We start from the raw sequence: 60,948 nt of genomic DNA on the forward strand, positions 1-60,948 counted from the left end.
GCCGGGCAGGCCCTGGTGACAGGCCGCGCACAGCGCGGGAAGACCTTCTCGGCGAGCGCTCTTCAGGTTCACGAGCGGACGCACACCGGGGAGAAGCCTTTCGTGTGGAACATTCGCGGGCGATCTTGTACCATCAAAGGCAACCTGAAGGTGCACATAGGATGCATGGGGCCAACAGCAGCTCGGCACGCCCGGGGGGGAAGGAGGCTGGCCATCCAGGACACCCGGCCTCTGTTAGGAACTGATGAGAAGAGAGTCCCCGAGAGGTTTCCCAAGGAAACCCTGGCCCCTGCATGGAATGTGGGCCCTGTCGTCTGGAGCCAGTACAGCACCGTGCTCGGGGGAGGTCTGGCCGTGACGACCAATGAAATCTCTGTGATCCGGAATGGTGGCATCCCGGCCCACAATGGGGCTTGCTGCCTTGGGGACAACACCGCTGTCTCCACGATGGGTGGCTCCCAGTCGGCTATCAGCGTCCAAGTGGAAAGCCCGGACGCTGCGGACAGCCTTCCCAAACCCCAGTTCCCTCACTTTCGGAAGAAAACAGGATTGCAGGCCTCTATGCTCTAGGAGAACCCTTGTGAAGCAGAAGGGCCAGGAGAATGACCCGACTAGAACTGTACTACCTTTTCCTTTTTATTTTTCATTTTTAAAAGAACCCATCCCTTCCTGTGTGTTTTCTTACTGATGTGCAAATGATGTTTTTACAGTTGCGATCACAGCCTCAGGCAAGGCTTACAATCAAATGTTATGTTGCTTAGCAAAAAAATAAAAATAAAATAAAATAAAATAAAATTGAAAAAATTGAAAAAATAAAAAAAATGGAAAAATATTGAAAAACATACAAAAAAATTACACCCCAAAATGAAAAAATACAAACCACAACAAAAACAGACTAGATTTTTTTTTTTTTTTTTTTTTTTTTTGGAAAGAAGCAGGTCTTGCAAAGTAGCTTTGTTACTTTTAACAAACTGTATGCATAAAAACCTTTGTACAACCTAGAGTAACTGTTTCCAAAGACTGTTCCCTTATTTCAAGTTGGAACTTACTGACCTGCAACGGAAAAGACAACTGTTAGCCTAATTGGGGGCTGGGGATGGGGGTGGGTACTATATACTTCCCTGGTAACTGACTATATGTGCATCCATGGACAAGATCAGTCATCTTTAGAGTCTTTTTTTGTATAACCCCCAACGCTGCACCCATCTTTTTTTCTTTTTTAACTAAGGTGGTAGAATTTCAAAATTCCTTCAACCTTGGAACCTTAAATAGGATGCCCTCAAATGGACTGATTTAAAATTTTTCCAAGTTTATTTATTTTTGAGAGAGAGAGCGCGCGCGAGTGGGCAGAGAGAGAGGGAGAGAGAGAGAATCCCAAGCAGGCTCTGCACTGTCAGCATGGAGCCCGATGTGGGGCTTGAACTCACAAACCATGAGATCATGACCTGAGCTGAAACCAAGAGTCGGATGCTTCACCGACTGAGCCACTCAAATGCCCCTGGACTGATTTTAGTCCTTAGGGAGTCAGTGTGTGTTGCTGCTTTATTGAAATACAGTTCAGTTGGAGCCCCAAACATACTTCCTATGCTTTCCAGATGCCTCCTTCCTGAGCCACCAGGAGAGGACCCTCAGCTGACTTAATTTGGTTCATGTGTGCCTACCCTGTTGAAAAACTGGGTTTTCATTCTTGAAGAAACTCATGGGAAGGCATGTTTCTCATAGGTCCACAGACTAATTTGTACGAAAATGTCCTTGGTACGACTTAAGCCAAGTAATTATGAAGATTGTTTTGAGTATTTCATGAAGGCTACGAAGTTGGAACAAGTAAGTCGTGGGTGTGAAAGCTTTCATTGGTCTGCCTCGTTTATTTTTATTTTTGTAGCCATCATTTCTATTTTCCTATTTTATGACCGCTCAAGTGTTCTGACGCCTTGTCTTCAACCTGAGTTGGTGCGGTGGGAGTGACTGGACATTTAAGATATCTTTACGGGTCTTTGTTTTAAACTCCCCCCTTTGCGTATATGTAATATGCAGCAAATGAGGACACATTGCTCTAGTGGATGAACAAGAGAGAAGAAAGACCTTAATTTCTCAGTGGAGAAGTCTCCTTCTATGTGGAAAAGTAGATCAAGACTGTTATCAAAAGTTTGTCTTCGTTATTGCACTTTCTTATGATCCCCCCCCAAAAATTTTTTGCCACATTGTGCCTTTCCTACTGGAATTGTAAATTGAATACAATTTTACACCGTATGCTAAAATACAATTTAGCACCTGTTTACACTGTGAAGTGGATGTTGTCATATTGAATGCATGATCTACGGAGAAACCCCTGTAGTCTTACCTGCTGATGCTGTGTTGTTGGAGGATACCTTTTGGATGGTTTTTTTCCCTTCCCTCCCCGCCCCCCAGAATGTTTTTGAACCCTGTCTTCCAAATTCTGACAATATTCGTTATTAATTTTTTGAAGTATGAAAGAAAAGGAAAACCAGTGAGTGTCTAAGGAGGTGGGAAGGTTACTACAAGGGTGACATTACCTCGGTAGAATCCACCACCAAAGCCTATGCTTCATCTTTGCAGGGTTAGAGGTATAGTTTGCAGGCACCAGTAGTGACCTTCACATAAGCGAGAACAAGACTGATGATAGAACAAGAATGCCACTTTATAAATCTTAGAGTCAAAATAGAACTACCAAGGATACCAGATGTCCGTAGCTCTGACAGTTCGCTTCCTGTGCAAGCTAGATGGAGGCAAGGTAACAATCCGAAGGCTTAGTCAGAACAAGGAAAAGGATTCAGATGTTTTGGAAATCGGATGGCCTGAAACTCTAACTTTCATCTCCATAAGAAAGCCATATACGATACAGGCTGGTTGAGATGGGCAGGGTGCCCTCTTTCTGCTTGGTGCCAGTCTCTCTTGATTTATTTTTTCTTGAGTGCTTATGATAGGTCATGCAGTGCGGGAAGCAAGCACTGAGGACACAAAGCATAATTCTGCTCCCAGTTCTGAGCTGCGGGGTTTCCTCAGCACAAAGCAAGACTCCTACTCCAGCTGGGTGATTTAGCTCAATTCTGACACTATCTACCTGGAGATAAGATCAGATCTCACAGGTAAAGAGCTGTCTTACAAGACTGCCCCCCCCCCCCCCGCCCCGCCACGACCCCACTTAGGTACCAATCAAGTTGTCACCTGTGCTTCTGATCAATCAGCTTACAGATCAGAGGTCACAACAACCCTGTCCCTGGGTTCAATTAATTTGCTAGAGGGGCTCACAGAATTCAGAGAAACATTTTACCTACCAGATTACCAGTTTATTACAAAAGGATATGTAACTCAGGAGCCAGATGGAAGGGGTACATAGGGCAGGGTATGGGGAAAGGGCACCAAGCTTCTGCACTCTATCCAGTGCACCACTCATCCCAGATCTCCACGTGTTCACCAATCCATGAGCTCTCCGAACCCCACCATGTTGGGATTTTCTGGAGGCTTCGTTGTATAGGAATGAGTGATTAAATCACTGGCCATTGGTGATTAATTCCATCTCTAGCTCCCCCGCCAAACCAGGGGTAAAGACTTAAAATTTGGTTCCCCTGGCAACCAGTCCCCTCTTTTAGAAGGGGCCAATAATTGCCTTATTTGCATAACAAAAGGTATGTTAACCCTCTCATCCCTTAGGAAATCTCAAGGGTTTTAACAGCTCTATATGCCAGAAAGACAAAGACCACATACATATTACTTATTATAAATCATAATGTCACACAGGGACAGACAAGAGAAAAGGGCTCTTGTTCCCGCCTTTGAGGAGCTTGCTTTCTATTAGAGAAGAAAAATAATAAGCCAGTCAACCAGTTAATATAAAAAACCAAGAAGACCACAGTTTGTGCTTGCTTATAAGCTATGAATCAAGTAGAGTGATGTATTGAAGCCAGTTGAGATGGGGGGGTCGTGAAAGACCTCAGCGAAGCCTAAAGGATGAGTTTGCAGCCTGTGATCAGTGTCTCCCCTTCTACCCACCCCCCCCCCCCATCTCTGGAAAACACCATTCTACTCTCTGTAACTATGAGGTCAACTTCTTGTTTTTCAAAAAAGCCCACATGTAAGTGAGATTGGGTGGTATTTGTCTTTGTGCCTGGCTTACCTCACTTAGCATAATATCCTCCAAGTTCATCCTTCTCGTCGCAAAGGGCAGGATTTCCTTCTTTTTGAAGGCTGAATAAAACTCTATTGTATATACATACCACAAAGTCTTTACTCATTCATCCGCTAATCAACACTTAGGTTGTTTCTATATCTTGGTGACTGTGAGTAATGCTGCAATGAACATATGAGTGCAGATATCTCTTTGAGATACTGATTTTATTTCCTCTGGGTATATACCCAGAAGTAGGATTGCCGGATCATATGGCAGATCTATTTTTAATGTTTTTGAGAGATCTCCGTATTGTTTTCCGTAATGGCAGTAACAATTTACGTTCCTACCAACGGCACACAAAGTGTTCCCTTTTCTACATTCTAATCTGAGTCGATTTTCGTAACAATTTTTCCTTGAAGTTGTTCATGTGTATGTAAATATGTGTACAAAGCCATCCTGTGATTTACGTAAGGGACTACGTACACGTGTTAGGGTGCAAGGTGTCAAACCCCTTCTTTCTCTCTTGGGAGTTAGAGTCTTCGCATGTATGTGCAAAAAGCTGTCAGAGGGTGAACAGAACCCTGGCTGCCTCAAAAATCAGTCCCCAGTAATATGTAGCTTTGGAGTTTTTAATAAAAAATTTCCAAACAAAAAAAAAAAAAAAAAAATCAGTCCCCGTGCGCAATAAGCAATGGTCACCCAGTCTCTGGTTGGTGTGCAGCCTCCTATGTCCAAACCAGGGCATGCTGGGATTGTGCGGGAAGTTTGAACCCTCTGCCTCCCTGCTTCCTCAGGGTGGGGCTGCTCTGTTTCAGGAGGCAAAGAATATCAATTATACATTACGATTTATGGGACCTACTGTCATATGCCAGCGAAAAATGCCCCCTCACTGAGGATCTATGGTGTAGTACAATCGCAGTAACTGGCTTTGATTTATAACCCAAAACATCCTATGAAAAAGAAAAAAATCTTACTGTGACCAAGCCTACCTGAGCCTGAACCGGGAGGTGCAACAGTTAACTAAACCTTTCCAGAAGTAAGTGAAACCAAAACAGTCCTGGGAGCACCTCAGCCTGTCCCAAACCAGCCAGACTTGCAGCTCAGACTATCAGCTGCTCATGCTCACGTGCTTACGTTACTTTCCGACAAACCGTGGTTCATTTGTATGTACTTAAATACTTGTCTGTTCAATGATGTCATTTTGACTGGAACTTTGGACATTTGTTTTTGTTGGTGGCGCTACGATTCTTTTTTTAAAATTTTTTTTTTTTTCAACGTTTTTTTATTTATTTTTGGGACAGAGAGAGACAGAGCATGAACGGGGGAGGGGCAGAGAGAGAGGGAGACACAGAATCGGAAACAGGCTCCAGGCTCCGAGCCATCGGCCCAGAGCCTGACGCGGGGCTCAAACTCACGGACCGCGAGATCGTGACCTGGCTGAAGTCGGAGGCTTAACCGACTGCGCCACCCAGGCGCCCCGGTGGCGCTACGATTCTTGAGCCACATAATTAATCAACACCAGAGGGCTGCTCAGATCTCAACAGTGCAGCGTTTAGTAAAACATCCCTCTATCACCAATACCTCTGATACTATATTCCTCGATCCAGATATGGTGGAACATGAACCTCGTAAGTACGATTTCAGCTTTGAGTCTACAACACGCAAAAGACAGAGATTTCACGTGAGAGAAACTTACTCTCTTCCCACATTGTCTTATCTGTTCCCAGAAAAATCAATGTAATTTATCTATGAAAAGGCAAATGGCGGATTGTTTTTTCCCCTCCTCTTGATCCACGTGAGCCCCATTGTTAATCAGTTTTTCATTCTTTATTTTTTTAAACACAGAGTCAATTTTATTCTTTTTTTTTAATGTTCATTTATTTTTGAGGGAGAGAGAGATAGAGGGAGGGAGAGAGCATGAGTGAGGGAGGGGTAGAGAGAGAGGGAGACAGAGAATCTCTGACAGTGCAGAGCCCGAGGCGGGGCTCATACTCCTGAACCAAATCGTGAGATCATGACCTGAGCCAAAGTTGGAGACTTAACCAACTGAGCCACACAGGCGCCCCCATTTTTCATTCTTTAAAACGTCCCAAGTTTGAGTTTAAGAAACCAATAGTGTGACACTAATACTTTTCAAAAAGACAGGAATACATTGACTATCCTTGGATATCACACTTTTGAAAACTGATTTTTACAATGAGATATTCTGGAGTGGATTCATGACCACTTGTCATAATTGTTTTAAGTGCCTCGGTTGGGACCATGGACTCCCAGACATTCTGGCTCTTCAGGGCAGAGAAGTAATATACTCATTAAATAATATACCCACGCTTTGGGTTCTAACCCTTTTGAAAGGCATGTTAAAATCAGCTCTTTACTTCCCCGGCAGTCTGAAAACATTAGTAAAGTTCTAATATATTTGGTTCCTGAGACATCACTTTTTAAAAATTTATAAAACCGTATTAGGATTCCAACAGGTTTATTTTTCATCTGAATTTCTTAAAAAGTAAAGACATTTTCAGGTGCTACTCAAAACTTCAGAGGAAATGTGTACTTGTGACAAATCATTCCCATTTTGAAGACCCGCGTTATATTTGGTGACTTTTAAACTGTGTAGCAATACCTCTGAATTTATAAAAGAGTTAATCAAATGAATTAGATTTCATTCCCAGGTCACTCTTATCTGGGATGGCCAGTAAGGTGGCCATTAGCTGGGATGTGGAGGCTTTTTTACCGGTCATAATCTCTACGGCAACCCCTGCTCTCCATAGCACCCAGAAGACGCTTTACTTGCCTCTCCTACACATGAAAGTAATGCAGAAATAGCCATTGAAACAGAGATGTAGGAGTAGCCTTAAATTATTCAAGATCTTTATTACTAATGAATGCACTTTTGTGAGGCCTTAAAAAGGGTGCAACTTCAATGTCATTGTTTTACAGGCAATTGCTGCGCAGTCAGAACAAGACATCAGCTCTCCATAGGAATGCCACGTCTGGAAATCTGTTATGACTCAGCTTTTCCCTCTTTCAAAACTGCCGAGTAACCTATACGGACTGTTTGCTAAACTGCTTCTTCCATAAAGTCCGAAAGGTAAGGAGTTGACGGGAAGGTGGATCAGTTTCATCTCCAGCTGTACTGTTGATGGTACAGGAGGCTGAACCCTTCTCACCTACCTGGGGGCTTTAGGAAGAGCTCAAGGGAGCAGTTGTATGCCCCCAAGGAGTTCTAATCTGATTGCCCTTGCTAGAACTTTTCAAAACAAATCTTACTTGAATATATTTGGAACTTTCCTAGTTTGGGGCAAGTCAGGGATGATCACTATTGCTCTCATTTTTAAATAACTTATGTAATCAATTTTTGTTTGCAAAACTGTGCCATTAAATAATTCATTCATTAGAAGAGGAGGAAAGTGCTATTTAAATTTAATTGTCATGCAACTTTAAATTCTTTTTTATGTTTATTTATTTTTGACACAGACAGAGCGTATGTAAGTGGGGGAGGGGCAGAGAGAGAGAGGGAGACACAGAATCCAAAGCAGGCTCCAGGGTCCAGGCTCTGAGCCATCAGCACAGACCCAACGCGGGGCTCAAACCCACGAACCGGGAGATCATGACCTGAGCCAAAGTGGGATGCTCAACCAACTGAGCCACCCAGGCACCCCAATTGTCATGTAACTTTAAAAAACAGTTCTCAACTGCTTATGTTAAAAAATGGGTTTTTTTTCTTAGAACTGTGTAAGGTTTCTTATAGCATAATCCATTAACTTATTCTTTTTGTTATAAGTTCAAAGATATATATATGTATTTATTTATTTATATTTATATGTAGTCTGAACAATAGTTGCAACATGAAACAGCAGGTAGCTAATTGCCTACTCTCTTTAAAATAAAACATCAATTGAATTCTGTGTTCAATACTCATATATGCATATTTGTGATAAGGTGTTCAAATGGATAGTATTTGTCAGGAATTTAATACATCGATTATTTAGTATAGTACTGCTAGAAGCTTAAGCATTGAGAGCTTCAAATTTTGTCCTTAAAAATTCAAGTAAATTTGCATTTTCTTGAAATGAGGATCTAGTCTCCTGCTAAAATTATAATGCCTCAAAAGTTCTAAGTATTCACATATTAGTCTCAGAAGCTGTTCTCAATTTCTGAGGTACAGCTCCGAATCCCTACAGGCATGGCCAGTATAAGAAGCCTCTACCCCTATAGTCCTTATTTTTATTCTCCAAGGAGAGTACACAGGCTCTCTGAACACCTTTTCCTCATTGCTTCACAGGGGAAATGGCTTTGCTTAGCGGTCTTTTTGTTTCCCCCCCTTTCCCCTTCCACTGCAAAACCTTTCTGCTTAAAATATGGATTTATTTCCAGTTCCAGGGGCCCTCTTACCAACTGCCATTCTAAGAAATTCCTGAAATGGATCCAGATAAACAAGGTGAGTACTATTGTCAAGTTTCTGAGCACAGTCTGTAAACAAAAAAAAAATTAGGCACAGATGCTGTATTTTCAGACCTCTGAGTTACAGAACAGTAGACGTTTGGCATCTGGCTGAAAAAGAAACCAGTGGGTGATTGAAAAGATATTCTTTCTTTTTTTTTTTTTCAAACAGAAACTCATATCGTATGGAAGAGAGTTTAGTCTATTGTCCCCAAAGCACCAAAAGTAATTTAACAAAAGATTTGTTCTCAATATAATTACACTTTAAATTGCTATTCACATATAGCTTGTCTTATTTTTGTATATTTTCTTGTTTACTGTTAAAATGACATCCTTGTACCTATTTTAATGTCAGGGGTAAGTTCACAGTATTATGGGGGCCCAAAGTTGGGGGAAAGGTCTCACAGCTGTCACTATATAAATATTTGATAAATGGGCATGGGGACACCAGTGCCCCTTTCTACCAATATTTCTGAATGCCAAGGTAGGCCCAGGACTGGCTCGTGACATTTTTATTGCTGAATCGAGTTTCAGCCCTATTCTGCTACCTGAAATCTAGAGTGTTCACTTGCTTTACGTAAACCTCGGTCATATCTCAAGTGATTTATCTGAAACGACATATGGATGAGTCAAATCATCTTTGGGGTTCCCAAATTGAAGCCCTCATTGTAATAAGCTTCATACGAGGAGGTAGATAACCCGTTCAAAGCCCGACGTTCTCTCCCTAAAGGGATGCCTCCCGAGTTTAGTGCCACCAGAATCACCTGGAGCCTTTGTTAAAGTGCCACGCTCCACCCCCAGAGTTTGTGACTCAGTAGGTCTGGGCTGGGGTCTGAGAACACGCGTGTCTAACAGGCTCCCAGGCGGAAGCTGCTTGCTGGAATTCCTGAGGACCACCGGCCAAAAATCTCTCTTTCTGGATCATCGCACTAGAGATGATGCACAGCTGAAAGATAGGTTATTGCATTCTGTCTCAGCAGACATATTGATGTGCTGACACGTATTGATCTGGCTAAGCAAAAATAAGAATCGTTTAAAGCAACACGTGTTTCCCAAATTGCTTCCATGAACAAGACCATATGCAGCTTGTATTATTATTTCTTTAAGCATCTGAAACTACTCTCTTCATAGCTTTGAGCCTGAGACGTCAAGCGATTTCTTCCTTTCTTGAGTTTTCTCCCACCAGCAGGAAAGCAAAAAAAAAAAAAAAAAAGCCTTTAGGAAGCAGAGCTGGTAGTGAATCACCTGGGATCCTCATTCATTTGCCAGGCTGTACTCTGTCACAGCTTGCCGCGCTATGCTGCATAACTTCATCAGAGGACGCTGCAAAACGCAATCTGACAGGAGTGCACTGGGCCAGATGGTAGGGCAGCTATAGAATCGCTCTTGCACCCATGACAGCATCTGGGAACCCGCAGAGCCCCTAGTTTGCTGATTTTCGATATTCCCTTGTTGCATCGGAGTGGAGCCAGGGCACAAAAACTGGCCAGTTTCCAGAAGGAAAGACAATGTTGGGCATTACATTTTTGTAAAACTATTTCCACACCGTGATGGCTGCTCTCAATTTGTTTTCCTTCTCCAGATTATAGGGCAGAGGGGTTTCTGACTTCTCCATACTCCAACACTGGACTCATCTGAAAACTGGAAAACATTTTCCAAACATAGGGAAATATTAAATAACAAAAGATTTAGCACAAATTGTAGCTTCTTTGATATCGTTGCATCTGTTCAAAAAAGGGGCGGGCGGAGGGAGATGTGGAGAGTTCATAGGATTGCTTGTGTAATGACGTTTTAAGGCACATTTACCTGAGGTAAATGGCTTCCGCTCATGATCGTATATCGATCACTGAATTCGTGTACGTTCCAGGAGAGGCTTTCGGTGGCTCTAACCCCCGAAGGGTGGATCTGACCTCGTTCAGCACCATAAGCCCCTCAGTGGTTTAGCATAGTGGCTGGCACTCCGTATCCATATGTGCAACAGCTAGAACTTTCCCCCCACAACCCTCCAGGGCACGAAACATTATCTTCTCAACCAAAACCAGGGCATTGTGGCTTGGTAGGCAGTTCAGATCCAGTTAAGTTTGGGAAGGAGCCATGCCTTAAAGACAGACAAAAACTTCTAAGCTTCTTATGCTGAACATCCCATCCAAAGTATTCAGAATTTCTTGTACAGGAATGAGCCTCTCGCCCCCTTCAGGAAAAAGAGAACCGTAAGTACTAAGAATTCAAGAAACCAGAGATATCCTCTATGAACAATTTGGCAAACGCTCCTAGAAATTAAGCTCCACGGGACAAGGATTTGTATCTGTTTTGTTAATTGCCATAGTTCAGAGGCCTGGAATCATGCTGGGGCCATACAGTAGGAGTGCAATAAACATTTGCTGAACAAATGAATGGATGGAGAGTTCTGTGCTGTCTTCATTTATAAATATATGTGTGTACATCTGACTACAATATATTAACAATGTTGAGTTTATATTCTACACAGAGTTTTTTATCCTATTTGTTTCACAAGCTGTTTCCTTTTTATTTAAAATGTTTAGGGGCGCCTGGGTGGCACAGTCGGTTAAGCGTCCGACTTCAGCCAGGTCACGATCTCGCGGTCTGTGAGTTCGAGCCGTGCGTCAGGCTCTGGGCTGATGGCTCGGAGCCTGGAGCCTGTTTCAGATTCTGTGTCTCCCTCTCTCTCTGCCCCTCCCCCGTTCATGCTCTGTCTCTCTCTGTCCCAAAAATAAATAAAAAAATAAAAAAATAAAAATAAAAAGTTGAAAAAAAATAAAATGTTTAGTGGACTCAGAGGGTACCCTCTAAGGTCACTTGCAGCCTAGGACATTTTTGTTGTTGTCGTTGTTCGCAGGTAGGAAAAAGAGCTCTAAGACTGTTTCCTCACCTGCAACAGTGAGCTACGTGATCTCTCAGATCCCCCTCTTGGATGTGGGGCTTATCTAACGAGATGGTCTTTTTATTTATGATATTTCATCCTTTCTTTACAGATGCTCTTAACAGTATTGAGAATTCCATTTACAGAACAGCCTTCAAATTACGATCAGTGCAAACTCTGTGCCAATGTAAGTACAGGCTCTCGTTAAAAACTCGAAATCATCTGATCCTGATGTGTGATGTGAAATTCCAAGAGAAAACAAGTACTCCCCCATGTGAGCGACTGCTGGGTCCGGAAGGTGTGATCTGTGCATTCACCACATTAGTAACAGAGAAGGTGGAGTGGGGAGGGGTGGGGGGGTGGGGGGACACACCTTGCGTGTTCCACACACGCGTAGCTTCACCGACAGGAGACGATAATTCATGGATGAGGATTTTATTTTAATTTTTTTTAACTTGGTTTCTGGACATGTTTTTGCTTGTTTCCTTTTCAGGATAACAATAGTGACACAAAATAAAATTACAAAATAAGTTAGTTTGGAATCTCCGCTTGTAGATTTAAGCATGACAATTTTAAATTCCTTCTACCACATAAGATTTGCATTTGAAATTGTACCTCTCTCCCTGAACGTGCAAAAGTATATTCCGATGAATAATCCTTGGGCCACAAATTGTAAAACTATCTCAAGAGTTCTCTGAGAACTGCTTTTTTTTTTCTGCATTAAATTTGTATCTGCTTAATTGCTATGATTTTCTTTTCTTATACTGTCATCATAGGCAAACTAAGGTAAAATGTGGTAAAGATGTTTATTTATTAAAAATTCTCCAAAATGAAATAGACTGGGCTCTCGCTGTGAAAAATAACAGGGATTCAACATCTCTAATAAGTTCTGTATTTTGCATTATAAAATCTCTTCATACTAAATGAAGTTGTGTTACACATATGACATTTCTCCTGAAGGCTGAAATTTTTTTAGGGGTTGCCTGGGTGGCTCAGTGGGTTAAGCAACTGACTTCGGCTCGGGTCATGATCTCACGGTCCGTGAGTTCAAGGCCCGCGCTGGGCTCTGTGCTGACAGCTCAGAGCCTGGAGCCTGCTTCGGATTGTGTCTCCCTCTCTCTCTGCCCCTCCCCTGCTCACACTCTGTCTCTTTCTGTGTCTCAGAAACAAATAAATGGGTTTTTTTTAATTTAATAAGTAAAAAAAGAAATTTTTTCATAGTTTACCTTCTGCCTTACAAGTTCTAAAGACCAGTGGTTTTCAAATTATGCTTTCACAAAGTGCACATGGATGCTATTGAACACAGCAGGAAAGGACGTGGGAAAGGGAAGTACAGGCAAGTGAGGGAAATGTAAAAGATCATCTCTTCAACCAATACAACTCGTTTTCTCTATTTTCTCTACTACATTCTGTAAAAGGGTCCTTTGAAGAAAGATTCTCGGCTTTTTAAAAAGATTTATTATTATTATTTTTTTTTTACTTAGCAAGGCAGACAAACTCACTTGTAAGTATTATTTACTCTTCCAGGAATCAACAAAAGGCAAAATATGCTCACTGAAAGTTTACGCTCAATTATGCTATTTTCTTGGGGAACTTCTCCATTAAAGAAAGTTAGCAGGGAATGTCTGTGTAAGCCCCCATCATCAACGCCTGAGTACGTACAAACAGCACAATTTGAGGATGTACCTTTTTGAACTTTTTATTACCCCTGGCATTAGAAACCGAGTATAAATAATACTCCTGGGGATATGAACAATACACAAAACCAGTATTTCAAAGTTCTGCCTAGAAGCGATATGCAAACAATAATCTGAAAACAAAAAAGTCCCCAAACCAGAGATAAAGCACACGGTGAGCTGCAGACGGCGGGATCCCAGAGCATCGCGCATAAATCTTGTGCTGAGACGAACAAACGCGCTCCACCGTTATCTGTTTTGCTGTGATACCGAACTCGTGGCAGGGGACAAGAACGCCTTGCGTACCGCATGCCAGGCCAAGGGGATGCGTCTTGCGATTGAGCAACGATAAAACGGTTTGCGTCCTCCACCACCTGCACCCAGGGTTTTATTAAAGCCACATCCTAAAACCTACTCCTCCCTTCTGCAGACTCTCTTTGAAAGCAGTATCAGAGAACAAATAAAAACTTTTATTATACTTGCTAGATTCCTTATCTGCGAGGCTGATTTACGAGGTAGAGAAAAGCGCAGGGTCTTATCATTTCACACACTGGAGCATTTTCAACGCCAGCAGCTCTGGGTGCCACTGACATCATCTGTCAGATGGTGCAAGTGGGTGTTTATTAATTTTGTCTGTTATCCTCTGTCGGCAAGAAACCGTAGGGTTAGCTCTATTTCATTCTTCCTTGAATTCATTGCCTTGTAAAATTTTTAGGAGGTGGTAAAAAAAAAAAAAACATAAGAAATAAACCATTATTTTTTGTAAGCAACTTTATTAAGTGCCTTCCCTAGATAATAATACCGATGGAAGGGAGATCAACAAAAAGAAATATTACTGAGGCAAGGAAGGGACTTAAAGAGTCTCATAATTCAGCAACTGCTCTTTATTATAAAGATCACGGGTTTGTTTGTTTGTTTTTTTTTTACCTTAGGCAATTGCATTTTAACACAGTATTCCTTCTGCAGCAAAGGTGCAGACATGGAAAACTATATTTGAACACAAAAGGTAAATTTACTCAATTCATTTAATAAAGAGTATAAAAATGTTTTCGCCACTTTTCAGCACAGTGCCCTAACTTCCTTGGAAGGCTGTTTTTCAAATTTCTCACATTTTCCCCTTTCAACTTCATTCTATAAAGCAACATCCTAGAGGTTATGCTGGCAACAATCTGGTAACAATGCTGTACTAACAGATACGCTTTTCCAAAATCAAATCTACTATCAGAAGAATAGGGCCTGAATTCTACACAAGAGATATGCATCCAAATAGTGGTCGTATCTAATTCCTTTTAAAGAAAAGAGCTGCCAGGGCACCTGGGTGGCTCCGTCGGTTAAGCGGCCGACTTCAGCTCAGGTCATGATCTCGGGGTCTGTGAGTTCGAGCCCCACGTCGGGCTCTGTGCTGACAGCTCAGAGCCTGGAGCCTGTTTCGGATTCTGTGTCTCCCTCTCTCTGACCCTCCCCCGTTCATGCTCTGTCTCTCTCTGCCTCAAAAATAAATAAACGTTAAAAAAAAAAAGAGCTGCGATTAAAAAAGTCTTAATTAAATGCTAGATGACATTTGCTTTATTTGAAGGCTTTATATGAAGATTTTGTTCCCATTGGAAAATAAGACAACTTTTCGTTTGCTTCCTACAGTGGACTTGGTGGACAGCTCTCTGATTCAGCATGTCCTCCTACGTCACAGTTTCTGGGAAGCAAGAGAGAGCCCCCTCTCTGTGCAGCAACTCTTTAAGGCTCTTCAGGAGCTGTTTCAGAGAGTCAGGGCGGAAATTCCAGGACAGGTGCATCCCAGAGCTTCAGAACTCACTCTGAGCCTTCTCACAGCGATGTATGACAGGTGAGCATGTGAAGGTCACACTGTGACCTCAAGGGCAGTGTTTAGTCACCACTGGTCAGTGACCATTTGGTGTTGTCTAAGGTTTGCTTAAGGTTTGATACATGAGAAGGCTTCTTTGTTGTCGGCAAATGTATTATTCATTCAGCAGAGGAACGAAGAAGCACACGTTTATCAGTTTCACTAATACAAAAGACCCAGGGGTAGCAAAAAGGGAAAAAAAACAAATCCACATTAGTTTTGCTTCACACAAACTCGTTTCCACTCTAGACACACACACACCTTTTGCCAGGGTGATTGTATGCCTATACACGGAAAAAAAATCACACTTTTGTCTTGAGTTCCTGGTAGCTTATTTGTTTGCTCATTTCCTTGTAAGCAATGATCAGTTTTTGTTTTGTTTTGTTTCTCAGGTGCATTAAGGTTGAATAACCTGTGTGTGGGTGGCTAACCTATTGTCTTAGTCTGTTTGGGATGCTACACAAACGTACTGTAGACCGGTGGCTTAAACAACAAACGTTTCTCATGGTTCTGGAAGCTGGGAAGTCCAAAGCCAAGGCGCCGGCCAGTTCAGTGTTTAGTGAGGACTAGCTTCCTAATTCACAAAGGACTACCTGCTCACTGTGTCCTTATGTGGTGAAAAGAGTGAGGGAGTTCTCTGAATTCTCTTTTGTAAGAGCACTAATCCAGTTCATGAGAGCTCTACTCTCATGAACTAATCACCCCCCAAAGTCCCACCTCCAAATTTCATCACATTGGAAGTGAGAATTTTGAAATACAGGTTTTGGGGGGACCCAAACATTCAGTCCATTGCACCTGTAAGCCAATTTAGACCATGTCAAAGGCTTTATTGCGCATGCCATCAAGTAAATGGTGTGTGTCTGTGTGTATGTCTGTGTGTGTGTGTCTAGGTATGTGTGTGCTTCCCTGGCTCTGGGGTCCACCGTTCTTCTGTCCCACTTCATTTTGTTTACCTTATTTGGTCTTGACCTCATCCTGTAGAATGGACTTCTAAAAATCATAGTAAATATTAAACATTTGGAAAGTACAGAAAAGAGTACAGAAGAAGAAAAGTCACCCTGAATCCCGCCTTCTGAGGCAACCACAGTTTAACCATCTGGAAAATGGTTAAACAAAAGGAAACAGTGTTTCCTTTTCCAGTTTGTTATTTATTTTTTTATTGCATAAATAATATAGCAACATGTTTTCAAGCTATTTTTTTCATTATTTCAGATTCCTTAAACATTATGCTTTCGACTATCGTGTCTAATATCAACGCCTGCCTCTAGAAATCCTCCTACCCGTGAGACATTGTTCTGCGGGTTTGAAACTGTGAAGCCAGTGAGCCAAGAACAATTAGGCTCTACGTGAGGGCCCATGAACTGGTGGATTTTGTATATAAATGCTTGCTCCTTTTGTCTTCCTTTTGTGCTTGTATCTTTGGTTTCCAGACATGTGTATCCTAAGGACGTGACCCGGCCTGCTCCGTGAAGACAGGGGGTATCCCTGTTTCCCTGGTGCCTAGTACAGTGCTTAGCACAGAGGAAGCACCCAATAAATAATTGTTGGGCACATGAATGAATGAATGGATGAATGAACGAATAATGAAATATTTTAAGTCAAGTTTTACTCTGTCAAAAATCTAGATAGCGGAAAACAGACCATGAAAAATGTGAACTTGGAACACAAGGTCAGAAGCGTCCGTTCATAGTGATTGTTTTTATAACCCACGTCACCCAGAATCACCCTGCCTTTCCCATCTTGGGCTCTGTGTTTTGTTCCCCTGCAGCACGGGAACGGGCTTGCTCAAGCTGGCACCTGTGGCTGCTGCCCTGATTGCTCTCTGCGGGGACAGCCCTCTTACGAAATACAAAGGTAACATACATAAGAATTTGCGTGTATCGAGTGCAGTGACCTCCGAATCTCCAACACACTGTCTCCTTCACTCATTCCTATTCTCTGCCACGTGGCTCTTGTTTGATATGTCCTCAGCGTGGTGGAAGTTTTCAAGATGTCCATCTATATGTTCCCATTATTCATAACTTTGTTATTCTTGCTCCTTATTCGTGTGGGAATTATCCAGACACAAGTGGTTATTATCCGTTTAAAGACTGGGATTCTCCTCGCATCGCCATTTTCCAGCCTCCTGGTCTTCATCGCCGATGTGCTGAATTATCAAGAGGTTGAAATGTGAATTGCTTTTCATTAGTCATCGTATTATCTAATTTGGGAAACCTTCAAAACAGCAAGCAAATAATCAAGAAATATACCTTTCCTTTCCGTTTCCCTTCACACCTACAAATAAACTGTTTAGAATTCAAGGCACATATTCTTCGAAGACGTATCGCAAGTATTCAATTTAAAGATTTCTTTTTCTCCTTGTATGTCTAGCTCTTTTTCAGCTCTATGCAGAAAATAACAGGGGAGGTTATGATTCTGGGGCACGCATGACTCGAAGGGTTTTGAGAAACCTACTAACAGATCTACAGCAGGTAAATCTCCAATACTTAAGAATTCTAAATGTGTTCCAGTTATATTAGCCACCTTTGTTATTAAGGAATACGGTTTTCTACTGTGTCAATTCTATGTTAATGTAGTTCTCCATGCAATCCCTCCCCTCTATAGCCACTGCTCTTATCTGAGCATAGGCCTAATCTTTTACAATCACTTCCTAACTAGTTTCCCCAACTCAAGCTTCTCCTCCCTCCAACTCTGCCTCCACCCTGCTGTCAGTGACTTTCCAAAATGCAAATGTCCACTGCGTGCCTAAAATTCCTCCTTGGCCATTCATGTCTATTGAACAAAGCCTAAATTCCTTAGCATCATATGAACAGCTTTCTTGGGGCAACTTGGTGACTCAGTTGGTTGAGTGTCTGACTCTTCATTTCGACTCTTGATGTCAGGCTCCTTGCTGAGTATGGAGTCTGCTTGAGATTTTCTCTCTCTCTCCCTCTCTCCACCCCCCCCCCCCCACCGTCTGCCCCTCTCCCCTCTCTTTCTCTTAAAATAAAATAAAATAAAACAAAACGAAATGAAATGAAATGAAATGAAATGAAATGAAATAGAAAAACAAAAGAAAAGCTTTCATGATTTGACCCAATCCTTCTCTTTTCAAAAAGAGATAAAATCATGATTTTTATAGGAATACAAAATGAACATGTGTCCAAAAAATGTATTTAACTTGTTAATTGAAAGAAAGCATCAGCAAGATGTTACAAGTAGTTAAAAGAAATAGCCCAAGAACAAACAAAATGATAGATGAGGAATATTAAAATGAATTTGCAAGTGGATGAAAGATTGACTTTTGGGGGACGAGGGGGAGGTTGGTCATCAATCAGGATGGAATTTATTTGCATGTCTATAGATGAGAATTATTTGTATTTCAATCTGGTTTCTACTACAAGTTAACTTTAATTTTCTACAGAGTTGTAAAATAACCTAGTCACATGATATGTAATGATGCATGTCTCTGTAGGTTCCAGAATCACCATTGAAAAGATATCCAGTGGTTTCTTCTGTTTGTTCCATAGTGTTTAATTTTTTCTTACCTTTTGTACACTGATTTCACTCCTTTGTATCAAAATCCTTACCCTGCCCAACATGTACCAAGTTCTCCATGCCTGACTTGTGTGGTTCCTTCTATCTCCAACAGCCTGCGTCTCTTTTCCCTTGGCGAATACTGTTCATGTCTCAAGTCATTTAGATTATTAGTCACCTCCTCACTAAAAGCTCTTTAACTCCCTGTGCATAACTTTGTTGTCAAATTTTGTTGCATTTATTGCCAGATATGTGGTTTCCACACTAGGCTGCTTCTCCAGGGGAAGGATTCTATTGCATTCGTGTTCACGTCTCTGATGGCTTAAAAAGTGCCTGGTAGTAAGGCCTTCGACAAATGTTTAATGAAAGTATAAATGAAATTCAGTCCTGAATACTCAAATAGTTAACATTTGCATCATTTCCTGTGCTTAAAGAATGTACAAATGTACTGCTGTTTTTAGCCTTGCTAGGTAAGGGAATTGAACCTCCTTAAAGTAAGTATGTTACTTAAATGTTAAACTGATAATAAATGATGTGTCTGAGCAAGAACTTCTACAAATGGATTAAGCAGACTCCAGATTGTCTTCTGTGGAAGTGGTTGCTCTCCCAGCGTAACTTTTACCCATTTCGAGAATGGTTCTACTTTTTTTCCAGCCCCTGTAAAATCCCCACATTAGGCTTTCTGCACTATGATGCCATTAAATGGCTTTCTATCATTTTTCTCCTGGGTCTCCCTCCTGGGTCCCCTTCCTCCCTGTAAGGGAGGAAAAAAATAATCTTTTCTTCTACCCATTGTAAGGTTCTCTGGCTGGGGCCCTGTAAATTAGACTGACAAAAGACAGATTAACAAGAGGAGAACAGACAGAAATGTATTAACATGTATACGGTGCACACACATGGGAGTACCCAGTGCTGAGTAACTCAAAGGGATGACTAGAATTCAGGCTTACATATAATCTCAAGCTAAACAAAGGGAAAGGGTTTGGGGCTTCCTGGTGGAGAAGGAAAGTTGTGAGAAGGTGACCAGGAAAACTCTGATTGTTTAGTAAGGTTTGTTGTGCAGATTTAAGTCAGTACCTTGTCCATTGATCAGAGTTGTTAAGACCCCTCCTCTTTCTGGTAGGGAAAGAGAGACACCCTTGGCAGACGAAAATTTCCTTTATAAATAAATGTACATTTTCTTTACAAAAGGAAAACTTGTGCCCTGCTTTTAGAGCTTTTCCTGCATCTGCTGGTTTTCAATGGCCTTTAGCTCAAAATAATCCATATGCCAAAGAGGCACATTTTGGGGTGGCATATTCTGGTACTCTTCAGGACCAAGAATTCTGAACTGGGGAAGGTCATGAAGGGGGTGGGTAAAGAGGAAGATTATTAGAACTCTAGGACAGGGAGTATGGTTCAGAACAACCTATCCAAAATTACCTGTGATTTGATTTGGTCTTAATATCTTAGGTTCATATTGATCATGATAATATTTAGTTTATTCTGGAAATTCCAAGTAATAGTCAATAGGTTCATATTTTTTAAATGGAGTAATGATTTTGTTTTTAATTTAGAAGGTTAAACTTCAGGCAGAGCTATTGGTGATTGTGGCACACGGATCCCACTGACCCTTAGGCATATCTGCCATAGCAGAGGCACCTAGCCCAACACCCCTCACATCTCAGGGCTCGAGCTAACGGGGAGCCGGGGAGATTGGAAGAGTCTGTCCATCCATTTCTGCAGGCAGACTTGTAAGACTGGAGGGCTTAGGTGGATGTCACGAAAGTAGGTGGACTGAGGGGCATTTTCCTTCTCCCGTAGAAATCCTTGTGTTCACTTTCTAGCTACTGTAGCTTGCCCCAGGCTAGCACCGTATCCAACAAACCCTAAAGCTCTGTCCTTGTTCCAGGCTCAACTGAGGTCAATGAGCTGCTGAAATGGCAGCTCTAGCAATGCTCTGTCTGCCACCGGTGCCTTAGTAGGCTCCTGAGAGAAGTCTTTGGAAGATGGAAATTTGCATAGCAAATTATCATCCCATTGACTTCCATTAAGAACTCAGAGATGGCTTCCCATAGAAAATTCCAGGCCCCGTTGTGTGATTCAAACCCCTCCCCTAAGGATCCTGCTTATCATTTCAAGTGGCATTCTGCCTCTGCTAGTGTTCCCTCTAGCCACATGGAATCTTCCATAGCACACCTGCAAGAAATTAGTCAAACGGACAATGAATCCAGACAATTTTCACACACACACTTAAAGCCAAAATGTGGAGGTGAAAGCCTCCTACCGAAGTGAGTTTTCTTTTGGCCGATGGCAGAATCACAGAGCTGGCAAGCCGGCTCCATCTGATCTCCTTCCCTTGATTTACATGAGGTCGACCCCCTTTCTCAGGGCTCAAGAACACCCTCCAACTAATTTTCCAGTTAGTTCATCAGCACTTATAGGCCAAAGTATGGCCAATGAGTCAGTTTTTCAGACAAAGGCCAAATGACGTAGGGAGCAGTTACTTATGTTCAGCTGGTGACGGGGTTATTATCAATTTAAAGTACAGCCATCTTGTCGCTGTTACGAAAATGTTTGTTGACTCCTGCCTGGCTAATTGTCAGCAAAGTGGTTCTAAGTGCCACTTTCCTGATTAGAAGAATGTTTATTCGAGTTGATGGACTCAGCAGGGGGGTCTTTGAAATTACTTTTGAGCTTGCAGGCGATGCCTCCTGACAGCAGTGCTGTACAAGACATCAGATGCGAAATTAGGACTTGTGACCAAATGGGCATAAATGGAGGTGACAGGTACACGTATTTGTGCATATAGATAATGTCAGAACCAAGTCCCTGGCCATCTTGGCAGTCACAAGGGGTTCTTAGTCCCTTAGTTAAACTCCCTTGGTGATCATGATTGAAAGGTGGAAACCATTGAGTGAGGCAGTGCAGACAGAGCCCTTGGAACACCTACAACAGAAGTCAGAAGGACAAAGCTTTGTGAGCACCCCTCAACAGAGTAAGGAGTCTTGAAGCGAGATCTCAGTTCTGCAGCTAAATCACTTTTTTTTTTTCACCCTGAGCAAAACAGTAAATCTCAATCGCCCCTTGCTTTAAACAAGGATGATGATTACTGCTCTACCCCAGAAACTGGTGTTTGTTGAAATGCCATGAAAGTGTTTTAAAAGGTTTTCCTTAAAACCGCTCTGAATATTAATACAGTATCATTGTTATATGCGATTCACAAGTAAATGAGGGCAAAGAAAGGTGAAAATAATTAGATTGGGATCATAAGAAGTGAAACAGCGACAGCCGTGCTTGGATTGCCCCAATTGCTAGACTGTCTTCTCGCCCTCCTCCTTCCTCTCAGCCCCACTTTTTCCCACTTGTTCATTCGTTGTCCTCATTCAGACATTGCACAAAACCCACAGATTTCTCATCTGCTTGGACTGAGGCAGTTCATCCAGTCTCAGACCCTAAATACTTGTGACCCCGTGGCTGTAAGCACCTCTACTCAGAAGTGCTGATTCCAGTGGTCACCTACTTCTCTATTTTCTCACAACTGACATGGGGATTTCTTGCCTCTTGTAGATCCCAACTGTTGTAGGGGAGAGTCGTGCTCTGTGCTCTGTGGAAAGTGCCACCCGCAGCTGTTTCCAAGGGGTGAGTATGATGCAACTGTCCCTGGGACTTGGGGGCAGATCCCCGGGAGTTGGGGGCAGACAAGTTTGCTGCCCAGTTCAAATTACAGAATTGCTACTCCACACAGCATCCGAGACAACCTAATTCAAGATATAACCTTGCCTCGGAGCGTCTGGGGGGCTCAGTTCGTTAAGCGGCGGACTCTTGATCTCGGCTCAGGTCCTGATCTCACGGTTTGGGAGATTAAGCCCCGCATCAGGCTCTGTGCTGACAGTGAGGAACCTGCTTGGGATTCTCTCTCTCTCCCCCTCTCTCTCCGCCTCTCTCTCTTTCTCAACATAAGTAAAATAAACATTAAAAAAAAAAGGTATAAACTTGCCTCTGACTTTTCATGTGATAAACGTCTTGGGCAGAGCTGACAGAAACAGCCAGAAAAGAAAATGAAAATACATTTGCATCTATACTAGAGACCAAAGTCAAGCTGGAAACACATCTAAGTGAGCCATTGTTTTTCAGGTGTTAAGCCCAACAATCAAAGAAGAAAAATTCCTCTCTTGGTTACAGTCTGAGCCTCCCATCCTCCTGTGGCTCCCAACCTGCTATCGGTTATCTGCCACTGAAATGGTCACTCACCCTGTTCGGTGTAGAATCTGCAGGAACTTCCCAATCACTGGACTGAGGTACTCATCAGTGTTTCGCAGACGGTCATTCTCCAAATGGGTCTCGGAGTAGAGCTGTGTCTCTCCAGATTCCTTTTGAGGTCCTTCTCACAGATCTGGAACTCAGTTAATATTTTGAAAATTAGTCAGTAATTTTCTGCATGAGGGATCTTGGTTGACAAAAATTATATTTTATCTTCCGTAATTAATGGAGTATTAAATTCTTCCACTAACACAGTCTGATCAATAGACATTTGTATTTCTTTAGGGGGAAAATGTGTTTTCTTTTGTTACAAAAGAGATATTTAAATTTAATTTAAATATTTAGCTTAAATATTTAAGTATTTGGGAGCTATTTATAAGAATTACAGTAATAATAATAGTTTATGAACTGTTGAGTGTTAGGCTGAGGGGTTCACGTGGACCATTTCGTTTAAAGACTTGTTAGAACCTCTATCCAAGGTGGCATTATTATCCCCAATTCGCAGAGAAGATAAATGACTTACTTGCACATGCTTAGCAAGTAGCAGATGTTGGCGGACTGAATCCAGAGTCTCTGCCTTGCGACTATGATGCTATACTGCCTCCCAGTGCAGAAAGCTGGGAACAAGGGCTCAGGATCCAAAGGAATAAAATCAGGTTTTGTGGGGGCAGCTCACACCAAGTCTTCACTCTGCCTGGAGGAAAGGGCAGATTTGGAAGCTAGGTTTGGACATTCAGATCTTTCCAAAGCTTTGAGGATAAAAGTCAGAACCCCACCTTAGGGAAAAGGGTGCTGTTGGTCTCCCGTAAATAAAACAATGAAGAAGTGAAGTTAAAGTGGTTGAAAACTTGGGGAGGAAAGAAGGAAAGCAGCAGGTCTAGGCCAAGCACAGGGATGCCATTATCGTGGTGAATGAACACAGGTAGGTGCTGAAGGGGCGGGGGTAGGACTGAATTGCTGAGAAAACCCAGTTGCCAAAAACAAGTCAAAGAAAGGGGTGTCCAGAGGGGCAGGAGTGAGGACTTGGGGACTCTGTTCCTCTTCTCATCCTATACTTGCAGATCTTTACTAGCCCAGACAGTAAGCATGCTCCCTGTGGGTATAAATTACATCTGCTGGGTCACCAGCCAATCTGGAAATCAGGTTTTAGTTTTGCCAACGAAATGAATTGGGTTTGCAGAGAATTCCGAGTACATGGTGAAATTTCATTCATGATTAACTGTACTTTAAACAATAAAACCTATAAATGGGAAGGACTGTTGGAAACCAAACCAAAGAAATCTCCATATTGCAGTGAAAAACAAACTCCTTTTATATTGGACAGTGGAGGAACATGAATATGATGTACCATGTGATATGCAACCAATAAATAAGTATTAATTAAGTGGTTACCACATGTCCTGCACTCCCCCCAGGGGCAGAATTCACTTTGCAGTTATATAAAACACAACTTTTACACCGAAATGTTTTTAAATTATTGTGTGTAACACAATGCAGATATTATTAATCCTGTTTTACAAAGGAGTCTCAAAGAGTTTGAGTGGCTCAGGTCATACGAAGGCGGAAAGCAAAAAGGGCCATACGCTAAAGTTGAGACTACGTCACTTTCTACTGAGAATGAAATTAAGCTTCCTCTTAGAAATGCCTCCGTGCAACCCATCTTTCTTTCTAGACATCCGAGGCAATGTACAGTTCTCATATATGCAGATGGCTGAGCAACTTGCCCAAGGCCATTAACCTCTCTGGACCTCGGTTTCTTTAGAAGTAAAAGAAGGACAGCTGGAGCCAAAGGAGTGCTAGACTTACTTTATCTATAACCTTCTGAGTCTATTAGAAATTGCATGTATTACAGTCCCAGCCTTCAGCTTGTGTTTTTGGCTCTCATAAACTCCAGCAATAGCCTCGCGGCTTTAAGTTTTAGTGAGATGAAGAAGGTCATTTTAAAGCAGAAGTGTTGGCAGATCTGGAGGTAACAGGGAGAGGCAAAAGCTCAACCTTATAAAGAGGAGGTAAAAAGATCAGAGATTGTTCATAAGCCAGTGTTACATTTTAGCAGGATGTATCATATTTATGCTCTGTAATAGCCATGTAAGGTTGGGATGAGATTGGGGGAAAACGCAGACTTGGTTCTCTCTTGGTAAAGGCACCAACAGATCCATCTCATCAGGGATGGATGGATCTACGCCTTCTACAAAGGTGTAGAAAACTACGCCTTTTCTCATGTACCTGTAGGTAGCTTCTGAGCATAAAGGGACTAATGCAAGGTTAGGGTCAGTGTATTGTCCTCGATGAGTCGACTGCAGCCATATGTAATGCTGATAAAGTAGCCAGTACAGGTGGCTCATCAAATAATCTTTATATAAAATATCATGTTATACGTTTCACGCAAACAGCAGTTATCTTCCCAATTCTGCATGTTGAATCATTTTCAAAGCTTTGTAAAAACCTTGCCAGGCCAAGAAGGCAGGGCTTACCAGTCCCATTCTTCTCGTGAAGAAACTAAGTCATTCACTTAACTTCTTTCGTCTCATGTTCACTGAAAACGTTCAGTGCACCAGGTATCCTCCAAAGCATCTGACCTTAAGTTCCCACTTCAAGGTCACTGGTAATGGTGGGGTGTGCATCCAAATTCAAGCCTCCTGTACCAGCGGTCTGTTCCAGGGGTAAAAACAGCTGGCTGTCCATTCAGGCGGTATCCCTGGGCTCAAAGCCTAGTTCCCCCTCTGACCAAGATGTGGTGTAACTGTGCAGGTTGCTTAAATTCTGATTGCTTCAGTTTCTTTATCTGAAAAAATGAGAATAATAAGAATGCCTTACCTCAAAGAACTTTCATGGGGATTAACTGTCAATACATGTAAATGTATTGCATACACATATGCACATGTATACGTGCCTGCCCTTAGTAAGTGTTCCAAAACATTGGAACTATTATGGCTACCTTGGTTACTATTCTAGCCATTCGATGCTGTTTATGAATCCTGTATCATGGAACGAGGTGTCAGGGTTAGGCAGTGAACAAGGGCAGCTGACGGTCGGTCTCACCCAGCTTACATTCTTCTGCTCTGCCTTCCAAGGACTGTGGTCAGAAGACCTTCTGCCATCTGGCCTCAGGAGCACTCCAAGTTTTGATTCCTCTGTTCTTCAGAATAACCAGCGGGTCTGATAGATTCAATGTGCTCTAAGCCCTCCTTCTTGGCTCTGGCCTCCTTACCCCACTCCTTTCTATCTGGAACTTCATCCTCGTTGATCTGGAGCCCAATGGCACACTTCCTCCATGAAAACTTTTCTGACCTCGCAGCCCACAGGGGTCTCCCCCTCTCTCCCTCCTACAGCACTTGCCTTCCATGCCTCGCATTTGGTGCATAATCACATATTGCTTAACTTTTCCAGTTAGGACCACAAGCTTCCCTATCATCTCTCTACAGCAAGACATGAAATTTGAAGAGCACAGGGGTCTGGTCATATTTCTTTTTCTGTAACTTGCAAGGGAGGGGTTGAAAACTCAAATGTTTACAGGAGCTAGGCACGTAGTCTATATGTGAGAAGTTGGCCAGGTAGGGACTATGGTGAGCTGGAGGGTGTTATCTCCAGTCTAGAAGGAGTAGCTGTCACTTTGCCCTCACTTATTATTGTCATTGATGAAGAAGACAGAGCTTTTATGCCACCTACACTGTGTTTGGAGAAGAGAATTAAAATATCAGAAAAAAAAAAAGTGTAGATCCCCAATCTTTGACAAACACTATGATTCCACTCAAATATCGTCAAAAGTCACTAAATCGTAACTATGAGGCCTTACCAGACCTCCCTGATATCACCATATTATGAAACACCCCTCCTTCCCATGGGTCTCAAGATACCCTCCTCTCCTGCTGACCATGGGAGATTTAAGGGTGTGACTGTTCATAAAAGAAGGACTGCAGTGTTGATGTGTTAAGAAGCTTGGATGTGGTGGTCGCTCCCCCACACTCCAGCTGAAGGAAAGACCCTTGTCCACTGTGTTTCTTTCCTACAGACAGAGTTCTAGAAATATCACAAAAGTTGCTTTTAAATTCTTTATCTACGGCTATATTTTCCCCAATACCATGCAGGAACACAGGTCCAGTATTATCCTGTCTTGAAATTCCTCAAGAGAAGTCAAAAGTCAGAATGTACTGAAATCTCCCGGTGTTTGGTTTTTGGTTTTGTTTTGTTTTGTTTTGTTTTGTTTTGTTTTGTTTTTTGTAACTTGGCGACTAAATTCAAAAGATTTGAATGCCACCATACAAAATGTGGCTTCAGACTTAGGGCTCTGTCTTAAGGGTCGTAGTACACAGTAGCCTGCCTGTAGAAAGTGTTCGGTATATCTGCGGGGGCATGAATCAGACTTCTCTACTATAGTTTGTTGGATAAAACGATGTTAGTGTAATGCTGTATTATAAAAAAATACTATCAAAAGAAGATTTCTTCGATTAAAAATAACATGTCAGAGTCACTTAACGTCCCTACAAAGTTTGGGAGAAATTTTATGCTTACTTGATAGCCGTGATATCTCCTGAATGTTCTGGGGTACCCATTCTCCACCTGAACGTTATTTTCTGAGCTCATGAGCGAGTTGCCACGTTAGCCTTACTTCCGTTTTAATTGACAGATACCACTGTCTGAAGTGTCTCGACTTTGACATCTGCCAGGCGTGTTTCTTATCTGGTCTTCACAGCAGGTCCCACCAGAAGGCCCTTCCTGTGTTTGAGCATTGCGTCCAGGTAACATCTAGTGCAAGATACCAACCATTCATGAATCGGTACCCGCGACAGCAGTTCACAAACTTTGCCTCCAGTAAAACCACAGATTCTGCTCCTTTCGTTCACGATAATGTTTAAGAGTAAGGAAGGGGTGGGATGCCTGGGTGGGTCAGTCAGTTAAGTGTCCGATTCTTAATTTCGGCTCAGATCATGATCTTTCGGTTTTTGGTGAGTTCGAGCACCCCATCCGGCTCTGTGCTGACGGTGCAGAGCCTGCTTGGGATTCTCTCTCCTCTCTCTCTGTCTCTCTGCCCCCTCCCCCACTTGCGCTGTTTCTTTCTCAAAATAAATAAATAAACTTAAAAAACAAAAGTCTAGGGAAATGGCAAACTCAACCTTAAATATCTCTCAATATAAATCTACAAAGTTTTTTTTACATCATAGATTTTATTAAAACCTATTAGGGACAAGAAAAGGCCAAACAACACTCAGTACGAAGCCACTGATAACACACTATATTGCAGACAATATCTGAGGAATAAAAGGGGAACAGCATTGGGAGTGGACTCAAAGAAAAGGCTTTGATTCGGTAAAAATGACAAAACTAGGCTTCTAGTTACTAGTGCCTCTGGGGAAAACTTTCCTTTTAGCATGTCTTATCCTGAGCCCTAAACTTCCAGTATTTTTGCTGTAGGAAAAATGAAAGAGAAAAATTGCCATCTCGGTTTTGACTGAAAGAATATTAAACTGAGACTTCACAGCTGCCTTTCAAATGTTTTGTTTTGTTTTGTTTTGTTTTTTAAGAAAATCTACTCAGCAAGAGAATTCAGGTCTTTTGAAGAGACGAGAGAAAGAGGATAGTTAATTTTAAGCAAGGAGCATTTTCATTTTCCCAGAAAGAACACTTTCTTCTCATCGCTAAGTTCCTACAAATCCATTTCACCATATAGATTTTGTCACACGGCAATGGTGAGAGATGTTGATTAGCTATCCTTACGGAGGACAGCTTTCTCTTGTTCTCTCTTTAACATGAATGGTCCACAAAAGTCAAGTGTTTGGATCTTGCCAAAGAATTCCAGTGGGTATTGTTTTATGAAACTTAAATAACCCAGATGCTGGGTTACTTGTTGGCCTGGGGAGATACAGGGCTTCTTGATGTTAGACTGACACCATGTGGTCACTTTGTTATTACACTTCAGATTTCAAGAGCTGAAAATCTTTGAATAAAATCCCTCATTCCTTTGTTCCTTTTGGCAGAAATTCTTAACGTGGGGTTGATGGGTGGACTTCAGGTGGAATCCACTGATATTTTGTATAGAATTAATTGTATGAGCCACTTTTCTGTAGATAAATCCACGAGTGACCATCCAGTGTGGAAAGGAATCCACACCCCAAATGTTAGCAGCCCTGGACCTAGCCCTGTTTCATACACCTTCTGGATTCAGCCTTCCAGGTTACTGGATTGCTCTAAGGAAGAGAGGCTATTTGTGTAAGTTGAGTGATCTTTAATTTAGAAACTTACACTGCGTGGACAAGTAGACAGAATGCAAAGAAATTCATGTAGTAAGGAAGTAACATGATTTTTCTAAGGACATAAAAGTGAATGAAATAATTCCAAAAACTTTCATGGTGGCCAGTCCACTCAAGTAAGGAAAAAAGACCACATTTAGACTGACAGGACCCCTTTTTAATGTTGGCTATTCCAGCAGATGTCAGCAAAGGAGAATACAAAATTCCTCCTCAGGACCCTCAGAAACAACCTGCTCCAAGGGCGCTGTGGGAGAAAAGAAGCTTTAAGAAGGCGGTGGCTCCTGGACCAGGTGACCCCAAAGAACATGGCTGACCACGCAGAGGCCAGGTGAGTGTCCATGAGTGATGGTCCTGTAGGGCAGCCCCTCAGGAGCCTGGGGACTCAGTTATGCAGCCAGCACAGCATAGCACAGCACACACACACACACACACACACACACACACACACACACAGCTGCTTTCATAATGCTGGCTGTAAAGAAGGCACAACCTGGGGGTGAGAGTGTGCTTAAGATGTGTTTCCCCTCCAAAAATGATCTTTAATTTTAAAGTAGAACAAAAGGCAAAAGTACTTCTAAAGGGCCCATCCTGACATTTTAAAGGCATCAAACCCAGGAGCCTTTTAACAACTTTGCTTTTTTAACCCTAGTTTTGTTGGTTTGCTTTCAAAAGCCTAATTTAGAATTAATACTTTATTTTTATTAAAAAAGGGAAAGAAAAACACTCAGAATCCCATCTCGCACAGATGAGTACCAGTCACATTTTAGTATTACCAAAACAGGAATTATGCTGTGGATACGACTTTTTTAAGTTTAATTAATTAAGAGAGAGCATGTAGGGAAGAAGCAGAGAGAGGGAAAGAGAGAATCCCAAGCAGGCTCCATGCTGTCATCGCAGAGCCCGATGCTCGGCTCGATCCCATGAACTGTGAAATCATGATCTGAGCTGAAATCAAGAGTTGGACACTGAACCAACTGAGCTATCCGGGTGTCCCTGTAGATACGATTTTTGATTCTTCTTTTCATCTACATTAAATGGAGAGTATTTCCCCTGTCATTAGTTTCCAAAATATTATTTTTAATGGCCTCACTTTCATCCTTATAAGGAAGTATCATAATTCATAAACAACCTGATTATCATTAAACATTTTGGTTATTTTCAAAATTTGCCCCATCAAAATTCTGTAGTCAACATCCTTATACATGCATCTGCCTATAGTTTAAATATTCTATCACGATAAATTTGCTCAAATAAAAGCATTGGATCAAAAGTTCTGAATTTTGTTAACCCTTAAAATTCAGAGTACCAAATTGTGCTCCAGAGAGTTATCTCAAAGCTTGCCCAGCACTACTAATATATGAGGTCACCTATCACTTACCTAAAGATCACCAGCTTAAAGATGACTTTAAAAAGTCTTTGTGGGGGCACGTGTGTGGCTCAGTCGGTTAAGCGTTCAACCCGGGCTCAGGTCATGATCTCACGGTTCATGGGTTCGAGCCCCATGCAGGGCTCTGTGCTGACAGCTCAGAGCCTGGAGCCTGCTTCGGATTCTGTCTCCCTCTCTCTCTGCCCCTCCCCCACTCATGCTCTGTCTCTCTCTGTCTCTCAAAAATAAATAAACGTTAAAAAAAATTTTTTTTTTAAAGTCTTTGTGATGGGGGCACTTGGCTGGCTCGGCTGGTGGAGCATGTAACTCTTGATCTTGGAGGATGTGAATTTGAGCCCCATGTTGGATATATTGTTAAAAACAAAATTTTTTAAAAAGTCGTGATGTTAATTTTGGAAGTAACCATCTCAAAATGTAAAATTGTAGAAAGCAAAAGAGATACTGTTTCCATGGGCTTATGATCATCAAAATTTTGGGAGAAAAAAACCCAGAATTATTAATTTTACCTACAGAGAGTAGAGGAGATCAACTTAAATCAGACTGGTATTCATTTATTAACTTTTTTTTGTAATCTTCAAATGTTTTCTCAGACACCCACCAGCATATTTCTATCTCAATGCCAGACCCTATTTCTAGGGTCATTTTGTCACTTTCCAATTTAAATATGTTTTATAGTTCTTTCCTTTAAAGGAAAAACTACATGTTGACAGTGCAATTAGATGCCATTTATTATGCCTGTGTCACACTTACCTAACAGGCTGCATCAATATATCTTTAAAGTTAGAGAATTTGAGTATCTGGATGTATATCTTTAATATAGTACAAAGAATTTTAAAATAAGCACAAAGATATCAGGTGCCAATTCATCTGTCTTCTTCAAGACAGATTTCACTTTTCCCAGGCAAAGAAACAATACAATGTGTTGGTTAGTCATCTGGATTTATTATACACTTGAGATCTTGTCTAAATTCCTACGTTCTCATAGTTAGAACACAAAGATCCATACTCTTAATTCTATTTCTTTTGGCTGCTAAAGCCAGACTGATGTTTTAAAAGCACAAATTTGACGGCATTCCTCATGTGCCCGTATCCCCTAAACTCCCACGTCTGACATCCCTCCAGTATCCTCCCATTGATTTTAAGCTAAAAACTAAAAGTTGTAATAACCACCTGGGTGGCTCAGTCGGTTAAGTATCCAACTCCAGCTCAGGTCGTGTTCTCGCAGTTCTCAAGTTCGAGCTCCACGTCAGGCTCTGTGCTGGCAGCTCAGAGCCTGGAGCCTGCTTTGGTTTCTGAGTCTCCCTTTCTCTGTCCCTCCCCTGCTCACACTCTCTCTCTGTCTCAAAAATAAATGAACATTTAAAAAAAAGTATTACCCTTAAAAACTGTAATGATTTAGAAAATTTCTGCATATTTTGGGCCCCCTGAGCACCTCTCCAGCTTCATCTTCCCCCCGCCCTACATTGTCTCATATCTTCATGTTCCCCGCAAGACTAAGCCAGGTACCCACCCTCTGAAGACTTAAACCTTTGCCTTAAGGAATTGGTACCCCTCACTCCTAAAGACCCATAGAAGTCTTTGCTCATATGTCATCTCATCCATGAGGCCATTCTTGATCACTTACCATTTCAACCCCGTCGTCCCTGTCACTGGCATTCCAATCTGCCTCTCTTGCTTTATTTTATTTCAGAGCATTTCATCAGCACCTGACTTCCTATATATTTTGCTTTTATTTTTTGTTTGTTTGCTATAATGTGAGCTCAGGGGTGGGGGTGGAGAACCTTTTATTGTTTCCAGCTGTATTTCCAGAATTTGGAACAATGTCTGCATTTGATAAATGCTCAATAAATGTCTGTTGAATGATTGGCTGATGGACCGAATAATACAGTGATGGATGTTTGATGAAGGAATTGATGGGGGTAATAAGATAGGTCATGAACTCTTTTAGAAGGGAGCATGAGAGGAGCACCTGGGTGGCTCAGTCGGTTGAGTGTCCAACATCGGCTCAGGTCATAATCTCGTGGTTTGTGGGTTCAAGTCCCGTATCGGGCTCTGTGCTGACAGCTCAGAGCCTGGAGCTGTTTTGGATTCTATGTCTCCCCCTTCCTATGCTCCTTCCCTGCTCATGCTCTGTCTTTCTCTCTCTCAAAAATAAATAAACATAAAAAAAAAAAAGGATGGAGCTTGAGAAAGTCTCACAAGAGTGATTACACAGTGTTGGGAGAAGGTAGTGAAGTGATTGAGCTTTGTCCTCAGTCAACTGTGTGGCTTTGGGGAAATCACTTCATGTTTCTATGACTCAGTTTCTTCACTTGATAATAAAAATAACCTGTCCTTCCTTCTCCGAGTAGTATCAGTGGAAATAAGAGGAGGGACGGAAATTGCAAGCGCTATGCAAAGCTAAAGGTTTTTTAAATGTCAATGTGTTCTACTCTGTCTACCCGAGTACAGTGAAGTGTTCCCCAAAGTAAAATTCTTGTGTAATAATTTTCAGTTTAGCTTAGATATTGATGAGTTCAGAAGTTCTGATTAGTGGCTGATCTAGGAGAAATGATGAGGAATATTATTATTTAACAATGCGATAATAGGCAGAAACACATCGCTGATACCTGTTGACATATTAGTACTGATCATTATCTAAGAGATTAATGATTTTGCCAAGTGACAGTACTAAAAATTCATTCATTGGTTCAGCAAATATTCTGCAATGTAATGAGCCTCCTCCCTTTTAATGTGAATTCACTCACTTTAAATATAATGGTTTACATTGAGATTATTTTCACTTACAAAAAACATAACCGAAAGCCAGGTGCCAAATATCACCACTGTTATTAAATATTTTGGGAAGTTCTTACATATATAATAAAAAAATTAAAACAGTGAAACAGACAAAATTTCTTTCATTTGCAGCTAATATGATTGTAAATCTCCAAGAAATCTTAAGTAACTCTAGCAAAAACTATTAGAATTAATAGGCTTTGAGTGGTGGGAAATAAAATACATATGCACAAATTAATAGCTCTGTACCATGATAACAATAGCCAGCTAGAAATTTTGTTAAAATCCCATTTACAGTACCTGTAAAAATTATTTTAAAGAGAAACTAGGGAAAAAAAGCTTAGCAAAAAAGATACAAAAGCCACGTTAAAAAACTATAATATTTCAGAGTGCAGAAAATAAGACCTGAAAAGGGGGGAAACATACCAAATTCATGAAGGAGAAGACTCTAGCATGAGAATTGTACATGCTCTGAAAATTAATATAGTTGATCCTCATTATTTGTAGTTATGAAATTTTTGAATGCACTTACGAAAATTTATTTATAACCCTAAAATCAATACTTGCAACGTTTTCCTGGTCATTTGCAGACATGCACAGAGTGGCAAAAAATTTGAGTTGCCTAATGCACGGCTGAGGTCAAACTGAGAGTCACTCTGCCTTTTTGTTTCAGTTTTTATACCGTAAACACATCCTTTTCACATTTTTTGTGCGTTTTTTTTTTTGTGGTTTCCCTGTTGCAAATTGCCGGCATTATGCTGCAATGTTGTCTGCTGTTCCTAAGGGCAAGAAGGCTATGACATATGTGCCTTAACAAGAAAATGTGCTTTAACCTTTGTGCGGGCATGCATTATAGTGCTATTGACCATAAGTTCAATGTAAACAAATCAACAACATGTATTGAATAAGGTGTCCATAAACAGAGACACACAGGGGCACCCGGGTGGCTCAGTCGGTTGGGTGTCCGACTTCGGCTCAGGTCACAATCTCACGGTCTGTGAGTTTGAGCCCCGCGTCGGGCTCTGTGCTGACAGCTCAGAGCCTGGAGCTTGCTTCAGATTCTGTCTCCGGCTCTGTTCCCCTCCCCCGTTGGTGCTCTGTCCCTCTGTCTCTAAAATAAATAAACATTACAAAAAAAAATTAAGAAAAACAGAGACACACATAAAACAAAGTTATATATTGAGTGCATGACGGAAATGATCTGCCCAGAGACCAGCAAAAACCTCTAACCCTGTATTTCCCCTTGGAGCGACGGGTCAGTCTGCATTAAGTCAGGTTCACAGTGACTGTGTAAAACAGAATGGCCATCATTAATGAGACCTGACTGTATTTAAATTAAATCCATTTCCAAGTAGAATCACAATGTTTTTTAAAATACGATAAAATGATTTTGAAGGCATTTTGAAGTAATAAATTGTACCAGAATATTTTAAATTATAAAATTGAAGAATAGTGGGAAGGGATGTTTTTCAACAGATATTAAAACTTACTATAGAACCACTATGTATAAAAAAAGAATGAACATGTAGATATGAGGATAAGATATACAATTTAATTATTGATTCAAGCATAAATGGGAACCTAATATATGATAAAGATGATGTTTTGATTCCCCCAAAAAGGATGCGTAGTTGGCTATCCATCTGAAAGAAAGCAAACTGGCCCTTATTTCATCCTATAAACTAAAATAAATTCTAAATTGTTTAAAATTTAAATGTAAAAACAACTCTCTGTGTCTCCCTCTCTCTGCCCCTCCCCCTCTTACGCTCTGTCTCTCTCTGTCTCTCAAAAATCAATAAACATTAAAAAAATGTGTAATAAAAAAAGGGCACCTCGTGGCTCAGTCGATTAAGGTCATGATCTCATGGGTCGGAAACCCGCACTGGGCTCTGTATTGACAGCTCAGAGTCCAGAGCCTGCTTCAGATTCTGTGTTGCCCTCTCTCTGTGCCCCTCCCTTGCTCGCACTCTGTCTCTCTCTCCCTCTCAAAAATAAATTAATATTCAAATTTTTTAATATATAAATGTAAAAACAATTTTAATTTAAAATAAAAATATGAAACTTAGCATTGGAAGAGATCGTCCTAAGAAAGACAGAAAAACAAAGCATTGTGAAGTAATAATAGGCAGATATAGGGGCACCTGGGTGGCTCAGTTGGTTAAGCATCCGACTCTTGATTTCAGCTCAGGTCATGATCTCACAGTCATGAGATCAAGCCCCACATTGGGCTCTGTGCTAAGTGTGGAGGCTGCTTGGATTCTCTCTCTCCCCCCACCCCTGCTCACTCTCTCTCTCCCTCAAAATAAAACAAATAAACTTTAAAAAATAATAATACACAGATATCCATGATAACATGCACACTTAAATATTATCCTGTGGTGAATGATATAAAGAAAATCAAAAGATAAACTTAGAAAAATATTTTCACTAATAAGACAAACCATATGACAGAAAAGCCCTTGCAAATTAATAAGAAAAACCCAAAAGAAGGAGAAGGAAGGAGAAGGAGAAACGAGGAAGAAGAAAATGAGGAAGAGGAAGAGAATGAGGAGAAAAATACACCAAATATATAAATAGGCAACCACAGAAGACGTATTGCAAATGGCTATTAAACACCCCAAAATATTCTCAATGTCACTAGTGGCTAAATTACAAATTAAAGGAACAACGAGCTACCATCATTGTATCTAACAGAACAGCAAAGCGTGAGTGAATAACCACACCCAGTGCTGGTAAATATGGAAGAGAATAGGCGCTCTGAAATTTAGTAGGAACACAAGTAGCTGCAGACTTTTCAGAAAATAAGCTGAAAAATCTCCATTTGTTTGTTCATTCCATTAACCTGTAGCTAACACTCTTCTAGGCACTTAGGATACATCAGTGAACAAGAGGGACAAAGCTGTCTCTGCTTTCTGAGAGCTTTCATTCTAGTGGGGAGACTAGACAATGAAAAATAGGCATATAGGTGAATTGTATAGTATATGAGAAGTTATAAATACTAAAATAAAAGAAAAAAAAAGAAGCAGGTGAGAGATGCCAAGACTTAGAGGAGGAATTGGTAGCACATTTAAATAGTGGACGTCTGTGAAAAGTCACATTTGAACGATGCCTTGAAGGAGGTGAGGGAGTGAATCCTACAGGCATCTAAGAAAAGCCCTGCAAATTGAGCAGACAAGCAGCCAGAAGTGGAAGTGTGCTTGGCAGGTCCAAAGAACAGCAAAGAGGCCAGTTTGGCAGAACTCGGCAAAGGAGGACACGCTGAAAATAGACCAAGGGGATGCAAGGGTTGGGGCAAAAGCAGAAGCAAGGTCGTATCATAATTTCCTAAATGTTCTTCCGGTGTTCCTCTTTTCAACTTTGAGTTTACATTTGAGTCCATTTGGAATTTATTTTAGCAAGGGTCTGACTTTGCTTTCTTTCAGATGCATGCCAATTTTGCTATCTTTCCCCCCACTTAATTACATTGCCAACTTTGCTACATATTCGATTTCCTTATATGCTTGGATCAGTTAAGAGAATTTATATTCTCATCCTCAGATCTTATGGGTCATACTAAACTGTATGGTCATGGTGATGCTATAGTAAGTAGGAGAAAGTAGCTATCATCTGAAATAGGGAGGCTGTTTTTGGAGTAGGTTTTGGGGGAGGATGGTCAGGAGTTCAGTTTGGGATAGGTTAAGATTGAGATATCTCAGACACCCATGCGGAGATGTCGACTAGGCGGTTGCCCATTCATGGTCTGGAATTTGGGGGCAAGCCTCCTGGAGGTGCAAATTTAGGAGTTGCCAACACAGATGGCTCTTCAAGCCATGACATTCTATGAGATCGCCGAGGAGAGTATAGACAGAAAAAAGGTGGATAGCGGATTGAGCCCTGCAGCAGTCCACATTACAAAGTTGGAGAGCAGAAGAAAAGCCAGCAGGGGAGACGAGAAAGATGAATGATCTAGGAGGAAAACGAAGAAAATGAGGCATCCTGGAAGGTAGGTAAAGTGTTTCAAGGAGGAAGGCGTGGTCTCCTCTGTCCAATGCTGCTGCTAGGGCAAGCAAGAATTGGCCTTTGGATTTTGCAATGAGAGAATCATTGACCTCAAAAAGAGCAGTGTAAGACAGTGGTAGTAGCAAAAATCAGACTAGAGGCAGTTTAGGAGAGAATGGGGCCTGAGGAATTGAAGATACCAAAGAAAATTCTTTCCAGGATCTGTGACAGTAGAGGGAGCAAAGAGTCAGTGTGCCTGAAGTGCAGAGAATGTTTTGTTATGATGGAAAAAATAACAGCATGTTTGAGTACTGAAGGGAATGATCTTATGGGAATAAAAGCACCACTACCTAGTAAATAAGGACACACATTGCAGCACTGGAGGGTGGGGCAGTAAACCGGAAACAACCCACGGGTCCACCAGTAGAAAACCGGTGGAACACACATGAAACAGACATCCAACAGAACATAATAAATCCGCTTAAATGAACAAATTTAAGCACGTGTCTATTATACTAGAGGGCATTCATCATCCTACATTAGCCAAAGGGCAAGTGGCAGAATAATGTGTATAAAATGATGTCATTTTTCTTCCCAAAATAAATCCAATATATATTTGATGTTTGTATGAGAACTGAAAATGGTGTGGAGCAACCCAAAGGTATCAAAATTATCTCAGACAGGGTAGGAAGAGAGTGCGTTACTCAAACATATGTGACAAAGAAGTTACGGGTTCTCCCCAAATCTCCCATTGCTTAAAGACATAATCAAGTGTAGAACAGAATAATCACTTCATTCCCTGTGCTCTCATCACATCCTGTAGAAATAATCGCGTTAATGTCGATAATGATTGTATATTCATCTGTTCATTAAATGTGAAGTATCTGTGAGCAGGGAGTTCCCTGCTTTTATTTTTAATTGTCTTATCTGCAATAACTCGAGATGGTGAGACGCTTTAAAAATAACTTTTGAATAAAAGAATTAAACTAAGTGGAACTGTATAAAATGGAATATGCCTGATCTTAAACTAATCGGCTCTATTTTATGTTCTTTCTGATAGACACGGTAAACATACACCGGTGCTTAGAACCCCTAGTATCTGACCTGCACAGGATGACCTGGGGGTTTGATGCAGCCATCGCTAAATTTCCTTGCATTCTCCTTTCTAGATTGTCAAGAAGGAGGGTGGGAGATAAAATCCCCACTTCCATGATTGGCTAATTCCTCTCTATCACCTAGGTAGTTGCCTGGGGGAAAGAAAAGCACCAGAAAAAAAAAAAGTCACGCTACTTTAATGCTCTTTTGAATATTAAATTTAATATCTGATTACGCATTTTCTAAAAAGGCTCTCCTCGATGCCGTAGCTGATAATTAAATATTATTAACACCTCTTATAAATCTCTGCTTTAGAGCAGGATTTCTATTCAGATGTGAATGTGATAAAGAAAATATTTTTTGAAATCACTTTTTATCCCCAATCACAAAGTGCTACGTATTTACTATAGAAAACCTGGAACAGACGGCAACGAACAAAATTGTAACTGCAGTCAAATCACAATGGAGCCACTATTGTAAAATTTTAATTTTTTTATTAAGTTTTTTTATTTTAATTCCAGTATAGTGAGATACGGAGTTATATTAGTTTCAGGTGTACAATACAGTGATTTAACAATTCTATACATGACTCAGTGCTCCTCGTGATAAGTGTACTCTTTCCTAATATTAATATTTTAATAGTAATGTGTTAATATTTTGGTGCACTGCTTTCCCTGCAAATACTTGTAATACAGTTTACATCATACTGCAAAGCATATTGATTATATAGTTCCATATCAGTGTAGGTTATGTTGTGAGCATTTCCCATTGCCATTACAACTCTTCAGACACATTGTCGTGCAATGTTTATTCAAGTGGGTGTGGCATTATTTATTTAACCCTTTTTCTGTCATTGGATATTTGAGTTATTTCCAATTTTTGCATACTTTAATAGTTTACTATTGAAATCCTGGTACTTTATTCTTTGTACGTGGTTCCCTAAATGTTTCAGGGGGGTATGTTCTTAAAGTGAAATCACTAGAATGAGAGGTGGGAATGTCGTCAAGACTCTTCATACTCGCTATGAAATTACTATTTAGAAGCTATGCACCAAACTATACTCCTAGCGAATTCAGGTAGCCATCTGGCTTGATCCTTGCTAGTACTGTTACTTAATTTTAAATTTTGTTAATGTTATGAGCAGAATATTTTTTTTATTTGCTTTAATGTCCATCTCTTCTTAACCTAGAAGGCAATTGTATTTTCTCTTCTGTCGGTGTCTTCTGACCAGTTTCCTGATGGCATCAGTTTGTTTCATTAATGTATTTGAACTTTTAAGATTTTAGCCATGGGCAACACTTCTTCATAGTTATTTCCTTTTAGTCTTATTTATAATGTGACTTGCTATATAGACAGTTTTAAGTTCTATGGAAACATTGCTAATCGTTCCTTTTCTGACTTCTTACACGGTTTTATGCTTGGAAGATTTACTGCGTTAAAAAATCAAATGACCCTTCAGCTGTATTTGCTTTAACGGGGCTTGATTTTTTGTTTTTTGGGTTGTTTTGGTTTTGTTTTGTTTTGTTTTTTTTTTTTTTTTTTTTTTTGCATAATATGGCTTGGCTTTTTTTCGGCAGTTAAGTAAGGTTTAAGTCTACCTGGGTTTTATTTCGATGCATGTTAGAAGGTGAGGGTATTCTCCTATTCCTACTTTTTTACCTAAATAGGCAATTCTCCCAGCAACTGCCAGTAAAATCAGAACGTGGATATATGACCCGCCCCTTTCCTAACTCCCCCCAGCAGAGGTGGAACTGTCATGATGTGTAATCAGCGTCTGGGGCCGGGTGGTAGATAGGAGGGTCCAGCGCCTCCTCTGCTGTCTTGCTGACATCATTGTTATTTTTATTTTTTAAAATGTTAGCTGTTATTAAACAATTATTCTTCTAGAAAAACTTTAAAACCATTCCTTTTAAAATTAGTCATTCGTATTTTGGTTCGATTTGCATTAAACCTCTATTCTGAGGTGCACATATCTGTCAGTAAGGGTTGTATGTAGCTTACTTCTTACCATTCTCCGTTTCCCACTGAGAACACCCTGGGTCTTTTACGTTTGTTGTACTTGTTTTGAATAAAGGCCTTTCCCATTGTACCTTTTTTCTTAATTATTGATGATGGCATATTGGAAAGTTATGGATTTTTGAAGAGTTCTCTTATAAAGAGAAAGCTTTCTGAACTCTCTTAATAATTTCAAATACTGGTTTAGTGTGAATCTTTTGCTTTTAAGTAAACAATCATACAGTTTGGGGAAAAAAGGATATTTTTGTCTCTCTTTCCAATATTTAAACCTCTCATTTCTCTGCATGTCTTCCTGAGAGAATCCAAATCTTCCAGAACAGGACTGAATAATGCAAGAGGTGGTGGGACAGCTTATCTCACTAAAAATGGAATGAGATTTAATGGGGCATTTCTCTCATGCTTCTCCATTAACTCTGATGGTGTTCGTTGTTGGATTGAAATTCCTTTTAATGTGAAGGAAGTAATTTTCTTTTCTTATTCCTTTTACGTTTTTGGTGGGGGGGAGGGGGAGGAGATGCAATCAGAAATGATTTTGAATCTATTTATTTTAAATCTCTTTTAAAGCCTCATTTGACATTATCTCATGTTTTCCTTTATTGGGAGAACTACATTAATAGTCTCTGAGAGTAAACATTCCTGGCATCACTGAAACTAAAAGCTATATCTGTTTGTAGTGAATAGTTCTTCGATTTAACTTAAATTTGATTTGCCTATTTTTTATTTAGAATTGCAACATTTATGGGGCAGCTGGGTGGCTCAGTCGGTTAAACATCTGACTTCAGTCCAGGTCATGATCTCGCGTTTCATGAGTTTGAGCCTCACGTCAGGCTCTGTGCTGATGGCTCAGAGCCTGGAGCCTGCTTCTGATTGTGTCTCCCTCTCTCTCTCTGTCCCTTCCCCTCTCATGCTCTCTCTCTCTCTCTCTCTCTCTCTCTCTCTCTCTCTCTCAAAAATAAACATTTAAAACAAAATTTTAAACATATATTCTCAAATTAGATAACTACTGGTCAGTCTTTGGCCTCTTTAATATGATCAATTGCATAGTCTTTCCCGAAGAGTAGAAATATTCCCAAAGAGTAGAAATGTATCAGGTTAATCGGATGTTTCCAAGTGTGTTGTGTATTGGAAACATTCTTCCCAGCTAAAAACTATGAATGAATGGCTACAGTGGTACACACAATTAATTATAATATAGTCTACATTGTTCTTTGTGGCATGTTTTAGAAGATTCGGTATTAATATCCTTAAGAAGACACAAACCTATCCTCATTTACATGTAGCTGAGCAACATGAATTTTCTCTTACCTTTTGCTCCCCCAAAAGAGGGCAACGCTCACCACAACAGCATATGCAGCCAGGGAACTGGACTGGCCACTTAGTGGACAAAGTTCAGCTTTGAAGGGACTGTTGCTAAGTCTACATCCTAAAAGTAAGCTGCATTCGACTTTGATGTCTTTAAATTTTGATGTCCAGTGTCCACAGATATGAAGTTTCTGCCCCCAAACTTGCTGGTATAACTTACAGATAAAGATTTCTTCTGCCCATAGGGGCCTCAACATGGCAACTCAGTATCACACAATGTGATGCTATTCAAAAGTAGGGGGGGAGGGGAAGGAAAACCAGTACATCCAGGCATAAGGAAAATGCCAGGAAATTTGGAAGGGAAGAGATGAGAGGCAAAGAGAGGTAAAAGAAATAAAATGAAAGAGAAATGTAAACAAAAAAAATCCAACGTAATTCTTCATCAAAGGAATTAGAAATGCCACCTTGGTGTGTGTGTGTGTGTGTGCACGCGCGCGTACGGTCTGCAAGTACTTTCTCCTGTTTTCAATCAGTTGTTTATTTGCTCTCCCAAGTGTGACTCCACTGGTAGGTGTTCCCCTCAATCAGGGTAATCAGTACAGTCTGATCCTAAGGAAGGTCTTCAGAACATTATCTGTAATGTTTTTCAATCACCCAGGAAAAATTAAAGCTCCCATGCTGCAGCGGTGCTGGGAAGAAGTGTGAGTGGAGGCTGGGTCCTGCGACCGCCCAGTGACAGGCAGCCCGTGTGCATGGTAACCATCAGCCCCCATAGACCCCGCCCTGCAGGCGTAGCAATGCAGAAGGCTGCAGTTACCCGTGTGGGGACACATTAAGCAGCCTCTCCGTCTCCTGCTTCGAATAAGAGAGGAAGAAAAGCCATTTCCACAACTGAGCCTTTCTTCCACTTTGACATTTCTTTGTTCCAAAGGAGGAAATTTCAAAGAGGTTTTGCTGTTCGGGTTTTCTATCCTTTACTTCACTCTCCTTTTATTCCACCTCACCTCTTTTTCATTTTTATAGTTGCGACAGCCTATCTTACTCATGTAGTACATTTCTTTCTTAGATGAAAAAAAAAAACATTTTTAATTATACAAATAAGATGAATCTGTTTGCCTTAGAAAAAGTTAAAATATTGCAGAGAAAGGCAAGGTCTTTTTCAACCATAATTCCCATCCCAGGTCAGGTTCCCAGTTCCCCAGAGGTAATCTGTTTGGGCTAGATCTTCGCATTTATTTGCGGTATATCTATGCATTTCCAAATATGCATACATACGTGTTCACGTGTGTGTGCGTATGTGTGCACGTGTGTGCCCAAAGTGGGCAAATGGCTACTATCTATTAAACGTAAAACCTGAGAACCCTGCACACATATATGCTCGAGGAGACATTACAGCTTTGTTCACTGCAACATTGCTTACACTTTCGAAAAACTGGAAACAGCTTGATGTCTTCCAAGTGAGAATGACTAAATAAACCATAGTACCTTCTCTATGGCTGAACCGTGGTAAGCCCATATGTGCCAACCCGAAACGCTTCTCAACTGCAGAACATGTACCACGTGATAACACTGATGTTAATAATATAACGTTCGCGGACTCCAAGGCTATGCGAGGCATGCGGAAGCTGTTTGAACATTTGAGTGAAGAGACAGACAGGCCCAGGTCACTCGGAGGGGCCACAGAGTACACACCAACCAGAGAGCGTGACTCTAAGTCTGTAGTTCAGTTCCTTCTTCCTGCCCTTCCCTCTTTCCTCTTTCAGGCTGTTCCTGTAGACGAATGTTCCCAAGGTGGCCAGCTCCTCTTCAGCGGGTTTGCAGGAAGGAGATAAGGCCACAGAGTATTGCCACAGCTGCTTATAAGTGTAGAGTAATAAAATCCAATCTCCCATCCAGACGTGCAGGAGCCAAGGGCTGGTACACGGTGCCCCAGGAGGCTGGGCCAGTCTGGGTCAAGTCAGGACTTATACCTGGGTGCCGTTCAGGGAGCAGAATGTGATATGAGAGGCAAAGTTTGGTGGGAAAATCCTAAATGAGAGCTGAGCTGATCACTATTAATTCAAAGAGCCTCAGTGAATCCAAAGAGAAGTGACGACTCTCAGTACACATCCATGTGGAAAGGGGTGGAAAGATAGGAAAGTTTAAGTAGAAAGTGACAGACAGAGAGGAAAGATTCCTTGAGCCAAGATTCCTTCCCAAGGGGAAGTCAGTGGCCCAACTGCTTTTCGTAGATGCCTTTGGGGAAGGAGGTTTTCTGGGCAGCAGCCTAGCTCAGGCAAAAGGACTGTTGTAACTTATTTTTAAAACCTAAAAATCTTGTTCATGGTGAAATCCTTTTAAAGAAAAGCATCATGTAAAAATGAGATGGTGAAGTTGCCCTGTGAGCATATGAACATCTGCATCCTTGTATATGAACCTAAACCCAAACACCACTCACTTCTTGAAATAGACTGTATTTCATATATGTATGATATACATTATATATATTAGAATACGTACATATCTCATTATCATGTTCCTAAGATGAATTGCAAGGAATGTGGGTTAAATTCAAACCAAAAGACAAACACTCACATTCTGTATTTCTTGCTCCTCTAGACTGTGGTCAGCATCAGGAATGAACTGTGGAGAACTCACGAATCCATTAATGCACTCCACAGGGAGTGGAAAATTTCTACAAATATATCACCATGTTTTTTTATTATTATTAAGAAGAAATCCCTTAAACAGAGAAATACTAAGCCCAATACGAAGGTAAAAGGAGACTTTGGTTCTATTTGAGTTAAGCAGAACAGAAATCATCGGGCTGGTTCCATTAAGCTTGGGAGATGGGGACAGTGACCAGCATAGGAAAAAAAAAGAGAAACTGATGCCACTAATGGCTGTAATAAGCACAACAGTGTCTAGAAAACTGTCCAGAGTGACTTCTGAGGATATATCTTTGTTGTGTGCTTCAAGTCCCTGGACTGACTCCTTTCTGAAAAACCCATCATAAAGATACATTTGAAACTCCAATTATAATCAAGGATATTAGAGCCAGACTCCCTTTTCATCTGAGTGTGATTGCCGATAAGTGTGAGGGCTCTCCTTCAGAGATGCCCACTTTAGGCGGGAGTCCAAACCAGACCCCAAGGCCTCTCCAAGACCTATGGTAATTAGGAATTTCAGAGGTTCTAACACTGAGAAATCTTGTTGCGTTTGCCACCGACAATTTGATTCCTACAAATTCCACCCATATGCCAACCGTGCTGATTAAAGAAGAAGATTGTACTTCATTCTGCCAGTTTTAATTGTACACATACTCCGTCACCGGGACTATTTTAGGCCCGGGCCTGGGAATATGGCAACAAGCAAACCAGAAGAAAAAAATTTGCCAGAATAAAGAGACAGTAAGACATTATTAAGTAATAGAATAAGTAAGGTATACGTAAAATAACAAGTAAAATATATCGTATGTCATATAATGTGAGTGTCTGGGGGTTTGAAGGCTGGAGACTAAGTCCAAAATCTAAGGCTTTATCAAGCTCCGTAGCAATGAGACATGCAGAAAGCTAAGAAGACAAATAAGTAGGGAAGGGGATGTGAGGTGCTGGAGGTCGGGTTTTTGCAATTTCAAGTAGGGCAGTCCAGGAGCCACTAGGAGAAGTTAAGGTGGCAGAGTAGTAAAGGGACCCTGGGTTTGTCTCATCCCTCAATCACAGCTAGATCAACATCAAACCATTTTGAACACATAGGAAAGAGATCCGATGATAAACAGAACAATCCGCATAATTTGAGGGAGAGAACACGGGCAGGTAGTGGTGCGGAGAGGCGACCTAGGGGAGAAAAGCAGTGGAAGCCATTTTCCAAGAAAGGAGAAAGAGGGAAAGAGAGCAGTGCTTCGGGTTTGCACAGGAAAGCACTCCACCCCCAAGCCCCGGAAAGCGGCTAGAGAGAAAGTGAAAACAGGCACAGAGGACTGGGCAAGAAACCTGTTCGCCCAAACTACTGACAGGAGTGGGGAGGAAGGAGATGGATTCAGTACCGCCAGTTTTTTATAAACGGCAGAGTACAGAGTTTGAAACTTCAGAGGTCAGCTGTAGTGCGGTCTGAGGATCCCCTGGGTCGCACAGGTAGCAGTGGTTCCCCGTGCATTTGGTAGAGGTGCTACAGCCTCTCCGTGGGCAAAAGATCCCGCGGGTGCCACCGAGCCACCAAGGTCACCAGTATAGGTTGTAATAATTCCATTTACATTCATGATTTTATCTATTTGGGTCATCTCCCTTTTCTTTTTGAGAAGCCTGGCTAGAGTTTTGTCAATTTTGTTTATTTTTTCAAAAAACCAGCTCTTGGTTTCGTTGATCTGCTCTACAGTTTTTTTAGATTCTATATTGTTTATTTCTACTCTGATCTTTATTATTTCTCTTCTTCTGCTGGGTTTAGGCTGTCTTTGCTGTTCTGCTTCTATTTCCTTTTGGTATGCTGTTAGATTTTGTATTTGGAATTTTTCTTGTTTCTTGAGATAGGCCTGGATTGCAATGTATTTTCCTCTCAGGACTGCCTTCGCTGCATCCCAAAGCGTTTGGATTGTTGTATTTTCATTTTCGTTTGTTTCCATATATTTTTCAATTTCTTCTCTAATTGCCTGGTTGACCCACTCATTCTTTAGTAGGGTGTTCTTTGACCTCCATGCTTTTGGAGGTTTTCCAGACTTTTTCCTGTGGTTGATTTCAAGTTTCATAGCATTGTGGTCTGAAAGTATGCATGGTATGATCTCAGTTCTTGTATACTTATGAAGGGCTGTTTTGTGACCCAGTATGTGATCTATCTTGGAGAATGTTCCATGTGCACTCGAGAAGAAAGTATATTCTGTTGCTTTGGGATGCAGAGTTCTAAATATATCTGTCAAGTCCATCTGATCCACTGTATCATTCAGGGCCCTTGTTTCTTTATTGACCGTGTGTCTAGATGATCTATTTCTGTAAGTGGCGTGTTAAAGTCCCCTGCAATTACCACATTCTTACCAATAAGGTTGCTTGTGTTTGTGAGTAATTGTTTTATATATTTGGGGCTCCCGTATTCAGCGCATAGACATTTATAATTGTTAGCTCTTCCTGATGGATAGACCCTGTAATTATTATATAATGCCCTTCTTCATCTCTTGTTACAACCTTTAATTTAAAGTCTAGTTTGTATGATATAAGTATGGCTACTCCAGCTTTCTTTTGACTTCCAGTAGCATGATAAATAGTTCTCCATCCCCTCACTCTCAATCTGAAGGTGTCCTCAGGTCTAAAATGAGTCTCTTGTAGACAGCAAATAGATGGGTCTTGTTTTTTTATCCATTCTGATACCCTATGTCTTTTGGTTGGCACATTTAATCTATTTACGTTCAATGTTATTATAGAATGATATGGGTTTAGAGTCATTGTGATGTCTGTAGGTTTCATGCTTGTAGCGATGTCTCTGGTACTTTGTCTCACAGGATCCCCCTTAGGATCTCTTGTAGGGCTGGCTTAGTGGTGACGAATTCCTTCAGTTTTTGTTAGTTTGGGAAGACCTTTATCTCTCCTTCTATTCTAAATGACAGACTTGCTGGATAAAGGATTCTCGGCTGCATTTTTTCTGTTCATCACATTGAAGATCTCCTGCCATTCCTTTCTGGCCTGCCAAGTTTCAGTAGAGAGATCGGTCACGAGTCTTATAGGTCTCCCTTTATATGTTAGAGCGTGTTTATCCCTAGCTGCTTTCAGAATTTTCTCTTTATCCTTGTATTTTGCCAATTTCACTATGATATGTTGTGCAGAAGATCAATTCAAGTTACGTCTGAAGGGAGTTCTCTGTGCCTCTTGGATTTCAATGCCTTTTTCCTTCCCCAGATCAGGGAAGTTCTCAGCTATTTCTTCAAGTACACCTTCAGCACCTTTCCCTCTCTCTTCCTCCTCTGGAATACCAATTATGTGTAGATTATTTCTCTTTAGTGCATCACTTAGTTCTCTAATTTTCCCCTCATACTCCTGGATTTTTTTATCTCTCTTTTTCTCAGCTTCCTCTTTTTCCATAACTTTATCTTCTAGTTCACCTATTCTCTCCTCTGCCTCTTCAATCCAAGCTGTGGTCATTTCCATTTTATTTTGCAGCTCGTTTATAGCATTTTTTAGCTCCTCCTGACTGTTCCTTAGTCCCATGATCTCTGTAGCAATAGATTCTCTGCTCTCCTCTATACTGTTTTCAAGCCCAGCGATTAATTTTATGACTATTATTCTAAATTCACTTTCTGTTATATTGTTTAAATCCTTTTTGATCAGTTTGTTAGCTGTTGTTATTTCCTGGAGATTCTTTTGAGGGGAATTCTTCCGTTTCATCATTTTGCATAGTCCCTGGAGTGGTGCGGGACTGCGGGGCACTTCCCCTGTGCTGTCTTGAATAACTCATGTTGGTGGGCGGGGCCGCAGTCAGACCTGATGTCTGCCTCCAGCCTACCACTGGGGCCACCATCAGACTGGTGTGTACCTTCTCTTCCCCTCTCCTAGGGGCGGGATTCACTGTGGGGTGGTGTGGCCCGTCTGGGCTACTTGCACACTGCCAGGCTGTGGTGCTGGGGATCTGGCATATTAGCTAGGGTGGATGGGCAAGGTGCACAGGGGCGGGAGGGGCAGGCTCAGCTCACTTATCCTTCAGAGATCTGCTTCGGGAGGGGCCCTTTGGCACTGGGAGGGAGTCAGACCTGCCGCCGGAGGTGTGGGTCCGCAGAAGCACAGAGTTGGGTGTTTGCACGGTGCAAGCAAGTTCCCTGGCAGGAACTGGTTCCCTTTGGGATTTTGGCTGGGGGATGGGTGAGGGAATTGGCGCTGGCGAACGCCTTTGTTCCCTGCCAAGCTGCACTCTGTCGTCCGGGGCTCAGCAACTCTCCCTCCCATTGTCCTCCAGCCTTCCCACTCTCTGAGCAGAGCTGTTAACTTATAACCTTCCAGATGTTAAGTCCCGCTTGCTGTCAGAACACACTCCGCCTGGCCCCTCCGCTTTTGCAAGCCAGACTCATGGGCTCTGCTTGGCCAGTGGGCCGCCCCTCCACCCCGACTCCCTCCCACCAGTCCGTGTAGGCACACCACCTCGCCGCCCTTCCTACCCTCTTCCGTGGGCCTCTCGTCTGCGCTTGGCTCTGGAGACTCCGTTATGCTTGTCTTCTGGCGGTTTTCTGGGTTATTTAGGCAGGTGTAGGTGGAATCTAAGTGATCAGCAGGACGCAGTGAGCCCAGCGTCCTCCTATGCCACCATCTTCCCTCCGATCTAGCCAAGGTCACCAGTATAGGAACAAAGACGCCGGCTGAGGGCAGCAAACCCTAGCCCCGGCCGGGTGTTGTGATTTACCATAAATCTGATCTGTTGCCACCGTACAGTAACGTGACTATTTCTTGGGACAAGCGGCACCAGCCACAACGCGAGGAGATCCTCCCCCAGAAGATCATTGCAGGTCTGACCAGCTGGAGTCTCTAAATGGTGGGATTTTGAACACAGCCAGGCCTGAGATAAAAATTTTGGAGAGAGGCACCGCCTGGTAGGCAAACAGCTTGGACATAGACAGGGGGCAGATGGGGAGCTGGCGGAAGTGGGGACACAGGAAGGGTGACTGATCGCACGCCTGTGAGAGTGTGAACTTCCTGCTCTGGAGACTAGAGAGAATGGTGAAGGCGTTTTCGCTATTAGCCCACCAACAGTGATTGACCCCAGTGGGCTATACAGCGCCACCAAGTGGAGAATGGAGCCATTACACCAAGCCCTGCCCGGCTGTGACCTCCAGACACCTCTCAGCTAAGCAAGTGGGCTTGAGAACTGAGAACCATAGAGGCAGGCCCCTCCCTTAGAAGACCAGCCTAGATCCCTTCCACGAGTTCAGTCTACTGACCATAGACTCCTGCAAAGTTTCAGCTCTAGGGGAAACTGGATCTAGCTTCATTTGGGTGTTTTGTTTGTTTTTTGTTGTTGCCGCTGCTTCTGTTTTGTTTCGTTTTTTCTATTGTTTTTCTTTTATTTCTTGGATACAGAAAGAGCAAAATTGTTTTATTTTTTATTTTTTAATTTTTAATTTTTTTTCTCTCTTCTTTTCTCTTTTTTCTATCAAGCTTCTCTTAACAAGCAGACCAAAACACACCTAGGAGCTAGCTTCCCTTATTTTATGTTTTCAGGTTTTCAATTTTTATTTTATTTTATTTTATTCTATTATTATTATTATTATTATTATTATTATTATGTTTCCCCCCCAAAATGACAAGATGGAGGAATTTACTTCTAAAGAAAGAACAGGAAGAAATGACAGCCAAGGATTTAATCAATGCAGACATAAGTAAGATATCGAACTAGAGTTTAAAACAACTGTTATAAGGATACCACCTGTGATTGAAAAAAGCATAGAAATCACCAGAGAATCCCTTTCTGCAGAGATAAAAGAACTAAAATCTAGTCAGGCCAAAATTAAAAATTCTATAACTGAGATGCAAACCCATACAGAGGCCATAAAAATGAGGATGGATGAAGCAGAGGAGTGAATTTGTGGTATAGAAGTAAAATTATGGGAAATAATGAAGCTGAAAAGAAGGGGAAAACAAAGGTCAGGGATCATGAAGGCAGCCTTAAGGAACTCAGCAATTTATTGAAATGTACTAACATTCAAATCACAGGTGTCCCAGAAGATGAAGAGAGAAAAAAGGGGCAGAAGATTTATGTGAGCAAGTTAGAACTGAAAACTTCCCTAATCTGGGGAAAGCCACAGACATTAAAATCCAAGAAGCACAGAGAACTCCCATTAAACTCAAAAAAAGCCAGCCATCACCAAGATATATCATAGTCAAATTCACAAAATACACAGACAAGGAAAGAAAGCAGGAGGGGAAAAAAAAGTCCCTAACCTACAAGGGAAGACAGATCAGGTCAGTTCACAGCAGATCTGTCCACAGAAACTCGGCAGACCAGAAAAGAGTAGCAAGATATATTAAACATGCTGAATCAGAAAAAATGTGCAGCCAAGAATTCTTTATCCAGCAAGGCTGTCATTCAAAATAGAAGGAGAAATAGACAGTTTCCCAGACAAATAAAAATGAAAGGCATTTGTGACCACTAAACCAGTCCTACAAGAAATTTTAAGGGGCACTCTTTGAGTGGAGAAAAAAAAAGACCAAAAGCAACAAAGACTAGAAAGGACCAGAGATCATCACCAGAAACACCAACACTACAGATAACACAAAGACACTAAATTCATGTTTCAATAATCACCATGAATGTAAATGGACTAAAGGCTCCAGTCAAAAGACATAGGATATCAGAATGGATTAAAAAATAAGATTCATCTATATGCTGCCTACGAGAGACTCATTTCAGTAAAGACACCTGCAGACTGAAAGTAAGGGGATAGAGAACCATCTATCACGCTAATGGACATCAAAAGAAAGCCAAAGTAGCAATGCTTATATCAAACTAGATTTTAAAACAAACCCTGTAACAAGACATGAAGAAGGGCATTATATCATAATTTAGAGGTCCACCAAGAAGATCTAACAATTGTAAATGTTTATGCCCCCAACTTAATGAACCCAAATATCTAAATCAATTAATCACAAACATAAAGAAACTCATTGATAGGGGACTTTAACGCTCCTCTTACACTAATGGATACATCATCTAAGCAGAAAATCAACAAGGAAACAATAGCTTTGAATGACACACTGGACCTGATGGACTTAACAGAGAGATTCAGAACATTTCATCAAGTAAGGCAGTCAGGGATCACCTCACTGAAAATGCAATGTTGAGCAATGACTGTGAGAGGGTGAGGAGAGGAAGGAGGGTTCCAGGCAGAAGGACCAAAAGGGCAGACTGGTGTGTTGAGAGTAGCCAAGAGCTCTGTGTGGCTGGCAGTGAGTGAGCCAGAGGGGAAGCAGAGGGAGGCCAAAGAGGAAAGGGGACTCTTGGCCAACTGCTGGGCCTTGTCTGCCTCTGAAGGACTTCGGCTTATTCTAAACAAGGAAGGGGACCCTTGGAGGATTTTGAGCAGAGGACTGACATGATCTGGTTTGTGTTTTAAAAGAATTGCCCTGACTGCCTGGTTCTTTCTTAAACCCATAAACAACTGCATTTAGGAAGAGGAACCAAAACAGACCCACAATTCATGAATTGCCTGCCTCATTGTTCCCTCCCTGTCCTGGTCCCTCCCTGCCCTGCTAGGTGTTTAGCCATGACATGTATACTGTCTTTCTAAATGGAGTGATTCCAGACAAAATGATAATGAATAAGGTCAAATTTCAAATGCAACTAGCTAGTGAAGGTGTGCTGTCAAAAGCAATCCATAACATGCATGATGAGTTTTCTAAAACACCTCTAATGCCAATGAAATTCTTAATGGAATTGTGTGTATATATAAGAGACGTAAAAGGCAGTGGTATATGGTGACCATATAGTCAAACAGTATAAAACAGCATTGATCAAGGTTAAGTAATAGTCAAGGCACAGGCTTCTCCAGTATCTTTTCCCACAGAGAGGACTCACGGTACATCTTGCTAGGGCTCTGGTGAGTGTGCTGGCCTCTTGCCCTTCCTACTCACGCAAACCTGTCCTCTTTGCAGAGTCCTTAAAAAACAGTTAAACCGATACAAAGACAAGTTGCAAGCCATATATGCCGCCCAGAAAGAAAAAAGTTGCCGATTTGAAACAAAGATTCACCAACTCACGGCCAACCAGGATAGTCTGTGGACCCAGCTACAGCAGATGGGGCAGCATCTACAGGTAGGCAGTGTGGGAGATGCCATCTGGACTGTCCAGAAATCTGACCTCAAATCCTCTGGCCAGTGGAGGGACTTCTGCCTGAAGCTTCTCACCTCACTCTGATCGGCCTCTTCTCTTCCCTGCCTCCTCTCTCCATTCCCTCACTCCTCCCACTCTTATCCTCTCCAGACTGTGTCCTTCCCCTTCCTGAAGGCAATGCCATTGGGAGAATTGGTGGCTGGTGTGGTTATCAGTGCCATTTAGAAACTATAGATCTAGAGCAAAGTGGTCCTTTACAGCACTGATTAGCCTTTTGGTCTCTGCATCCTTTTTACATTCTTAAAAAAAATTTGAGGATCTCAAGGAGCTTTTGTGGGTTATATCTATTGCTCTTTACCATGATCAAAAATAAAAGCGAGAGGTGGCTTAAAAGTTTATTACTGAATTTAAAAATGTAGTAAACCCATTACATAGGGAACAATTTTAAATAGTAACTATATATTTAAAAAAAAAAAACCTTAGAATAGTGGCATTGTTTCACATTTTTAAACAAATTTCTTTAATACCTGGCTTAATAAAAGACATGACATGGGGCGCCTGGGTGGGTCAGTTCGTTAAGCGTCTGACATCAGCTCAGGGCATGATCTCATGGTTCACGGGTTCAAGCCCTGTGTCGGGCTCTGTGCTGATAGTGCAGAGCCGGGAGCCTGCTTCAGATTCTATTCTGTGTCTCCCTCTGTCTCTCTCTCTGCCCCTCACCGTCTCACACTCTGTTTCTCTCGTTCTGTCTTTCTCACTCTCTCTCTCTCTGTGTCAAAAGTAAACATTAAAAAATGTAAATAAACATTAAATTTTTTTAATTAAATAAATAAGTTAATAAATAAATAGAAGACATGACTTCACTGCTTCATTCAAGATGTTTTATTGAAGTATATGAAGAAATCTGGTCTTATAGAGATTTGCAGTTGAAAAAGAGAAAAATGTTTGAATAAAGTCTGTTCAAATCATTAGAGATCTTTTTCGTTGGAAGTGCACCGAAACACAAGTGATTGTTTCTTAAAGGAGAGTTGCAACCTTGAATCTGAAGCCATCGCTCTCTCACACTCTTGTTTCATTAAAATACAATGTTGTGTTGTGCTCTTCGAATGAAGCTTCTACCCATGCATGATATTGGAACACGATACACTGGTAATTTGGAAGTTCGCTGAGCTAAGCCAAACTTCTTGCCTCCCATTAGACAATACCCACCCTTCCTCCTCCACCCCCCCCCCCCCCCCCCCCCGCCAAATCACATTCATTAATACCACCATTAAGCTCATCAGGAAAGTCTTTCCGGGTTGGAAAGGTATCATGCACGTGGTGGTAGATCCGAGTTTTCTAAAATCTGGTTTCTGCTACAAGCCTCACCTGTTAAAATTGACAACACATACTGTGAATTGCTTCCTTACTGTGACAATCTCACTTCACCTATTTTTGGAAAACGTTTGCCAGACTTCCAAGTCTGCATAACAGTCTGCAAGTCCATCCTTTCACCCAAAAGGCAACTTTTGTGTTTCAGTAACATTAGAAGTATTTTGCACACTTCCCACTTCATCCTACACATGTCATACATGTATTCTACAAAATACATGTCATCATGTACATTTTTCATCCTAAAAAATACATGTCATAACTAAGAAAACTGAAAATGTTTGTTATACCACCAAGGATATTTTTTTTTTTTTATTTTAGCTGCGAGAGCATAATTGTGAAGAACACTACTGACTAGTAGCACTCTTGGATGCTGCCTTGATTTGTACCAAGGCACCAACGGTGTTAGCCTTACTTACTTTAGCCTTACTTTTGACTCTGTACCCTCGGGGCAAATGTCAACACAGTGAACAGGCAAATAATATCTAAGTATCATCGGGCAAATAATTTTGACCTCACAGACCTCTAAGAAGGTCTTAGGGATTTCCGAGAATCTGTGGACCACACTTTGGGAATTGTGCTTTATAGGGTGCACACCCCCTAGATTCTATACCCATGGCTTATTATAAGCCCCCCAACATACCTAGCTAGATGGATCATTATGAACGTGTTTTATTGTAATACATTTTAGCTACAATTCAAGGTATCCTGATGTTCTCAGAAATTCCTTATGATAGTTTTAGAACCTGAACATTTAGGACCTAGAATTTTCCCAAGTTCTTGTGATATTTTAGAATCTGAACTGCTGTCCTTTTTGTAGCTGGTTTTAGAGGGACATTGAATTAACAGCATAAAATAAAATCAATAATAAATGATTTACAAGGAGAAAAAAAAATCTTGCATTAAAATTTCCAATTAGGAGATTAAAACGTAATGTATTTATGAAAAGGGTACGATAAAGGTTGATTTCTTCATGAAGTTTTCTTTACCCAGGCAATGTTGCAGCCACTCCACCCTTCATCTTCTTCCTGTCAAAATACGATGTCCAAGGGTGACCACGGAAAGGATGGAAGGTTTTGGAGGGGAGGAGATTCTTCCCAGGCCACAAATGCCACTGAAGCCTGTTCAGAATGGGAACCTTTCGCTTACCCAACCATGACTGACAAAAGTCACCAAAGTCAAGCAAATGCAGAGCGTGCTGTACCAAATTCAGAATCCCCAGAGGCCCTTTTGCCGCTGAAGTCAACACAAAACAGCAAGGCACAAAGCCAAGCACCAAAGACCTCAAAGGAAATCTTTAGCTCCTTACCCGGTTCTCAGGAAGGATCGCTGCAGGACACCCCCCGAATGGTTCCTGAAATGAGCAGTCATGCTCTGGCAACTGCAGACAGAAAAGAGATGCCTAACATCCAGGAGGGAAAGGATGAGCTAGAGGAAAAGGAACTGCAAGAACTGTTGTCAAAACTTACAGATGCCTTCACTCTAGAAGTGCCAGCAGGTAAGATTTTCACAATCATTGGAAAAAGTTAACGGCCAAGGATTCAGGCTGCCTTTTTTTAAAAAAAAATTTTGTAATGTTTATTTATTTTTGAGACAGAGGGAGATAGAGCATGAACAGGGGAGGGTCAGAGAGAGGGAGACACAGAATCCGAAGCAGGCTCCAGGCTCCGAGCTGTCAGCCCAGAACCCGACGTGGGGCTTGAGCCCACGAACCGTGAGATCATGACCTGAGCCGAAGTAGGACACTTAACCGACTGAGCCACCCAGGCGCCCTCAGGCTGCCTTTTGTTTTATAACATTATCCCAACAGCTATAATTCATCTAGTGAGTAAGAGTGAGAGTTGTGAATGGTTTGGACATCAGTAGCATCTCTGAACTTGAGGTCTAGAGTTGCCCAATTTACAAGGATTTTGTGAGCACTAAAGGTGATAGACCGTAAGAGATTTTACTATAGCGTCTGGCACAATCCTAGCATTCCATAATAGTAATTAGCTACAAACATTTTAGAAATAACAGCTTTCATAGCTAAACTGGAGAAACAAAAGCAAAAAATAAAAACGATATGAAGATGTCAAAGACCAAAAGACTCTCCTAGAAGAGAAGCCAAGTTTTTACGTGAAATTTAAATTAGAAAGCATTTCCATTATAAAGTATTAAATTATAGAAGAGAAGTAAATAACAAAAAATAGATAATTTTGTTATTGCTCTTATTATTATCAATAGTACTGCCACAAATATAATTGGGCAGCCTGACATTACCGTTTAAAAATGGGGGTAATAATAAAGCATAAGAGACTCTTAAAAACTGAGAACAAACTGAGGGTTGATGGGGATGGGAGGGAGGAGAGGGTGGGTGATGGGCATTGAGGAGGGCACCTTTGGGATGAGCACTGGGTGTTGTATGGAAACCAATTTGACAATAAACTACATATATTGGAAAAAAATTAAATAAATACATAAATAAATGGGGGTAATAATGATGTTCTTCCAGAAGACAATTGATTAAGTTTCTACAATGTAAGTAGTAGAATTTATCATCATTATCATCATCATCTTCTTCATAAGCTATGACTCCTTGCTAAATTCTGAAGGCTCTTTTTAAAAAATCTTGAAAAAAAATAAGAAAAAATAAAAATCGTTTGAAAATTAAGTTAAAATTTAGCTTAAAATTTTAATTTTAAAATTTAAAAGGCTCTTTACTATAGTTATTTCTTCTGTTTTGGCCTGATAGTATCTTATTTATAGTGTTTTGTTGCCTTAATATTATCCCTATATCTATATCCATGTCCTTTTTGAAAGCCTAAAATCTTTTGTGCTTGAGTGACCATCTAGAGATGTGCGAGGAGGGCTTCTCAAAATATTTCCGAATTGGCGTGTGAGTTTTTTAGAGCTGCCATAACAAAGCACCTACCACAGAGTGGGTAGCTCAAACATCACAAATTAATTTTCTCACAGGCCTGAAGGCTGAAGTCTGAGATCAAGGTATCCCTCTGTGGGCATCCCTATCCAAATTTGCTCTTTCTATAAAGACACTACTCCTATTGGATTAGGATCTGCCCGTATAACTTCATTTTAATTTAATTAACTCTTTAAAGAAGCTGTTTCCCAATATATTCACACCCTGAGGTCCTGGGGTTAGGACACCCACATATGAATTTGGGAAGAGACACAATCCAACCCGTAACAGTCGGTGAGCTGGAAAATCAGGACATCATAATGTCGGTCGTATACTGAAGTTGGTAGAAACAAGTCAATAAAGTAATTATTTGGTGATTCTGAAAATCTCCACTGTGAGAAGAGTTGGAGTTATAATCCTTGCATTAGAGAACACGATTACCAAGATGCCCAAAGCATGCTCAGACTGCCTGAGATAAAGACAGGATGAGAACTCCTTGTGCTTGATTCTGAGGCCGGCACAAGATTCCACCCACTGTGTTTCCACTTTAACTTCACTGGGGTCATGACGAGTACTCAAAGCAAAGTCAACATCCACTTGAAGGTTTCAGGAAAATTTCACGTAAAAATTTGGCTTTTATTCGAGAAAAATCTTCCAGTCTTTGATATCTTCATCTCATTTTTATTTTTTGTTTTGTTTCTCCAACTGAAGTTATTAGGGCTCTTGATTCCTCACAGCCCTTGCAAATGGAGCAGGCTGTGTTGCACGTTCCAGATCACTAATAAGCTAGGTCTAGTACACACATTGGGAAGACATTATCCCAACACGTGTGCAGTTTGATACCTAAAACTAAAAGATGCATGCATATTTTAATTTCCTTTATCAAAGTCTATGTATAAAAATCATACATACATACGTATACACACATGATTATATCATTAAAAGGAAAATCATGAAAGGGTAAAGCTTATTTCTACATTTAGATGATGCAATAATGTGTAGAGGTGCAGTTAGCATCGTCCAATCTTGTAGAATATACCAAAAAAAAAAGTATGTCTCAAAAAATTAATTTAAGGAGAATCATTAGGATGTTTCTACTGGAGGTATACAAAAGTGCTTAGGATGTTAGCAAGAGAGCACGTATTTTCCCTTTTTGTTATTATGGTAGTGTATACTTCAGGATGATCCCACAAATGCTAATTGACAAGATTTAAATTTACAGTCTTATTTCTTTTCGAGCAGCTCTGTTTCCTTAATGCTTTCAAGCAGAGGATCTATGTTAATCTTCATGGCTATTTGCATTTCCTAAACCTTGTCACTCCTCACTCAAATATTTCTGAGTAAGTTTATATCTTTATTCATTCTGGTTTTGAATATGATCTTGTTTGCAAATTCTTCTTAGCCATTGGTGATATGGGTTATAAAAGTACACTCCATTTATGCATAATCTCTGCATGCTTGCCAAAATTACACCAAAAGGGCATAACAGGGCCAGAAGTGTGATAACCACACTGATGAAGGTGTGGAAAGGCCAACAAACTAAATTAGGGTGTTGGCTACCTTTGTTTTATTTCTCTGTCATGGATGCATCAAATAACAGCAGGAAGTTTTTGATCATCTTACTGTCCCAGTTTTTTTTTTTAATTTGAGAATTCTCTGGAAAATTAGGAAGTCCCATTGTTTGTAACAGGCTAAGGTTTACTCAGTGTCAACGTATTTACCCAGTGTTGTGATCATCCTAGTGATGTAGGCAGGCTGGGTCCGAGGACCCAGAGCGGGTCCTGAGGACCTGCCAAGAGAGTCCGTGGCTTCACGCAGGATGGAAATCAAATGCAAGCCAGCAGGAGGTGAAAGCAGAATTTATTGAAGATATAAAGAGCGAGGTACAGATGGAGAGTCTGAGAGACTTGGAAAGGAAGAGAGGGAGTCTCATCTTTGGTTCGGTCTGGGGTTTTATTGGCAATTGTAGTCAGTGCACGTGTCCTCTCGGGCACACAGGAACCGGTCAGAACAAGGACAGAGTGCAGGTGTCCATCGTAAGGCACTTATTCCCTGAAGCCAGGGAGTCTTGGCATCAAGATAGATAATCTAGCGCCAGTGGTCTGGAAAAGGCACATGATGACTCTGCCCTGTCATTCCTTAGATACCATCTATTATGCTGGAAGACCCCAAAGACATCATTATCTCTTTGTCCCTTACAAGGAGGACACACATTAAGGCATGTGTAGGGTGGGGGGTGCAGGTCCTAGCAAGAATAGAAGCGGGAAAAGAAGTGAAGGGGGAAAAGAAAAACACAGCTTTTTCTTTCACAGGGTCTCTTCCGTTTCCCTGCCTCACTGTCGCTGACTATTCTTTTAGATGGGAGCTGCGCTAAGGAGTCAACACAGTTTGGAAATTAAGATGAACTTTAAATTACTTAAAATATAAGACTAACGCAGTAAGCCTAATGGTCAATTAGGCAGTTGTGCACGTTAACTGAATAGAGTCATTCATTATCACGATAGGATAACAGAATTTCAAGAGACTATGAGAGTTTAATAGAAAGCATGTAGAAGAAGTTCCCCAAACCTCCTTAAATTCCAAATGCTGGGTTGAAAATCAGTAGCAAACGATTTGCTCAAGCTTGCAGCAAAGGAATTTACCTTACAGTGCAGGAACAGGACATTTTTCTCTGTATGGTTGTATGGCTTTCCTTTCTCAACTTAAGTTATATTGTTCTTGCTTTTGCTTTTTTTTTTCCATAGGGCACCGCTCAAACTATTCATCAGTAGCCAAACAGCAGAGGTTCTCACAGCATGGTCCCTAGACCAACGGCATCAGACTCACCTATGACCATGTTAGCAATGCAAATTCTTGGGCCCCATCCCTGATATACTCTATTAGCCAGGAAGCTCCAGAGAAACAGAACCAAAAGGGTGTAATATAGAAAGAGACTTATTTTTAAGAAATTGGCTCATGTGATTATGGAGGCTGGCAAGTCCCAAGATCGACTGTCAGCAAATTGGAGACCTAGAAGAACCAGCGGGTGTGGTTCTAGTGCAAAAGCTGGCAGGCTGGAGACTTAGGAAACGGTGATCTTTCAACTGGAATCTGAAGGCAGAAGAAAACTCATTTTCCAGCTGCGAGGCAGTCAGGCCGAAAGACTTCTCCTACTTAGCCTTTTTGCTTAATTCAGGCCTTCAATTGATTGAATGAGGTCCATCCACATTAGGGAAGGCAATCTGCTGCGGTTAGTCTGCAGATTCAAATGTTAATGTCATCCAGAAACACTCAGCACACCCAGAACAATGTTTGACCAAATATCTGAGCACCAGTAGCCAGTCAAGTTGAGGCATAAAATTAACCATCACATGTACCAAATCAGAACTCTTAGGGGAGGACCTAGAAACCTGTTTTTACACTGTCCAGGTGACTCTGATATACACCAGAGTTTGAAAACCTCTGCTCTACAGTGGGATTTCTGGCTCCTCAGATTATCGCTCAGAGTCATGGGAATGTCCTTTAAGAACCCAAGACCAAGTTGTATTAGTAATCGATCGTGGCAAATAACAGCCATCTTATTTTCCAGATAGCCTAGAGAAAGGGCATTGCCAACAGGGACGGGGGAGCGATGGTTTCTATTTCTTCTCCATGCTAGAACTTTGGCACCGTCAGCTTAGGAACCTGTAAGTGCTTTCTCTGAAGGACTCTCCTGTTTGTTGATTTCAGGCCCGCAATCTTCGGTAAACATGGACCTGTATTGTGGAGCTGAGCGGCTGTGCAGGGCCTTCTCTGCCCTTGTCGATCAAATCACTTTGTCCAACTTGAAGTGATGAGTCCAGGCCCAAAGACCCCTTGGATGATGATGAAACATATTTTCAAAATCTATACTAAAAGAATTAAGCCTTTCACCTCTCCATAATCTGGTGTGAAATGTGAAGAAAGTAAGTTTTATTTTTTTCAACTCCCTACTCACGTATCTCAGTCCTGCAGTTCAGACGAAAGCCCCGGGAGTGGGGGCAAAGGAAAAAAAAGGCCAAGTCAAATCCAGGTGTGTTGGGTATCCGATAGAGGGCCATTATTCATTCGAATACCTTATTAGTGATATTCCAGTGTGTGATCTACATGAATTAATGCAACTGTCTTCTTCAAGTAGCACTTAGTGAATTGATGACTGTATTTTCTTTTTTTTTTTTGCCCGTATTAATATCTTTCTTTTTAAATTTATTTTTTATTTTTAAATTTACATCCAAGTTAGTTATCATATAGTGCAAGAATGATTTCAGGAGTAGATTCCAGTGATTGATTCCCTATGTATAACACCCAGCGCTCATCCCAACAAGTGTCTTCCTTAGTGCCCATTACCCATTGAGCTCATCC

At 41.2% G+C, this 60,948-nt stretch overlaps 1 protein-coding gene across 1 annotated transcript; it reads left to right on the forward strand.

Moving 5' to 3' along the window:
• The first annotated feature begins 8,551 nt into the window (after nt 1-8,551).
• DYTN (dystrotelin) lies at nt 8,552-60,401 on the forward strand. The gene is made up of 12 exons (XM_060623195.3): nt 8,552-8,570; nt 11,566-11,640; nt 14,768-14,969; nt 16,756-16,841; nt 17,358-17,458; nt 22,053-22,124; nt 22,620-22,783; nt 27,373-27,484; nt 29,173-29,321; nt 52,145-52,304; nt 54,687-55,191; nt 60,298-60,401. Exons 1-12 carry the CDS (start codon nt 8,552-8,554, stop codon nt 60,399-60,401), a joined length of 1,749 nt encoding a protein of 582 aa, XP_060479178.3.
• The last annotated feature ends 547 nt before the right edge of the window (nt 60,402-60,948 follow it).

This window comes from Panthera onca, chromosome C1 (genome assembly GCF_046562875.1).
Source record: "Panthera onca isolate mPanOnc1 chromosome C1, mPanOnc1 haplotype 2, whole genome shotgun sequence".
NCBI lineage: Eukaryota > Metazoa > Chordata > Mammalia > Carnivora > Felidae > Panthera > Panthera onca.

Excerpts from the sequence above, each read along its gene's own strand:
- DYTN (XM_060623195.3), top strand. Across the intron at positions 16,842-17,357 it reads CCCTCTTACGAAATACAAAG|CTCTTTTTCAGCTCTATGCA; the intron begins GTAACATACATA and ends TTGTATGTCTAG. Across the intron at positions 22,784-27,372 it reads TTCCCAATCACTGGACTGAG|ATACCACTGTCTGAAGTGTC; the intron begins GTACTCATCAGT and ends TTTAATTGACAG.